This window comes from Pseudoliparis swirei, chromosome 5 (assembly GCF_029220125.1).
Source record: "Pseudoliparis swirei isolate HS2019 ecotype Mariana Trench chromosome 5, NWPU_hadal_v1, whole genome shotgun sequence".
Taxonomy (NCBI): Eukaryota; Metazoa; Chordata; class Actinopteri; order Perciformes; family Liparidae; genus Pseudoliparis; species Pseudoliparis swirei.
Window position 1 is genome coordinate 11248341 of NC_079392.1, and position 60948 is coordinate 11309288.

General features: G+C 42.3%; 1 protein-coding gene and 27 non-coding genes across 28 annotated transcripts; 27 read left to right on the plus strand and 1 right to left on the minus strand.

Annotated features, from left to right (window-relative positions):
- The first annotated feature begins 17846 nt into the window (after positions 1-17846).
- trnac-gca (transfer RNA cysteine (anticodon GCA)) lies at positions 17847-17918 on the plus strand. Its single transcript has one exon. It is a non-coding gene; the product is annotated as a tRNA-Cys (tRNA).
- Positions 17919-18933: 1015 nt separating this feature from the next.
- Positions 18934-59590, minus strand: LOC130194181 (uncharacterized). The gene is made up of 3 exons (XM_056415073.1): positions 59437-59590; positions 56823-58453; positions 18934-18992 (listed from the first exon to the last, which is right to left on the minus strand). Exons 2-3 carry the CDS (start codon positions 57772-57774, stop codon positions 18934-18936), a joined length of 1011 nt encoding a protein of 336 aa, XP_056271048.1. The 5' UTR covers positions 57775-58453; positions 59437-59590.
- On the plus strand, positions 19310-19381 carry trnac-aca (transfer RNA cysteine (anticodon ACA)). Its single transcript has one exon. It is a non-coding gene; the product is annotated as a tRNA-Cys (tRNA).
- On the plus strand, positions 19697-19768 carry trnac-gca (transfer RNA cysteine (anticodon GCA)). Its single transcript has one exon. It is a non-coding gene; the product is annotated as a tRNA-Cys (tRNA).
- Positions 19948-20019, plus strand: trnac-gca (transfer RNA cysteine (anticodon GCA)). The gene has a single exon. It is a non-coding gene; the product is annotated as a tRNA-Cys (tRNA).
- trnac-gca (transfer RNA cysteine (anticodon GCA)) lies at positions 20335-20406 on the plus strand. The gene has a single exon. It is a non-coding gene; the product is annotated as a tRNA-Cys (tRNA).
- On the plus strand, positions 20584-20655 carry trnac-gca (transfer RNA cysteine (anticodon GCA)). Its single transcript has one exon. It is a non-coding gene; the product is annotated as a tRNA-Cys (tRNA).
- Positions 20833-20904, plus strand: trnac-gca (transfer RNA cysteine (anticodon GCA)). The gene has a single exon. It is a non-coding gene; the product is annotated as a tRNA-Cys (tRNA).
- On the plus strand, positions 21084-21155 carry trnac-gca (transfer RNA cysteine (anticodon GCA)). The gene has a single exon. It is a non-coding gene; the product is annotated as a tRNA-Cys (tRNA).
- trnac-gca (transfer RNA cysteine (anticodon GCA)) lies at positions 21466-21537 on the plus strand. The gene has a single exon. It is a non-coding gene; the product is annotated as a tRNA-Cys (tRNA).
- Positions 22698-22769, plus strand: trnac-gca (transfer RNA cysteine (anticodon GCA)). The gene has a single exon. It is a non-coding gene; the product is annotated as a tRNA-Cys (tRNA).
- On the plus strand, positions 23079-23150 carry trnac-gca (transfer RNA cysteine (anticodon GCA)). The gene has a single exon. It is a non-coding gene; the product is annotated as a tRNA-Cys (tRNA).
- On the plus strand, positions 23466-23537 carry trnac-gca (transfer RNA cysteine (anticodon GCA)). The gene has a single exon. It is a non-coding gene; the product is annotated as a tRNA-Cys (tRNA).
- trnac-gca (transfer RNA cysteine (anticodon GCA)) lies at positions 23716-23787 on the plus strand. Its single transcript has one exon. It is a non-coding gene; the product is annotated as a tRNA-Cys (tRNA).
- Positions 24103-24174, plus strand: trnac-gca (transfer RNA cysteine (anticodon GCA)). Its single transcript has one exon. It is a non-coding gene; the product is annotated as a tRNA-Cys (tRNA).
- trnac-gca (transfer RNA cysteine (anticodon GCA)) lies at positions 24484-24555 on the plus strand. The gene has a single exon. It is a non-coding gene; the product is annotated as a tRNA-Cys (tRNA).
- On the plus strand, positions 24871-24942 carry trnac-gca (transfer RNA cysteine (anticodon GCA)). The gene has a single exon. It is a non-coding gene; the product is annotated as a tRNA-Cys (tRNA).
- On the plus strand, positions 25122-25193 carry trnac-gca (transfer RNA cysteine (anticodon GCA)). The gene has a single exon. It is a non-coding gene; the product is annotated as a tRNA-Cys (tRNA).
- trnac-gca (transfer RNA cysteine (anticodon GCA)) lies at positions 25759-25830 on the plus strand. Its single transcript has one exon. It is a non-coding gene; the product is annotated as a tRNA-Cys (tRNA).
- trnac-gca (transfer RNA cysteine (anticodon GCA)) lies at positions 26146-26217 on the plus strand. The gene has a single exon. It is a non-coding gene; the product is annotated as a tRNA-Cys (tRNA).
- Positions 26533-26604, plus strand: trnac-gca (transfer RNA cysteine (anticodon GCA)). Its single transcript has one exon. It is a non-coding gene; the product is annotated as a tRNA-Cys (tRNA).
- trnac-gca (transfer RNA cysteine (anticodon GCA)) lies at positions 27171-27242 on the plus strand. The gene has a single exon. It is a non-coding gene; the product is annotated as a tRNA-Cys (tRNA).
- trnac-gca (transfer RNA cysteine (anticodon GCA)) lies at positions 27558-27629 on the plus strand. Its single transcript has one exon. It is a non-coding gene; the product is annotated as a tRNA-Cys (tRNA).
- On the plus strand, positions 27944-28015 carry trnac-gca (transfer RNA cysteine (anticodon GCA)). Its single transcript has one exon. It is a non-coding gene; the product is annotated as a tRNA-Cys (tRNA).
- On the plus strand, positions 28330-28401 carry trnac-gca (transfer RNA cysteine (anticodon GCA)). The gene has a single exon. It is a non-coding gene; the product is annotated as a tRNA-Cys (tRNA).
- trnac-gca (transfer RNA cysteine (anticodon GCA)) lies at positions 28581-28652 on the plus strand. The gene has a single exon. It is a non-coding gene; the product is annotated as a tRNA-Cys (tRNA).
- trnac-gca (transfer RNA cysteine (anticodon GCA)) lies at positions 28965-29036 on the plus strand. Its single transcript has one exon. It is a non-coding gene; the product is annotated as a tRNA-Cys (tRNA).
- Positions 29735-29806, plus strand: trnac-gca (transfer RNA cysteine (anticodon GCA)). The gene has a single exon. It is a non-coding gene; the product is annotated as a tRNA-Cys (tRNA).
- Positions 59591-60948: the final 1358 nt, after the last annotated feature.

The following is a 60948-nucleotide window of genomic DNA, read 5'->3' on the forward strand; positions in this document are numbered from 1 at the left end:
CACATACACACACACCTTTCCTTGGCATTTTGAAGATAAGAGGTTTTGCACTTTAGCCATCGATATGTGCTGTGAGATAATTAGAATGGAAGGCCTGACTAGCGTAGCAACAGTAACTGAGGGGTAGCGAACTATTCATTTCCACTATTGTCATTGGATGATCAGGCTGAAAAAAGGTGGTTTGATGAAACTATTTACATATGTATTTTCTAGCACTTCCCTATAACCTTCCATTAAAACGCTGAAAGCAGCGAACAGTGCTATGTCTGAGAAAACGTGGCCCGCTCGACTCCCAAGGCGGAGTTTAATGAGACTGACCTTTTGAGGATGGAGAACCCAACTCGTTTGCAGCATATAAATAGCAATGAACTCCAAACTAAAGATTCAGGATGCCATCAAAGCTTGTCAGAGCTCCCCTCCTCGTATATGACTTGCCCATCTTCAGGAGGCCCTCTATTCACTTTGACACAATGACAACAGGCTAAAAACATATATTCAGTGTAGTCCGACTCCCGGGAGCTTTGTGGTGGCTTTTAGTGTTCAGCTGCAGTGGCAGATCAATGCGGCGTGACTCTCAAGACAGCACGCCAGCTGAGATGTTGATGTCGGGAGCTGTTTTTCTTCCTTGTTCCAGGTTACGCTCAGCTATTCACGAAAGGGGAATATCGTATGCTTTAAAACTGAGCCCACAATCATGCGCATATTGCAGAATCAAGATGATGAAGTTCCTCTTCCGAGTGTCAGTTTGCACATTGAATGAGGAAGATCACAACCCGTCGGTCCATTCTGCCTGCAGGTACCTCACTGCTTGTACAGATATCATTGAGTGTGTGAGGAACAAGACGACGAGTGTGTGTGCACTGCATAATATACAACATTTAAGAAGAGGCGTGAGTTGTTTATGGAGACAGAAAACCCCCTCAAGGAAGAGTCCAGTCTGTCGTCAGAAAAACAATTCATACTCAAACACAATCCCCGAGGTACAGTATGTTAGGATTAATTATAACCTTATACATATTGTCTCTTGCTTCACTTTCATTTCCAGAATCTTTCAACTGTTGTCCTATTCTTTGCAATACATTATTTTATTTACAAGAGGGAAAAAAAACACATTCAACTATTCAGTATCTGTTTACTATGAGGGTTAAACTAAGGCTACTGAGAAATGTAAAAAGTCAAATGGCAGAGGGCAAAGGGCAAATGAACATGCTAAATCAATTATCATTATTTCAAAAGCAATTGTAAGCACATTAATAATAACGTATAAACAGTTATGCGTAACCAAAACTGAACACATATGTCTTCATACTTATTCTAATATATTAGTCAGAATTATGATATTACAGTATTCTTAGTGTTCATGCAACAGAGCACTGAATGTGTATTAATGCACAGATGAAAATAGTGGCCAACAAACGTACCAAATAATCCTGTTTGAGAAAGATCTGCTAAAAACTGCTATTGCAAGCTGTTTTAGAACATCAATGAATTGTTTTTGAAAATGAAACCATGTATTTGTGAGACAAGGTACTGTATATAAGAAAGATTAATACATCGGTGTTACTATATTTCAGCTGAGTTGACAATTGTGCTTTCAGTCACCAGTGACATCAAGTGCAGTAAATTACTGATTTGGTCAGATGACAATAAGTCGTTTCAGCAAAGGATTCAGTGCATCCATGTAATAGTGGAGCATATTCAAGCCATTGGTTTTGTAATAACGTAAACAAAATAACTTGTTTACGGTATTTAAGGTTATGTTTATTTGTGTCCTTTCCAATTTGTATTCAACAAACTATAGTAAATATATCAATAGGACAACAAGGCCGTGTAAAAGAAACTCCACAGATGTCTGGACAATAATAAAGAAGGCTTCTCCGGTGCAGAGAGGTGAAGGTGTTTGCAGACCTGCTGACCTTAGAATCTGCTCCGTCTATATGACTCAGGGCAGAACAACCTCACATTACTTCACACAGTGTGTAATTGAACTGGACATCTGAGAGAGGAATGGATCTCTAGAGACCTTACTAACTGTAATCAGGAGGTGTCTGGTTCAGATCCCATGTGAAGTGGGGCAGAGTGGCCCAAAGTGAGCGCTATTATCTGGCCTCTCTTCCAAAGGTGCCTGTAGGCGGAGTCCATCACTGTGAGTAAATGCACCATCCTCCTACTAAAATAATGAATTATCTCTCAGTGGTTCTGGCAACTTTACGCACTGCTATTTGTCTGCGAGTGGTGCCAAACAGGACAAGGAGTAGTTGTGTGGTGTTATGTTCTCCAGGACAAGAGGGACACATCATGGCAGCACTTAGAGACTGCTGGAGGCGATTTGATAGGAGAAGGCTGGAGCGTGGTGTGATGACACCTCTCAGCCACCAGTCTCTGTCTGTCTCTCTCTTTCTTTGTGTTTTATATTTCTGGATGTTTATTTCTCTCCTTGCCTGGGTCCAAGCCGCCTCTCACATTCTCGTCGCATAGTCACAATGTTTCAAAGCCTGTCAGGGAGACAAGAAGATGGGAGGGAAGAGGAGTGTTGGGAGAGTTGCCCTTGGCACGCTGCTGATGGTGGATGTGTGGATCTCAGCTTCACACAAGCTATCTTATTTCCAGGTTTTTTATTGACTCATTTCAACCGAAGTCACCCAGAATGCAGTTCAGTTTGTTAAAACAAGCAACATGAAATCCACTTATTAGAGTTATTCATTTACATATGTAGTCATTGTATTACACTCTATTGATCTCGCCGCCGTTTTGTAGTCCACAAGTGTATTTCAATAATTTCCTTTACATAAATACTCACAATTAAAAGAGTCAATATGGCAACTTCTTTCCCGCCGTTCCAATATTGCAGAGGCGATATGTACCTGATAGTGGGAAAGCGATGTATCTACAGCCACAGTGTGACTCGCATAATGACACGATCTGAAAAATAGACCCACGCTGCTGGCGTATTAAGATTCATAAAGCTTACACATCCTCTCAAGGTGAGCTGGTTCTTAAAGCAGGTCTCGAGTCTAACATTGTCATCAGGGTTATCTGACCAGAACTCAAAACAAGTACACTGATCTTCACCTGAAAAATTAGTGGTATGTCTCTTTTTAATTATGAAGTAAATAATTACGTTAAGAGACCTCATTTTACCTCACGATGGGCAGAGAGAACATCATGTGCTTTATTCTGAGGTCCGTCAGTCTGGGCGTTATTAGAACTGTCTTGTCTAAAACAAGGACTGTGATTAGTGTCCGGGCTGTCGAGGAGTAATTCTGCTCCAGAGGGCTCATTTGCTCCTTTAACACCCACTGTCATTAAACCCCAGTGCCCGATAAAGCGATTATTCAGCGGTAAAGTTTTAATTGTGCCATTGTCTGTGAAGAAGGTGGCGGGTGGATAATAAAGAGTCCTGGGGAGCGTGGCTTGTCTCTGAGATGAGTGTCACACAAAAGACGGGAAACTAAAAATACATTTGGATGTTTTTTAATTTTTTGTTTTTCTGAAGTGGAATGATAATAGATTTCTCCTTTCAGTGGAAGATGTGCACTTATTTTTCTTGCGTCTTTGCCGCTTTATGATTTTAAGGAGTTGTTTGAGATTTTAGATCTCTTTGAGGGTTAGGGACTCAAATGAGCTGCTGCTGTTATATATTTGAAAAAATTGAGTTCTGGACTGAACAAGTTGTGTAAATAATCAACTCACTTTCTGACAAAAATTGCAGATTAACCAATAACAAAACCAATCAGATTGCAGTTATAGATAAAATGCTGTACATACAATAATTACCAGTGTTGTTAAACTTCCCATTAATACTCACATATAATAAATATGATACATTGAAAAAATTTACCTGCAACTGCATTGTGATATTCTGTCTGATAAATCCATGTAAAGAAAGTATGCACTCTTCTTAACCCTGTGACCCAGCAGAGATAAATAAAACTTAACAGCAACTCTGATCAGATTCCCCTTAAACTCATTATTTGGCGATACTGGTGATTGATATAGCATGGAGGTGGAGAGAGTATATCCATAACCCTATATGTAAAATGATTTCATAAGCGCTGGATTATTTACACATTATTATTTTAACATTTAATTTCTAAATATCACCATCATCATCATTATCGGTATATCGCGACGCCCGATAGTTGAAAACTGTTTGGAAAATGGCAAGCAATTTTAAAAAGTCTGCCGGGAGAGAAACAAAAATATATATTTGAATGCAACCAGCCTTCAGTGCTTTTCTTTGCTTCTCTTTCAGCAGAGAGATAGCTGGCAGGAGGTCCTCACAGGACACTCTGACGCAAATCCTTTTTTTTGAAGCCTTATGAGAGGGAACATATTGTGATTGTGTGATTAGCGCCTGATATCGCAAGTTAACGTGTAAAGTAAATATTTTTCTTTTTCCTCTCACTGATTTTTTAAAGGGATGGGAATAGCTCCTGCTTTGGCATCGGGACACACACGCAGCCTCGGCGTCTCTCTTTGAAAGATTTGGCATGTGTATAATCAACTTAGAAATTATTTATTGATCAACCAGTTGGGGTTTGGCATTTTGACATTTTGGCATTATTTCTTTTTAGATGTGAAAGACAGTTTCACGGTTCAAGAAACCGGAGGAAAATTGTCTTATAAGCCGTGCAGCTTACATAACCATCTCCATAGATCTCTGATGGTTTGAGCTTTGGGACTTCTTCTTTGCACATCAAAACTTAGACTGTTAAAAAAAAAAACTTAATTGTATGCCCAAAAGCACCAACACAGTAAACACACTCTGACATGGCTTTATGCCACCATTTAAAAATAATTCCATTAATAAGCCTCAAACAATGGCTTTGTTTGAAGTGTTTTGTTTTTTCTCCATCAATTAGGGTTCCTGGTCTAATACTTTTTACATTAGGTGGTAACTAAATCTTATAAAATGAGCCAGAAGAAGAAGCCCAGCGAGAAAAGTACATGCTTTGTCCTCTAAAGGGTTGTTTAGTTTAATGGCAGACCAGTCTTGTACCATCAGTGGCTCCTGTGTCCAACCTGTGCTGTACAATTAAGGCTCATCCTCACCAAAAACAGATTTTTGGGAGGAAAATGCAAGAAGAACTGATTTATGCTCCGAAAAGACTATCCTCACAGAAGGTTATTACAGCAGAAAACTCTTAAGATGGCCAATGTTGTTGTGTCATAAATCTATTGCAGTTTTGGGAATTACAACATAGCAAGTAAAATCTCTAAGTAAGGAGATTGGGCTAAATAATTGACGAAACAATTTTACCCTCGCTGTCATCAAATTTCTTTGACTGCCCAAAGGTGAGAGAGAGGTCGCTGATCAGAAAATGGACTTCTAGATTTTTGTCATTTGTATCTAATTGTAATTGATACAAATGACATGTTTTTTTGCCAAATAGTGTACAATAAAAAAAAAGTTATTGGTTTGTAAAAATGTCTTATTCAAGGACTTGTTGGCTTTCATGTATAACAAGACTAAGACTAAATGTAAACCTCATGATGGCGCTGGATACAAGTCAGCGCTATAACCCAAGTAAATGAAAAGTTTGACCACTAGAATAAAATTCAGGAGGTCACCAAAGGATGCGTCCTCTATGAACCATGAATACCAGTATTTCAGTCTGGACCAAAGCGGTGGGGGGCTAATATTGACATCTCTAGAGCATGAGCTAGAGATAGAACTAGAGATAGACCTAGAGCTAGACCTAGAGCTAGCATCGTTTTCTACAGCGGTATGTACGTGTAACATGTCTGTTTAGAATTAGTGGAGGAAGTTCACAGGCAAGGAATTATACTTGCAATAAACACAGTGCAAAAGTAAAAAGGCACAATGCTAAATACATATAGGAAGATTTACAATGGAATATGAACAAATATTAGAATACGTAAAGTTGTATATCTAAGTAAGTGTCCAACATCTAACATCTATCCATTGCTTTCATTCTAATAAAAAGTAAGTGCAACAACATCCACAGTGAACTCACTGGTTTGATCACCACACACCTTATGTTGCTAAGGTTTACAGTTTATTGGGACATTTTGTCATGATTTTCTACTGTGAATGAGTGTTTTTTGACGTCTTGAATTCTGCTCCCAGAGTTGATGAGGTATTCAGTTGTTTAAGATACATATTATATAGATATTCTGATAATGTGCACCATTCAAATATGTAATGTTCCCCATATCAACTAGTTGAGACAGACTGATGTATATTGCAGATACTGTCCTGATCTCCTGAAACCTGATTGCTAATTTCACTTCTATCAATACAGCTCCACGCCTCTCTCTACTCCCTGGAGAAATTAACAGGGATTGATCTCTCGTATCTAATTCCTTTCTTCCCTTTTTTAGGCGGGGGTTCTCAATATTCTACATACTAATGATCTCGATGCATTTCCGCTCAAGTTTTCCTTCCCAGGTGAGAGAAAAACAAACAAGTGCGCTTTCATTTGAGAAACTAATTTTCAGGCAGACACGTCTGGCTGCCTCTTGACATGTGAGGGGAGGGGGTGTGATAACATGGAATTGACCTGGTTAGGTTTGCCTACTGCCAGGCAAGGGGTACATTCAAGTGGGCTGCCCAGTCTCCATGCACGTCCTGCTGGTATTTGCAAAGTGTTTAGTGCAATAACAGGAGGCCTGTGAGGTTTGTGTTGGGTCCTTTTGGTTGAAACATTGACCTGCACTCTAGTTAAAGATTCACTTATCTTTGAAAACATGAACATAACATCATGTACAAATCCATCTCTGACCTTTCAGAAATGTAATTTCATCACTATCAGTTTGGCCAAAAGGAGTATGGCTGGAGATAAGATAATAGTCATTTCTGATTGATACAGCGATACAATTGGTATGAAGTGGGCGAATCCGGACTTTAACCAGCAGTTCAGTGTTCTCATGCATAATGCATTACGCAAATGCTTGTGATATAAATATCGTAATTATGTATGTCCAAAATGATGTGTCACTGCAGGCTTCACAGCAGCTCCCTCCTGATTGCAAGATATCCCTGCCTCTGCACCTGTTTAGATATTTCATAATTTGAACACTTGGACAAAGGGACAGTGTTGCCAGGTCCATGATTTCCCCACGTAATTACGATACTTTAAAGTGCTGCCACAGGTTCAATATATTGTTCCCTGGTTGGGTAGACCTATTTTGAATGCAAATGGTGTGAATAATATCTCAATAAAAGGTTAGAGCAAGAGAAGATAAAGCAATAGGTTAGTTTGTGTGTCAGTGAATAGTTTTACAAGTTTACAGAGATATATCTTTTTTTTATTCATTCTGTGTCTAATTCATTTTAATCCTGGCACACTAATACATATTTATGGTGCTACTTTGGAAATATTGCAAAACATTTGGCAATGATAGCAGTGTTGTACTTTAAAAAGCGGTGTGTATGGTTTGGCATGGATATATTTTGAGTTCTGGAGTTTGGCAAAACCATCCCCATAGCTAATCAAAACCAGTCAGCCAGATGCTGAATTCCCCCCCCCCCCTCCTCCTCCTCCTCTCAGGGTTGCCAGTCAATATGATTATTACCACAATCAACCTTTTTCACATTGTCCCATTGTTTTTATGATGTAAATATAATATTTCCCTGTGCGCATAGTAGAAGTACAAATATCAAAAAAATGTCCAGTACTTGAGTAAATGCACTAAATTACTTTCCGTTGTTCCATACATTAAGTAGGATGTTGTATCTGGACAGTTCTACACGTCAGATGGACAAGGGGGCGGGGGGCTCTTTTTTGCATGAATCTGCATAGCAAATGCTTTTTCTTCAGCAGGAATGACCTTGTTGAGTTTCGGCATTGATCAGCACATCGAGTCATCCACTCCGATAGCTTTGAAACCCATTCATCACGGGCTAAGTTTTAGCCTACCGCGGCTACATTCGCTGGCAGAAAATCAATCTGTTCTTATCAGCTAATACACTGACGGTGTGAACATGTACAGTACAAGCCAAAGCTCTGATTAGAAAGGATGAACATGTTCAGTAATGGTAAGGGGGGGGGGGTGGGGGTTGGATCGGAAACAAATATGTGACTATGTACAATACAGTACTAATTCTCCATCATACATCAGTCACATTCTCGGTTAAAGAAATGTTGAATACATTTAGTCAAATTCAGTTTCCATTGAAGGATTCTCCCAGGAAACCCATAATTTGACGGCCTGGAAAACAGGACAAATGTTGTCTGTTGTGCTTCTTTAAATACTGCAGCGGTGGTGCACAGCCCACAGCCCTATGTCTGACACACAGCCCCCCCCCCCCCCCACACACACACACACACACACACACACACTCGCACAGTCAGACAACAAATGTTTCCATAGGAGTTGACTTGTGTGGGAAACAGGGATAATTTTCCACAGGGCTTGTTCAGAAGCAATCCCTGAATGGACAAACTGTGTGTGCATGTGTGTGAGGGTGTGCGTGTGCGTGTGTGTGTGTGTATGTATGACAAACTGTGTGTGTGCATGTGCGTGAGGGTGTGCGTGTGCGTGTGTGTGTGTATGTATGACAAACTGTGTGTGTGCATGTGTGTGGGGGTGTGCGTGTGTATGTATGTGTATGTGTGTTTGAGATAAACAGGAGGAGCCGTAAAGAGAGCGAAGGCTCCTTTTTTGTTGTTAATTGTGGATGTGTAATGTTTGGGCTGGATTAAGTTGTCACTTAATTACATGGTCTGTTTGTTGTGGGGAATAAATAACAAGTGGCAGAATTGTACTTGGCGTCTAAGAACAAAGCCTGTGCAACAACATGTCATTTGCAATCACAGCTTACAGCACCAAGAGAGACAAAGTCAATACCGCCTAATGGACACAGGAAATCGGCAACGTGTCCCGTTGTCTGGTCCAGAATGCTTATTCGGTCCAAATGTGTTCATCAACTGCATTATGATGGAGGGTTTGTTAACCCAGCCTCCACCTTGGATTGATGCAGAGATTTTGGTGGGCAGCGTAATTGCAGTCAGTGCTCGGAAATAATGGTCTGTGCAGCATTTACTTCACAAATAATACGAATAACAGTCATCTGTACTGTCCACAAAAGTGAAAATTTGCCTTCGGCTTCACAGGTTGATTAAAAAACACGACGGTAAATCACAATACATTCAATAAACAACACAACATGCCCAGTGTGGACAACAATGGTGTTTACGAAGTTGGCAGAGTAACATTTTCTTTTGCCGCTGCAGCGACTCACCGAGGGCAGTTTTGTGAATTCTTTAATAAACAGGAGCAGACACAATTTGTTTGCATTTCACATAAACTTCCCAGTGTTTTCTGCTCTTTCCCAAAAATTGCACTGGCCATGTGTGTACTTAATAATAAGGTTGTTGAACCCAAATCACGAACAAACATCCGTCAATTGTTTTCACAAGTTTTCTATCCACCTCTGAAAGCCATGCTCCCACGACAATACAGAGAAGGTGAACGAAATCGCATTTGTGGTTCTCAAGAATTTAAAGAATTAAATCAGAAAAGCTCCACGGCAGTGGGTTATATAGTATCGTGTGGATAATATATGAGGTATACAATATGTGGTGAGCATGATCCATTTAACCTGTACAGCATATGAAGATAAAGGAAAGCTTTGTACATGTTCCATAAAAAATGACTTTTACCAGGGTTACAAACAGTCAATTCATGTGTGACTTAATGTGAGTGATTTCTACAGCATCTGTTGTCCGCCTGCATCGCTTTACACACCGTGAGACGCTTTCACTGCAGCTCACTGGAGCCCGAAGGGAGTCTGAGGGCAGCAGGACACATGTGTTGATGAGTGCCATGACGCACGACCGTCCATTGTGTGCACTTTTCATTCAATCATGTGCAAATGATGCCAGAATACAGAATAACTGCACTCTTAATAACCAAGTGTTGGATTGATTCAATTATATACAAAGATTCAAAAAGTATCAATTTCCTCAAAAGTGTCTCCTCAATGGTTCTTCTTATACACTAAATACCTTCATAAAACATTCATAACTAATTGTAAGAGGCCACGTGGCAGGAACATTGAACTAACCATCTTTTGTTTTTGTAAATGTCTGTTCTGACAGGGAAACGACAGCATGGTTAATTTGTCTCATTTTTCCATCTTCTCCTACAGCGAGCCGTACCAACACTAACACAATTTTCATCGTCATCTGCATGTCACTTGCATGGAGTAGTTTTTCAGTCAAAAAGAGGAAGAAGAATATTATTTTAATTGGTTAATTCAAGACTACAGGGACGCTCGATGAATCCGCAGTTTGTGTCAACGGCCTTACCCTGGGCCACGCCTCGATCGGTGTATACGTCCCTCTAACATGCACAGTCGCTGGGATCAGCCTTCAGCCCAAAGCCAGCCTGAATGTCACCATTTGTCTTGTGGTCGGTGACTAATGAACAACAGAGGTGAAAATGTACTGAAGCCAAGTGTGGCTGAGATGTGATCATCCACCCTGAACAGATCACGCCACTGTGTGATAATAGATGGTCGATGGTTGCCATTACGATCTTCCCTCTGCACAGCGGAGCACTGGGAGCCACATGAAACCAAATTAACGCTCAATAGGAGGTTCACTCTCTTCACCCAACATTTGCCCTGTTGGTCCCCCTCTCTCTCTTCTCATCCCCCTCTTTTGGCCTCTTCTGCAGGCTCCTCCCCCTACAGGGACCGGTTTAGTATCTCCCTTCATTGCAAAATGCTTACAGCCACGCTTCTTGACAATAAGAGAGTGGCCATTAACAATAGCCACTTTGGTTACTCAGTGTAATGAATGAATAGCTAATGAATAATTTATAATGAATACACAACATTCTAAAATGTAAGTATCAATAAATGGCTTCCATTTGTAACCCTACTCAGACACCTGTATCTAGGAGCAAGACACCTCTGGTTGTTTAGTCTCTTGTTGGATATTCTGCCTTTCTTCGTCATCATTGCATGTCCCTCTGAAGTGGTTTGTTATGGTGTTGTGTCTCTGTGATGGTTTTGTGTCACTTTGTTGTCTTTTTGCATGTCATTTTTTGTTCTTACGTAATTGGTTGTCTCTTTGCTTTCATTTTAATGTATTTTTGTGGTAATTTGAATGACTTTCCAATAAGAAGGGGGTCACCACTGTTATTACACATCACCCCTCTAGTTCCGCCGCTGTCTAATCGCCCTCCATCGTCCCGGCTCATTCTTCCATGCTGTCTCTACTCTGACTCTGTGATAGAGGAGAAAATGTAGGAGAAAAGAGAAAGTGCAGCCATCCTTTGAGATCTCATAAATTCAATATATTCTTGCCTAGACTCCCTAAAAGTGCTTGGGAGTGCATTCAGCGAGTCCATAAGTCACAACATTGTCAGAGAGGCGATGGTGATGCATGAGGGCGCCGGCGCTCAGTTCATTCCAGAGCAGGTACTCTCCGTCAGATAAGCGCAACCTTAATTCCTTCCGCTGGCCTAATGTGTTTTTAATGCAGCCCCGTGACTTATGTTGCTGTCAGTCGGTCGGCCTCATAGGGATGCCAGGATGCTAGTGGGCGGCAGACAGGGACCAGGAAAAGGTGGCAAAGATTAATCGGAGAAGCAAAGGTAAAACACATTTGATAAAATCCGTATTGACTCAGACCACTGAGAGGACTGTATCTCTGGAAATCATCAAAAAAGAAAGCGGGACGCTCGGCTTGTCTCGACCGCGAGATGAATGAGCTCAGTTTGTTCAAACGTGCATTTGATGGAACAATACGGATTGACCTGCGAGGCAATGGATGTCGTCGATAACAAAGCGGTGGTGGGTAATTAATTGTAAGTCGTGTTTTTCGTGCTTATTGTAGAATCACCACAAAGCATCTCCTCACAAGGCATGTGTCATATTGAACAGATGCTTTGTTTAAAATCAGAGGGAATGTATGGTTCTGCCCTCCAAAGGTATCCAGGGGAAATGTACAGCGTTACATCCAACATTTACATTTGTAACATCCAAAATTTGTATTCTCTCATCCACTGGTAGTGGGTGAAAGATGTCATGTCACAGGGGTATGGTGAGGCAAGAGCTCAGGTGCAGAGGAAACAAGCAGGAGTCCAGGTAAAGGTGAAACAAAACAACTCATTACTGAGGAAAAGTCAAACAAGGAACTCAGGCTTGAAGGCAAAGTCACACAAGAGATTAAAACGGGGAATTTACAACAGGAATTAAACAACTGGTAACAATGAGAGGAATTATCAGCAGGACTAAAGAACAGGTATCAATGACAACAATCTGGCCGGGGACTAGGGAAAGAATGGGAGAATATATAAAAGGGGGAAACCACAGGTGAAGGGAATCAACAATTAAGAGACAGATGTGGCTGAGGGCAGGAAAAGAGAATTAACAATTAAGAGAAACTGTGGAGACACAGGGTGTTACACATGTAGTGTTCATGTGCTTTGAGCCCTTGTTCCAACTAAAGTCCACGCTTAGTGTTCGTGCACTGAAGGTTTTTGTGTAAGCTGCATATTGGACCACAATTGACATCATATTTCCCACTTCAGCAAATGTATTCGCAAAATCGACATGTTTAAGGTAAAAGATAAAAAACCTAATTCTGTATATGTTGTCATCTGCTTAAATGACATTACAGTAATGTTTTATCTGCTGCATGTGTGAGCGTAAACTGTGGATCTATCTGTGCCACATTGAATTTGCTGTCCTTTGTTTGTGAGTCACAATGTGTATTTTTATTAGTATTTCCTTTTCCTTCAGTTCAGAGTCTGTGGCCATAGGTTTTGCCGGAGGGTAGCCAACAAGCATGCCTCATGCTCCACACACGCTTAAAAAATATCCCAAAGGAAGCGGTCTTTTAAAACACTGCCATGCTTCTGTTATTTCCATTCTTTTCTTTTCTGTAGTGTTGGTCCCCCGGTCCGGATAATCCCTTCACATCCTTGGCAGGAAAGGAGCAGAGCAGCATTGTACTCAGGCTTGAGTTTATAAAATGCATGTTCTTCATCTGAACACACACTGCGGCCCACGGGGGAACCAGGCGCCCTCCCTCCTGCTGTCAGAAAGATTAAAAGAGCAGGATAATGACATGCATGACCACCGCCCGCATGCACGCGTGGACGATCGACGCTGAAGGTGAGGATGTTTCCTGAACTGAGCACAGATAAACCGAGTGGAGGCCAAGGCCACGCATGTCACAGTGTATGTGGCTGCTATGGATGTGACCCTGTGTTGTCTCCCCGGCTTGCCAGGCTGCCGCAGAAAGGTCACCGGTGGTCCCGGAGAACAGAACTACAGCGCTGCATACTGAAGTGGTAAAGATTTCCATCGTTTTTTCTTTTCATTTTTTAAATTTCCAGCGGGTTTGCTTGTGTATTATTTTGTTATCTCAACACTGGAAAAAATGTTCTTCTCCAACTCAACTGATTCAAATGTGAGCAATTCGTACATCTGGGATGTTGAACGTCACCATGTTTGTCCTTTACGTTCATAAGATGTAAAAGGCAAATATTAGTAACTATTGTTTGGCACATTACAAAATAAAGATACAAATGAGTGTGTGTAGCTTTAGTGGAGGTATGACCTCACTGAATGCTTTACATTTTATAATTTATAATTTTGACTCAAGATGTATGTACTTTAAATTATACATCATTACCTTATTTGTTGATGTTGTGGCAACACATGTAAGAATAAACCTTCAATGACATGAGGGAAGACTGATCAAACATGGATGTTATTAATATATATCCTTTTCCTCAAATTAAATTGTATTCTCAAAGCTTTGTGCATGGTAGAATCTAAACATGTTTCTTAACCTGGGAAAAAAACCTTCTTTCGATAATTAAATGTTGGATTTGTTTTAGAGTATCGCTTTACACTTTAAACTTATCTTGTAATAACAATGCATTTCTTGTAATAACAATGAATTTCCCATAACATTTTACATTTGTTATGCACTTATGGTTTCAGTCCGTTATGTGCTGGTCATTACATTGCGAGTTGCTACATTCACCTAACTCACCCATCCACATCTCATCTGCACTGCAGTGACCCCTCTCCTCAGTCTCAGTCCCCTAACCTCCGGCCAACTGCCCACCGGTCTTCACTTTCCTTATCCGACCTGCTGGACATCAGCGGCCCCTTTCCACTCAGTCCCTGTCAGATCTTACATGACTCTGGCTCTGACTCTGACCCTGCACCTGAACCTGTCCGTTTGTCTGCCCGCTCGAAAATGATTTAATCCACGTTTATGTCACGTAAAACATCTGACCTTTACTCTGCTGACTCGGAGAAGGTTTGAGGTGCTGTTACATTGCTGTGCTGAAGGGGGAGATGTCTCTGCACGTCCCTAAAATCTGACATGTAAAAACACCTTTCGAAGCTCTAGCTTTGGCATGTCACACATTTATCTGGAGAATGTACAGTATATGTTGAGGAATGTGATAGAATTCAGGGGGTGGGTAAAGATTCAACATCTAATGAACTGCAGTGAGGCTCTCAGTCATTCTGTATTGGTGTAAAATGGGGGACTACAACTGTAACTCTACCCATGACTATGTCTGACAACTGTCTGTGAACCTGTTGAAGTTTTCCTAGCAATATTGCTCAAGGGAAACCAGTGTTGGTCAGGATGAGTGACGGCTGCTGGAGTGATTGAAGTTCATCTCATTAACTCTGGTTACATACAGCCATCCCCCAGGTACAATGATAACATGTTTCTTTTTTTATTTATAGCCATTCATTATCCATAACAATTATCCTTCTTTAGGGTCCCAGCTGACATTGGGCAAAGGGACAGGTCATCTCAGGGTACATATAGAGACAGACAACCATTCGCACTCACATTCACACCTATGGGCAATTTACAGTTCAATTAACCTGCATGTCTTTGGACTGTGGGAGGGAACCCACGCTGCCATGGGGAGAACATGCAACTCCACACAGAAGTCCCACCCAGACTGGGAATTGAACCCATTGCCCTCTTGCAGTGAGGTGACACTGCTAGCCACTACACCACCTTGCAGCCCACCTGTATCTAACTTTTCTCGTATTTTTTTTCTTTCTTATATGTGATTCCAGCTTAATTTAATTTTATATATCATTGTGTACGTGTATGTTTCAGGGATTTACTTGTGTGTCTTTCAATTACGAGTGCGGGGGTGCAGGCTATTTTGCTGTACCCCTCTTCCCCCCTCCGATGGTTGTTTTTTTGTTTCACCTGAGAATTCTCATTTCTCTGAGCTGATGTAGTACTCCAGGAGCAAGCTGCGGGCAAATAGCTGCATTATTTATCTCATTAGGGATAAATATAACCCATTGCACTGCTAGATTTTCAGGTAGCAACACTGATAATGGCAACTCAGTGTTGGAAAGCCTTTTCCTTTCCGTCCTTTTCTTCTCCCGGCCTGATTGCTGTGGCGAGAGACATTTCTGTGAACAACAGGCGAGTTTTGTCTCCAGGCCTTTTGAATGTTCTCTCATTTTTTCCCAAACCTCATTTCATCCATGTTGAATGGTGCTATCTTTAGCTGCAGGCTACGGGGCTGTGACTGCCTTCCAGAGTGACTCCACAGTGGCTTCATGTACACTGAATAACAATCACGTGCTGCTTTGATTGGACGCTGCATTAGCGCCTGACGGCACTGCTGTCGCTCACAGTCCGTCAACGCGATGCAGGAGGACAAAGCTATTATATTGGGATCTATGCCGCCTGCTCCATCTGCTGGGAGATATGAATTAGAAAACAATGTTGTATTGTTTCCCCCCCCCCATTGATTTCTCCCTCATGTGCCTGAAGCGAGCAAGCAAGCCGCTCTGATTGGCTACAAGGGCTCTGGCTGAGTTTGTTGGATTGAGGAATCTAGGCTAAATAATATGCCTTTCTGTCTGTAAAGGAAATCATGCAGGACATTGTGTTAACATGCAGTTCACCTGAATGTTGTGCTCAAAATGTACTTCATCACTTTTGTGACTTCCTAATTTCTATGAGAATTGCTCATAACCATGATGTTGAACTGACGATTATTTTGAGGTTTCAGAGACATCCGCTGTGAGTCATGGTGAAATGCGATGGATTTATGTCAGTCTGCAGTCATAATCACTATTAAAACATTTGATGAAGAATGTACTATAATATAATTGTAAACATATGCATACATAGATATGTTAGTGTATGTTTAAACATTATTTGTTGACTATTCCACTTAGATCCCAGCTCTCCCCATTAGTTTCATGCCGAAGTGTCCTTGAGCAAGACACTGAACCCCCAGTTGCTCCCCAGGCGCTTCACTGCAGCCCGCTGCTCCTTTATGATGGGTCAAATGCAGAGAAGAATTTCCCCACAGGGATAAATAAAAGTGTAAATGTCCTTACTTAAAACTGTCCTTTGAAGACAGATATTATCATTGCCATCACAAGGACGTAACGCTAAAATATGGACGTGAGAAATATAGCTCACATCCCTAAGTGACATCACATAGTTATGGTTGCACATTCTTCAGACTGGTCAAAATATACAGGCTAATGTAGTTTAGTTGTAAATGCAATATCCGTCGCTTTACTTTGCTGCTCCCCAGTCTCTCCGTCTCTCACTCACTGCTCTTCTTCCCAGCTCAAACTTCCACCTTACACTCGCCACTTTATCTTTCTCCCCATTCCTCTCTCCCTTCCATGTCTCAGTTTCCAAAGGCTAATGCACTGGAGCAGATCATTATACACTCCCCCACCCCACACTGGCTCCTCAAACAACATCCCTCTCCTCCATGTGTGCACACTGAACCTGCATTGATGCAGAAGAAAAAAGAAGACAAAATCACAAATTCAGTACAGTGATAAACGAGCACACATGCGGCAAACAAGCTGTCGTTGTGACATTGCTGGCGGCATTTCACCCCATTACCAAAATAGATACATGTTATTTTGTGTTTTCCCATCAAATCACACCCGTGGTTGCTGTGCAAGTTAAAAGCTCAGGACTTCACTTTCACTCCGAGCGTTGCAAAGACAGGGTGTGGAGTTGATGCTTTTTGAGGAAGTTATAGGGACATGACATGCATCATTTCCTCTGACAACAGCAAGCCTGATGGCCATATTGTAATGGTCAACAGTACATCTGAATGTGCTCAGGTAATTGAAGCTCAGGAAAGTAAGAGCAAGTTAAGTTCAAAGCCTTTCCCGTATTCACTATAAGTCTTTTCCATCTCTCATCATCCTGACATTGTGTAAAACAGGATAAGCAATCGGTCCTTTAGTAACCAGCTTTTTTTTCATTGACCATGGCACCCGTTTGGTAAAAACGACCTTCCTTCTCCAAAAAAAACCTACAGAACTTTGTAAAATATAACTTGTGGCTAAAAGATGTATGTTGCCTCACAACTGAAATCCCACTTGGACTCCAAATGTTTATCAAACCCCATATCCTACTAACGAGTTGAGGCCAAGACCATTACAGTTACCAGAGAGCGCCCCACAAACTAAACATCGTAAAACAACAGGGATTATTGCTCAGTGGTAGAGCATTTGACTGCAGATCAAAGGGTACCCAGTTCAACTCTGGGTGCTCCCTATATGAAAAAAAGAAACACTTGTGTTTATAGAATTGGTTGAATTCAATGCAGGATAAGCAATCGGTCCTTTTGTAACGAGCTTTTTTTTCATTGACCATGGCAGCCGTTTTGTAAAAACGACCTTCCTACGAAAAAAAAACCTACCGAACCTTGTAAAATATAACTTGTGGCTAAAAAAATGATGTTGCCTCACAACTGAATTCCCACTTAGACTCTATTTGGTTATAAAAAACCCAGTTCCAACTTACGAGTTTAGGCCAAGACCATGACAGTTACCAGAGAGCGCCCAACAAATTACACTTGGTATAACAACAGGGGGTATAGCTCAGTGGTAGAGCATTTGACTGCAGATCAAAGGGTCCCCAGTTCAACTCTGGGTTCCCCCTACATGAAAAAAAGAAACGCCTGTGTATATGGAATTAGTTGACTGTAATGCAGGATAAGCAATCGGTCCTTTCGTAACTAGCTTTTTTGCTTCAAAATGGCACCCGTGTGTAAAAAACGACCTTCCTTCTCCAAAGAAAACTACCGACCCTTGTAAAGCCACACATTGTACATCATCTGGGGGTATAGCTCAGTGGTAGAGCATTTGACTGCAGATCAAAGGGTCCCCAGTTCAACTCTGGGTGAACCCTAAATGAAAAAAAGAAACACCTGTGTTTTTAGAATTTGTTGAAGTTAATGCATGATCAGTAGGGCTGTGAGACGATAACAATTTTTAATCAGGTTAATCACAGGTTTCTGTGGATTAATCATGATTAATCACATATATACATTTACAGGGCTCTCAAGACTGGCAAGAGCTCCGAGAAGAGTTGTTGACGGGGGGCAAGTGACCTTTCATGCGCGCAGACCGGCATCGGAACTCTGCGGCGACCGCGATCGACATATTAAGCACCCCCCCCCGTTCAATGCGTGACACTTGAGAGCCCTGCATTGCTCACCAGTACGCGCGCCAGCATCGGAGCTCTGCCGCGCGAGCCGAGAGAAGAGTTGTTGACGGGGGGGGTGCAAGTGACTTTTTATTTTTTCCGATGTGTGCGCACACGCCGGTATCCAAGCTCTGCGGCGCGCGAGACGGAGATCGGAGTAGTGTTAACGCGACACGTAGAGACAGAATGACATGCTGCTGGTTCAAGACCACCAACAACAGACGGATTGGAAGCTCATTCTGCGCATGCGTTAAATGCGTAAAAAAAAAAAAACTAGTTAAACCTGTACTTTAATTAATTGAGTTAACGCGTTATTTTTCACAGCACTAATGATAAGCAATCGGTCCTTTTGTAACCAGCTTTTTTTTCATTGACCATGGCACCCGTTTGGTAAAAACGACATTCCTTCTCCAAAGAAAACTACCGACCCTTGTAAAGCCACACATTGTACAGCATCTGGGGGTATAGCTCAGTGGTAGAGCATTTGACTGCAGATCATAGGGTCCCCAGTTCGACTCTGGATGCCCCCTAAATGAAAAAGAGAAACACCTGTGTTTATAGAATGTGTTGAAGTTAATGCAGGATAAGCAATCGGTCCTTTTGTAACCAGCTTTTTTTTCATTGACCATGGCAGCCGTTTGGTAAAAACGAACATCCTTCTCCAAAAAAAACTACCGAACCTTGTAAAATATAACTTGTGGCTAAAAAATTTATGTTGCCTCACAACTGAAATCCCACTTAGACTCCATTTGGTTATAAAAAACCCAGTTCCAACTTATGAGTTTAGGCCAAGACCATGACAGTTACCAGAGAGCGCCCCACAAACTACACTTGGTAAAACAACAGGGGGTATAGCTCAGTGGTAGAGCGTTTGACTACAGATCAAAGGGTCCCCAGTTCAACTCTGGGTGCCCCCTAAATGAAAAAAAGAAACACCTGTGTTTAAAGAATTGGTTAAAGTTAATGCAGGATAAGCAATCTGTCCTTTGGTAACCAGCTTTTTTTTCATTGACCATGGCAGCCGTTTGGTAAAAACGAACATCCTTCTCCAAAAAAAACTACCGAACCTTGTAGAATATAACTTGTGGCTAAAAAATGTATGTTGCCTCACAACTGAAATCCCACTTAGACTCCATTTGGTTATAAAAAACCCAGTTCCAACTCATGAGTTTAGGCCAAGACCATGACAGTTACCAGAGAGCGCCCCACAAACTACACTTGGTAAAACAACAGGGGGTATAGCTCAGTGGTAGAGCATTTGACTGCAGATCAAAGGGTCCCCAGTTCAACTCTGGGTGCCCCCTAAATGAAAAAAAGAAACACCTGTGTTTATAGAATTGGTTGAAGTTAATGCAGGATAAGCAATCGGTCCTTTTGTAACCAGCTTTTTTTTCATTGACCATGGCACCCGTTTGGTAAAAACGACATTCCTTCTCCAAAGAAAACTACCGACCCTTGTAAAGCCACACATTGTACATAATCTGGGGGTATAGCTCAGTGGTAGAGCATTTGACTGCAGATCAAAGGGTCCCCAGTTCAACTCTGGGTGCCCCCTAAATGAAAAAAAGAAACACCTGTGTTTAAAGAATTGGTTGAAGTTAATGCATGATAAGCAATCGGTCCTCTTGTAACCAGCTTTTTTTTCATTGACCATGGCAGCCGTTTGGTAAAAACGAACATCCTTCTCCAAAAAAACCTACCGAACCTTGTAGAATATAACTTGTGGCTAAAAAATGTATGTTGCCTCACAACTGAAATCCCACTTAGACTCCATTTGGTTATAAAAAACCCAGTTCCAACTCATGAGTTTAGGCCAAGACCATGACAGTTACCAGAGAGCGCCCCACAAACTACACTTGGTAAAACAACAGGGGGTATAGCTCAGTGGTAGAGCATTTGACTGCAGATCAAAGGGTCCCCAGTTCAACTCTGGGTGCCCCCTAAATGAAAAAAAGAAACACCTGTGTTTATAGAATTGGTTGAAGTTAATGCAGGATAAGCAATCGGTCCTTTTGTAACCAGCTTTTTTGCTTCACCATGGCACCTGTGTGGAAAAAACGACCTTCCTTCTCCAAAGAAAACTACCGACCCTTGTAAAGCCACACATTGTACATCATCTGGGGGTATAGCTCAGTGGTAGAGCATTTGACTGCAGATCAAAGGGTCCCCAGTTCAACTCTGGGTGCCCCCTAAATGAAAAAGAAACACCTGTGTTTATAGAATTGGTTGAAGTTAATGCAGGATAAGCAATCGGTCCTTTTGTAACCAGCTTTTTTTTCATTGACCATGGCACCCGTTTGGTAAAAACGACATTCCTTCTCCAAAGAAAACTACCGACCCTTGTAAAGCCACACATTGTACATCATCTGGGGGTATAGCTCAGTGGTAGAGCATTTGACTGCAGATCAAAGGGTCCCCAGTTCAACTCTGGGTGCCCCCTAAATGAAAAAAAGAAACACCTGTGTTTAAAGAATTGGTTGAAGTTAATGCATGATAAGCAATCGGTCCTTTTGTAACCAGCTTTTTTTTCATTGACCATGGCACCCGTTTGGTAAAAACGACATTCCTTCTCCAAAGAAAACTACCGACCCTTGTAAAGCCACACATTGTACATCATCTGGGGGTATAGCTCAGTGGTAGAGCATTTGACTGCAGATCAAAGGGTCCCCAGTTCAACTCTGGGTGCCCCCTAAATGAAAAAAAGAAACACCTGTGTTTATAGAATTGGTTGAAGTTAATGCAGGATAAGCAATCGGTCCTTTTGTAACCAGCTTTTTCATTGACCATGGCAGCCGTTTGGTAAAAACGAACATCCTTCTCCAAAAAACTACCGAACCTTGTAAAATATAACTTGTGGCTAAAAAATGTATGTTGCCTCACAACTGAAATCCCACTTAGACTCCATTTGGTTATAAAAAACCCAGTTCCAACTCATGAGTTTAGGCCAAGACCATGACAGTTACCAGAGAGCGCCCCACAAACTACACTTGGTAAAACAACAGGGGGTATAGCTCAGTGGTAGAGCATTTGACTGCAGATCAAAGGGTCCCCAGTTCAACTCTGGGTGCCCCCTAAATGAAAAAAAGAAACACCTGTGTTTATAGAATTTGTTGAAGTTAATGCAGGATAAGCAATAGGTCCTTTTGTAACCAGTTTTTTTTTCATTGACCATGTCACCCGTTTGGTAAAAACGAACATCCTTCTCCAAAAAAAACTACCGAACCTTGTAAAATATAACTTGTGGCTAAAAAATTTATGTTGCCTCACAACTGAAATCCCACTTAGACTCCATTTGGTTATAAAAAACCCAGTTCCAACTCATGAGTTTAGGCCAAGACCATGACAGTTACCAGAGAGCGCCCCACAAACTACACTTGGTAAAACAACAGGGGTATAGCTCAGTGCAGATCATCAAGGGTCCCCAGTTCAACTCTCTGGTGCCCCCTAAATGAAAAAAAGAAACACCTGTGTTTAAAGAATTGGTTGAAGTTAATGCATGATAAGCAATCGGTCCTCTTGTAACCAGCTTTTTTTTCATTGACCATGGCACCCGTTTGGTAAAAAAGACATTCTCCAAAGAAAACTAACATTGTACATCATCTGGGGTATAGCTCAGTGGTAGAGCATTTGACTGCAGATCAAAGGGTCCCAGTTCAACTCTGGGTGCCCGCTAAATGAAAAAAAGAAACACCTGTGTTTAAAGAATTGGTTGAAGTTAATGCATGATAAGCAATCGGTCCTCTTGTAACCAGCTTTTTTTTCATTGACCATGGCACCCGTTTGGTAGAAACGACATTCCTTCTCCAAAGAAAACTACCGACCCTTGTAAAGCCACACATTGTACATCATCTGGGGGTATAGCTCAGTGGTAGAGCATTTGACTGCAGATCAAAGGGTCCCCAGTTCAACTCTGGTGCCCCTAAATGAAAAAAAGAAACACCTGTGTTTATAGAATTGGTTGAAGTTAATGCAGGATAAGCAATCGGTCCTTTTGTAACCAGCTTTTTTTCATTGACCATGGCAGCCGTTTGGTAAAACGAACATCCTTCTCCAAAAAAACTACCGAACCTTGTAAAATATAACTTGTGGCTAAAAAATGTATGTTGCCTCACAACTGAAATCCCACTTTGACTCCATTTGGTTATAAACAACCCAGTTCCAACTCATGAGTTTAGGCCAAGACCATGACAGTTACCAGAGAGCGCCCCACAAACTACACTTGGTAAAACAACAGGGGGTATAGCTCAGTGGTAGAGCATTTGACTGCAGATCAAAGGGTCCCCAGTTCAACTCTGGGTGCCCCCTAAATGAAAAAAAGAAACACCTGTGTTTATAGAATTGGTTGAAGTTAATGCAGGATAAGCAATCGGTCCTTTTGTAACCAGCTTTTTCATTGACCATGGCAGCCGTTTGGTAAAACGAACATCCTTCTCCAAAAAAACTACCGAATCTTGTAAAATATAACTTGTGGCTTAAAAATGTATGTTGCCTCACAACTGAAATCCCACTTTGACTCCATTTGGTTATAAAAACCCAGTTCCAACTCATGAGTTTAGGCCAAGACCATGACAGTTACCAGAGAGCGCCCCACAAACTACACTTGGTAAAACAACAGGGGGTATAGCTCAGTGGTAGAGCATTTGACTGCAGATCAAAGGGTCCCCAGTTCAACTCTGGGTGCCCCCTAAATGAAAAAAAGAAACACCTGTGTTTATAGAATTGGTTGAAGTTAATGCAGGATAAGCAATCGGTCCTTTTGTAACCAGCTTTTTTTTCATTGACCATGGCAGCCGTTTGGTAAAAACGAACATCCTTCTCCAAAAAAAACTACCGAACCTTGTAAAATATAACTTGTGGCTAAAAAATTTATGTTGCCTCACAACTGAAATCCCACTTTGACTCCATTTGGTTATAAAAAACCCAGTTCCAACTCATGAGTTTAGGCCAAGACCATGACAGTTACCAGAGAGCGCCCCACAAACTACACTTGGTAAAACAACAGGGGGTATAGCTCAGTGGTAGAGCATTTGACTGCAGATCAAAGGGTCCCCAGTTCAACTCTGGGTGCCCCCTAAATGAAAAAAGAAACACCTGTGTTTAAAGAATTGGTTGAAGTTAATGCATGATAAGCAATCGGTCCTCTTGTAACCAGCTTTTTTTTCATTGACCATGGCACCCGTTTGGTAAAAACGACATTCCTTCTCCAAAGAAAACTACCGACCCTTGTAAAGCCACACATTGTACATCATCTGGGGGTATAGCTCAGTGGTAGAGCATTTGACTGCAGATCAAAGGGTCCCCAGTTCAACTCTGGGTGCCCCCTAAATGAAAAAAAGAAACACCTGTGTTTATAGAATTGGTTGAAGTTAATGCAGGATAAGCAATCGGTCCTTTTGTAACCAGCTTTTTTTTCATTGACCATGGCAGCCGTTTGGTAAAAACGAACATCCTTCTCCAAAAAAAACTACCGAACCTTGTAAAATATAACTTGTGGCTAAAAAATTTATGTTGCCTCACAACTGAAATCCCACTTAGACTCCATTTGGTTATAAAAAACCCAGTTCCAACTCATGAGTTTAGGCCAAGACCATGACAGTTACCAGAGAGCGCCCCACAAACTACACTTGGTAAAACAACAGGGGGTATAGCTCAGTGGTAGAGCATTTGACTGCAGATCAAAGGGTCCCCAGTTCAACTCTGGGTGCCCCCTAAATGAAAAAAAGAAACACCTGTGTTTATAGAATTGGTTGAAGTTAATGCAGGATAAGCAATCGGTCCTTTGTAACCAGCTTTTTTCATTGACCATGGCAGCCGTTTGGTAAAACGAACATCCTTCTCCAAAAAACTACCGAACCTTGTAAAATATAACTTGTGGCTAAAAAATGTATGTTGCCTCACAACTGAAATCCCACTTTGACTCCATTTGGTTATAAAAAACCCAGTTCCAACTCATGAGTTTAGGCCAAGACCATGACAGTTACCAGAGAGCGCCCCACAAACTACACTTGGTAAAACAACAGGGGGTATAGCTCAGTGGTAGAGCATTTGACTGCAGATCAAAGGGTCCCCAGTTCAACTCTGGGTGCCCCCTAAATGAAAAAAAGAAACACCTGTGTTTATAGAATTGGTTGAAGTTAATGCAGGATAAGCAATCGGTCCTTTTGTAACCAGCTTTTTTTTCATTGACCATGGCAGCCGTTTGGTAAAAACGAACATCCTTCTCCAAAAAAAACTACCGAACCTTGTAAAATATAACTTGTGGCTAAAAAATGTATGTTGCCTCACAACTGAAATCCCACTTAGACTCCATTTGGTTATAAAAAACCCAGTTCCAACTCATGAGTTTAGGCCAAGACCATGACAGTTACCAGAGAGCGCCCCACAAACTACACTTGGTAAAACAACAGGGGGTATAGCTCAGTGGTAGAGCATTTGACTGCAGATCAAAGGGTCCCCAGTTCAACTCTGGGTGCCCCCTAAATGAAAAAAAGAAACACCTGTGTTTAAAGAATTGGTTGAAGTTAATGCATGATAAGCAATCGGTCCTCTTGTAACCAGCTTTTTTTTCATTGACCATGGCACCCGTTTGGTAAAAACGACATTCCTTCTCCAAAGAAAACTACCGACCCTTGTAAAGCCACACATTGTACATCATCTGGGGGTATAGCTCAGTGGTAGAGCATTTGACTGCAGATCAAAGGGTCCCCAGTTCAACTCTGGGTGCCCCCTAAATGAAAAAAAGAAACACCTGTGTTTATAGAATTGGTTGAAGTTAATGCAGGATAAGCAATCGGTCCTTTTGTAACCAGCTTTTTTTTCATTGACCATGGCAGCCGTTTGGTAAAAACGAACATCCTTCTCCAAAAAAAACTACCGAACCTTGTAAAATATAACTTGTGGCTAAAAAATTTATGTTGCCTCACAACTGAAATCCCACTTAGACTCCATTTGGTTATAAAAAACCCAGTTCCAACTCATGAGTTTAGGCCAAGACCATGACAGTTACCAGAGAGCGCCCCACAAACTACACTTGGTAAAACAACAGGGGGTATAGCTCAGTGGTAGAGCATTTGACTGCAGATCAAAGGGTCCCCAGTTCAACTCTGGGTGCCCCATAAATGAAAAAAAGAAACACCTGTGTTTAAAGAATTGGTTGAAGTTAATGCATGATAAGCAATCGGTCCTCTTGTAACCAGCTTTTTTTTCATTGACCATGGCACCCGTTTGGTAAAACGACATTCCTTCTCCAAAGAAAACTACCGACCCTTGTAAAGCCACACATTGTACATCATCTGGGGGTATAGCTCAGTGGTAGAGCATTTGACTGCAGATCAAAGGGTCCCCAGTTCAACTCTGGGTGCCCCCTAAATGAAAAAAAGAAACACCTGTGTTTATAGAATTGGTTGAAGTTAATGCAGGATAAGCAATCGGTCCTTTTGTAACCAGCTTTTTTTTCATTGACCATGGCAGCCGTTTGGTAAAAACGAACATCCTTCTCCAAAAAAAACTACCGAACCTTGTAAAATATAACTTGTGGCTAAAAAATTTATGTTGCCTCACAACTGAAATCCCACTTTGACTCCATTTGGTTATAAAAAACCCAGTTCCAACTCATGAGTTTAGGCCAAGACCATGACAGTTACCAGAGAGCGCCCAACAAACTACACTTGGTAAAACAACAGGGGGTATAGCTCAGTGGTAGAGCATTTGACTGCAGATCAAAGGGTCCCCAGTTCAACTCTGGGTGCCCCCTAAATGAAAAAAAGAAACACCTGTGTTTATAGAATTGGTTGCAGTTAATGCAGGATAAGCAATCGGTCCTTTTGTAACCAGCTTTTTTTTCATTGACCATGGCAGCCGTTTGGTAAAAACGAACATCCTTCTCCAATAAAAACTACCGAACATTGTAGAATATAACTTGTGGCTAAAAAATGTATGTTGCCTCACAACTGAAATCCCACTTTGACTCCATTTGGTTATAAAAAACCCAGTTCCAACTCATGAGTTTAGGCCAAGACCATGACAGTTACCAGAGAGCGCCCCACAAACTACACTTGGTAAAACAACAGGGGGTATAGCTCAGTGGTAGAGCATTTGACTGCAGATCAAAGGGTCCCCAGTTCAACTCTGGGTGCCCCCTAAATGAAAAAAAGAAACACCTGTGTTTATAGAATTGGTTGCAGTTAATGCAGGATAAGCAATCGGTCCTTTTGTAACCAGCTTTTTTTTCATTGACCATGGCAGCCGTTTGGTAAAAACGAACATCCTTCTCCAAAAAAAACTACCGAACCTTGTAAAATATAACTTGTGGCTAAAAAATGTATGTTGCCTCACAACTGAAATCCCACTTTGACTCCATTTGGTTATAAAAAACCCAGTTCCAACTCATGAGTTTAGGCCAAGACCATGACAGTTACCAGAGAGCGCCCCACAAACTACACTTGGTAAAACAACAGGGGGTATAGCTCAGTGGTAGAGCATTTGACTGCAGATCAAAGGGTCCCCAGTTCAACTCTGGGTGCCCCATAAATGAAGAAAAGAAACACCTGTGTTTAAAGAATTGGTTGAAGTTAATGCATGATAAGCAATCGGTCCTCTTGTAACCAGCTTTTTTTTCATTGACCATGGCACCCGTTTGGTAAAAACGACATTCCTTCTCCAAAGAAAACTACCGACCCTTGTAAAGCCACACATTGTACATCATCTGGGGGTATAGCTCAGTGGTAGAGCATTTGACTGCAGATCAAAGGGTCCCCAGTTCAACTCTGGGTGCCCCCTAAATGAAAAAAAGAAACACCTGTGTTTATAGAATTGGTTGAAGTTAATGCAGGATAAGCAATCGGTCCTTTTGTAACCAGCTTTTTTTTCATTGACCATGGCAGCCGTTTGGTAAAAACGAACATCCTTCTCCAAAAAAAACTACCGAACCTTGTAAAATATAACTTGTGGCTAAAAAATTTATGTTGCCTCACAACTGAAATCCCACTTTGACTCCATTTGGTTATAAAAAACCCAGTTCCAACTCATGAGTTTAGGCCAAGACCATGACAGTTACCAGAGAGCGCCCCACAAACTACACTTGGTAAAACAACAGGGGGTATAGCTCAGTGGTAGAGCATTTGACTGCAGATCAAAGGGTCCCCAGTTCAACTCTGGGTGCCCCCTAAATGAAAAAAAGAAACACCTGTGTTTATAGAATTGGTTGCAGTTAATGCAGGATAAGCAATCGGTCCTTTTGTAACCAGCTTTTTTTTCATTGACCATGGCAGCCGTTTGGTAAAAACGAACATCCTTCTCCAAAAAAACTACCGAACCTTGTAAAATATAACTTGTGGCTAAAAAATGTATGTTGCCTCACAACTGAAATCCCACTTTGACTCCATTTGGTTATAAAAAACCCAGTTCCAACTCATGAGTTTAGGCCAAGACCATGACAGTTACCAGAGAGCGCCCCACAAACTACACTTGGTAAAACAACAGGGGGTATAGCTCAGTGGTAGAGCATTTGACTGCAGATCAAAGGGTCCCCAGTTCAACTCTGGGTGCCCCCTAAATGAAAAAAGAAACACCTGTGTTTATATAAGTGGTTGAAGTTAATGCAGGATAAGCAATCGCTCGTTTTGTAACCAGCTTTTTTTTCATTGACCATGGCAGCCGTTTGGTAAAAACGAACATCCTTCTCCAAAAAAAACTACCGAACCTTGTAAAATATAACTTGTGGCTAAAAAATGTATGTTGCCTCACAACTGAAATCCCACTTTGACTCCATTTGGTTATAAAAAACCCAGTTCCAACTCATGAGTTTAGGCCAAGACCATGACAGTTACCAGAGAGCGCCCCACAAACTACACTTGGTAAAACAACAGGGGGTATAGCTCAGTGGTAGAGCATTTGACTGCAGATCAAAGGGTCCCCAGTTCAACTCTGGGTGCCCCCTAAATGAAAAAAAGAAACACCTGTGTTTAAAGAATTGGTTGAAGTTAATGCATGATAAGCAATCGGTCCTCTTGTAACCAGCTTTTTTTTCATTGACCATGGCACCCGTTTGGTAAAAACGACATTCCTTCTCCAAAGAAAACTACCGACCCTTGTAAAGCCACACATTGTACATCATCTGGGGGTATAGCTCAGTGGTAGAGCATTTGACTGCAGATCAAAGGGTCCCCAGTTCAACTCTGGGTGCCCCCTAAATGAAAAAAAGAAACACCTGTGTTTATAGAATTGGTTGAAGTTAATGCAGGATAAGCAATCGGTCCTTTTGTAACCAGCTTTTTCATTGACCATGGCAGCCGTTTGGTAAAAACGAACATCCTTCTCCAAAAAAAACTACCGAACCTTGTAAAATATAACTTGTGGCTAAAAAATGTATGTTGCCTCACAACTGAAATCCCACTTTGACTCCATTTGGTTATAAAAAACCCAGTTCCAACTCATGAGTTTAGGCCAAGACCATGACAGTTACCAGAGAGCGCCCCACAAACTACACTTGGTAAAACAACAGGGGGTATAGCTCAGTGGTAGAGCATTTGACTGCAGATCAAAGGGTCCCCAGTTCAACTCTGGGTGCCCCCTAAATGAAAAAAAGAAACACCTGTGTTTATAGAATTGGTTGAAGTTAATGCAGGATAAGCAATCGGTCCTTTTGTAACCAGCTTTTTTTTCATTGACCATGGCAGCCGTTTGGTAAAAACGAACATCCTTCTCCAAAAAAAACTACCGAACCTTGTAAAATATAACTTGTGGCTAAAAAATTTATGTTGCCTCACAACTGAAATCCCACTTTGACTCCATTTGGTTATAAAAAACCCAGTTCCAACTCATGAGTTTAGGCCAAGACCATGACAGTTACCAGAGCGCCCCCAAACTACACTTGGTAAAACAACAGGGGTTATAGCTCAGTGGTAGAGCATTTGGCTGCAGATCAAAGGGACCCAGTTCAACTCTGGGTGCCCCCTAAATGAAAAAAAGAAACACCTGTGTTTATATAAGTGGTTGAAGTTAATGCAGGATAAGCAATCGCTCGTTTTGTAACCAGCTTTTTCTTCATAGACCATGGCACCCGTTTGGTAAAAACGACATTCCTTCTCCAAAAAAAAAATACTGAACTTTGTAAAATAAAACTTATGGCTAAAAGATGTATGTTGCCTCACAACTGAAATCCCACTTAGACTCCAAATGGTTATCAAACCGCATTTCCTACTAACGAGTTGAGGCCAAGACCATTATAGTTACCAGAGAGCGCCCCACAAACTACACATGGTAAGACAACAGGGGGTATAGCTCAGTGGTAAAGCATTTGACTGCAGATCAAAGGGTCCCCAGTTCAACTCTGGGTGCCCCCTAAATGGAAAAAAGAAACACCTGTGTTTATGGAATTGGTAGACTGTAATGCAGGATAAGCAATCGGTCCTTGTATCCACCTTATTTTGCTTGACCATGGCACCCGTTTGGTAAAAATCGACCTACCTTCTCCAAAAAAAAACTACCGAACTTTGTAAAATAAAACTTATGGCTAAAAGATGTATGTTGCCCGGTTCAACTTTGGGTGCCTGTAACGTAATTCCAAAATTGGATGTCTGGTAAAGTAATAATTCAGCCCAACGACCTTCTCTAGTTCTCTCCTTTCCAACGGGAGGATTCATTCTCTGATTCTCAAAATACAAGCTCGATGCGATTACAATCACAGCGGGAACCCTTGTCCCCCTCTCTCATTGTAACAACATGATATGTTGATTTGCGTGAGGCGGAGTGGTAACCTTTGACAGCCAGACATAACGCGTATCGGCACATACTTCAGCTGCTACGTGTTGTTTATTCTGAGATTTGAAGGGACCTGGACAGGACAGTCCAATTCAATAATTCAGATTAATATTAACATTGCCCTCTTAATGTCTTTATAGAATTGGTTGACTGTAATTCAATTCAATTCAGTTTATTTGTATAGCCCAATTTCACAAATTACAAATTTGTCTCGGAGTGCTTTACAATCTGTACACATAGACATCCCTGCCCCAAAACCTCACATCGGACCAGGAAAAACTCCCAAATAACCCTTCAGGGGGAAAAAAAGGGAAGAAACCTGGAGGAGAGCAACAGAGGAGGATCCCTCTCCAGGATGGACAGATGCAATAGATGTAATGTGTACAGAAGGACAGATTTAGAGTTAAAATACATTCAATGAATATGACAGAGTGTATGAATAGTTCATAGTAGGCATATTCCACGATGGAGACCTCCACGATCCATCAGGCAGATGGCGGTGGGGAGGAGGAGTGGGCGGAGTCTCAACAGTGGGCGGAGTCTCAACAGGACAGTGGCGTAGTCAGGAGCAGGAATTCCACGACCCAGACCTCAATGATCCATCAGGCAGATAGGATCTATGTCGTCTCATAGGGTCCGATGACCCCATGAGACGTGAAGTCAAAGGACTCCGGGGAGAAAGCAGAGTTAGTAACGTGTGATTGAGAGATGAAAATTCATCCTTAAGGAGAGAAAAAAAAGAGGAGATAGGTACTCAGTGCATCCTAAACGTCCCCCGGCAGCTATAAGCCTATAGCAGCATATCAAGGGGCTGGACCAGGGCAAACCTGATTCAGCCCTAACTATAAGCTCTGTCAAAGAGGAAGGTCTTAAGTCTACTCTTAAACGAGGTGACTGTGTCTGCCTCCCGGACTGAAATTGGAAGCTGGTTCCATAAAAGAGGAGCTTGATAACTAAAGGCTCTGGCTCCCATTCTACTTTTTAAGACTCTAGGAACTACAAGTAGTCCCGCATTTAGTGAGCGTAGCTCTCTAGTGGGCAATATGGTACTACAAGCTCCTTAAGATATGATGGTGCATCACCAATCAAGGCTTTGTAGGTTAAGAGAAGAATTTTAAAAGTGATTCTTGATTTTACTGGGAGCCAGTGCAGAGCAGCTAGTGCAGGAGTGATGTGATCTCTTTTCTTAGTTTTAGTGAGAACACGAGCTGCAGCATTCTGGATCAACTGGAGGGACCTAAGAGATTTATTAGAGCAGCCTGATAATAAGGAGTTGCAGTAATCCAGTCTCAACTAACGCGTGAACCAATTTTTCTGCATCTTTTTGAGACAAGATGTGCCTGATTTTTGAAATATTACGTAGATGAAAGAATGCAGTCCTTGAGATTTGCTTTACGTGGGAGTTAAAGGACAAGTCCCGATCAAAGATAACGCCAAGATTCTTTACAGTGGTGTTGGATGCCAGGGCAATGCCGGTGTAGAAATAGATTAATAGAAAATAAGTCTTATATAGACACTTTAGAATCATAGTGGAACACTGAGCACATTGGACCTGTTTTGGCCTCACAAACACACACACATTGGCCCTGTCTTGGCCTCACACACATACACACTGGCCCTTTCTGACCCCTTGCACCTTCCACCAAAAAAAATTCCTCGTTTGTTTGTGAAAACATTCATTCTTTGGCAATAAACCTGTTTCTGATTCTGATTCTGATTCTGATTCTGATTCTGATACACACACACACATATACATTGGCTCTCTCTCTGCCACCCCTACACTGGCCCTTTGTAACTATCCTGGGAACGACCTTACAGTTCGTCCCATCCCGAAAGAGATAAGAGATCTTAAACCTCCCGAGCATGGTAGTGAAGCTTCAAAAAGCATCAAGTGAATCATATCCTTGTCCTGCACATAAACTCCTCAAGCAATATCAATTAACCCCATATACACTGAAATGAGAAACAACATGCATACATTACTGATGGCTGGAGAAGGAAGACCTGGGTGGGGCCTAGAGGGTTGGACTACACCCTGTGCTCCAATGAGGCTCCTAAGTCTAAACCACGGGCCGCCTCCTACTTATTATGCGCACCAATAACGGGCTATCAAAGTCTAATACCAGGAGAAGCCCCAACTTTTTATCATCCAATCACAATGCTCTTAAAGACTTTATATGCATAACTAATCTTTCTGAATTTCAGTCTGTCAGGAATTGAGCGAGCGGAGGCCCTTCCTACAGACACGTGTACACGTATTCAACTTGTGTGATACTCTGTTGAATAAACCTGATTTCAGTTCAACTAAAATCCTCCTGCAGTACGGCTGGTCTTTCCTGCACGCATGGTCATGGATTGGTTAAATCGCGACACAGGATAAGCAATTGGTCCTTTTGTAACCAGCTGTAGCAGCCAAGGCCAAATTGGAGACAGCTGCCACACCAGCTTTTTTTGCTTGACCATGGCACCCATTTGGTAAAATCGACCTTCCTTCTCCAAAAAAAATACCAAACCTTATAAAATAAAAAGTGTGGCTAAAAGATGTATGTTGCCTCAAAACTGAAATCTCACTTGGACTCTAATTGGTTATCAAACCCCAGATCCATACTTACGAATTAAGGCCAAGACCATTACAGTTAACAGAGAGCGATCCAAAAATGATATAGATAAATACATAAAAATCCACATAGAAAATTTATGTTTGTATTGGAATGTATTTGTTAACCATTCTGCATGCATTTGTGATTCTAATTTATTTGTAAATCCTTTTCTGTGCATTTGAAAATCAAATAATATTTGTAAATTGTTCTGTGCGCATTTATGAATCGTTGTTCTTGCATTAGTGAGTATCTCTGTGTGCAATTATTAATACTGATCTGAATCCATATAAAAAGTTGTCACGTGTACTTTTTTAATTTCCACCTGGTTTTACTCTTTTATTTCTTGCCAATTTTAGTCCTCAATCGTGTGAAAAATGAATTTGATGGGATATTGAAGTTAAATCTGACCAAAAACTAAATGAATTCCAAGTTAAGTTGACCTTTTTTTCCTGCCGAACATTCATGAGTGTGTCCTTTTGTCTGTCCAGAATGAATGTGACATAGTGCTACATGTACTAATGCATTTGCATGCATGTCACATTAATGTTGTAGGCCTTACAGTTCAGAAGAGATGAGTCACAGGTGTGTGTGGAGCCCGAGGATAGTGACAAATCAGCAAGAGTACATTCGTGGGAGTCTAATTCTGTATGTGTGTTTATATTTGTGGATGTTTGTAAAAGATTGCATGGATGCAGTTTATTCCGAGAGAATGGAAGTCTTTGAGAAAATTACTTATTCATTACCTCAGTAAGCATTGTGAACATTAGTTTATGGTCTCAATCGCTAGTTTCAAGTCTTCTTCACAACAGCATGATGTATTTATTATAAACTATGCTCCCTTTGTGACATTAAAATAAAGCAATAAAGCGGAGTATGCTTTAGGGCGGGCTTACTCTGATTGACAAGTCCCTGTGCCTACCAGAACTTCTTCCGAATTCCAAATATGGCAATTCACATTCATTGGTTGCAAAAAACAAATAAACGTGGAGGCGGCTGTAATCAAAGATGGCAACATGGGTGAAATCAAGATGAATGTCCTTAATGGATAAGGTCCGCATTATTCCATTCGTTTATTAATCTTTCAAAAAATCCCATGAAAAGACCATTATGTGAGTCCAATTACCTATACTTTCTCAATTCCCCTATCTGGGGCTCTCTGCTACAAGCCCTGAAGATGTAAATCGTGAAGCAGGTATCAAATTTATTTTTCAGAAAAGGCTCAATGGTTTTCTAAAAGAGCTGGGCACTTACATTTTTAGGAAAAGCTATGAAGTCAATAGTGAGTTTGTTAAGGACTATTTTTAGCGGTGATTTGCCACACATGTGCTAGTCCAGTAAGTACTGCTGGCTTAATCATGTATTTTCAACCGTTTTTTGTCCATGGATCAGGCTTTAAAAACTCAATAGGTCACTGATGTTTTTGGTCTTTTCATTGGATATCTGAATCAGAAGTTAATTAATATCTTGATATAGCATGTTTCCTTCTAATTCAATAGATAGCAGGTGTGAAATAACCACCTGGTAAAGCCTATTGTATTATACTTCTGTGTGAATTTTCTACATGACATACGAAAATAACTGAATTTGTGTACAGAATAAAAATGTAAAAAAAACTCCAGCTATACACTGAGTGTATAAGTGTATGTAATTACAAGTAAGTAAGTAATCAGATTGAGAGAAGGATTTGATTTACTACACAGGAGTATTCCCATGAGCAGAATTCTTTTGGTAAGCAGGATTTGAACAATAAAGCAGAAGGAATGATTAAATAAAGAATATCTTGCACATTTCTCTTGGAAAACATGACTCACTATTTATTTGAACCAACCTTTGGGTTGAAAGTGGATTTCCTGAGATGAATGCTCTATTTTGTCCGGAGTAATGGAGCCTAAAGGTAGTTATATAAAGTGTTATGTAAAAGCAAGACTGCAATCGTCCTGTATTCTTGTTGTTCTTAGTTTGTACTCTAGGTTGAAATGCACTTATTGTAAGTCGCTTTGGATAAAAGCGTCTGCTAAATGACATGTAATGTAATGTAATGTAATTTTCCCTCCAAAATATTTCACATCAGATTTATTTAAGAAATTAAAAATAGTATGTGCTCTTCAATATGCGTATCACGATATTGCAATGACTTAATCCCGATTATAATGTAATTGAAAGAAGATAGATTGTCATTTTTAATCATCGCCATGAGCCTTCCAGTGTATGATTTTGAATGTCTGTGTGTCTTTGTAAGAGTGTGTCTGTGAACGTGCACCCTTTGAAAGCTGACTGGATATCCACAGGTAAAGAGGGACACGGATCAGCACGGCATTTTGAAAAGCAAGCCCGACCATCTGTGCAAGGTGACTTCCAAGTATAATGTGTCAGTAGATATCATCTCTAGATAGCATCTCAGACTGAACTGCTCTGCGACAGCTGAATAGCACCTCCTACACATGCCCACAACCGGGGAATTGGACTGGTTTAGAGGTCTGTGGCACATAGTGCGGTGATGCCTGCAGTCCAGCTGGAGGAGGGCAGATGAAGACCTGTTTATGAGGACATATGCAGGATTTGGAGGAATGAGAAGAGCGAAATAATGGAGTTTGGTTTAATAATCAATGCAATTATCATTACCTATAGTATACATCGATACGTTGTTGAGGAGTCCCTTGAACAGAAGAAGTGACAAAGAAAAGAATGACGTTGTGTGCAACAAAAAAACCGGATACATTCGGTGGAGTAAAAAAACAGCATTAGATGCTTTTTACCCAAGATCCAACAGCTGAACAAAGATATAGTATGGCACAGTGAGAGGTTTTCAATGAAAATATTGTTGCTGATATGTTTTAGCTTCTCGCTGTGTTTCTTCCAGTTGGCTCGTTTGATAACCTGTTAGCATTACAACTGAATCCCTATGAACTAGTTTTCATGTTCTTTTGATTATTAAGTACTGTTGTAGAGGATGTACCTGTGATGTATATGATGCATTATGTGTACAACAATGCACTACCAAAGCAGCTATGATATTTCCGTAATGTATTTTCACTAATGGCGTCTGAGGTTGGATCCAGTTTGTCAATAAATGCTGCAAGCAGTGTAGAAGAAATATCCAGTAGAATGTCTGTATGTAATATGTACACAAGTGAAAGAGTGAAAAGAAGCCATTCTTACCATGTAAATATGGTCCCATTATGGGCATTTCTACTGCCCCTTTGTGGCCAGAAAGTGTGCGGCGACAAAGACGTTTTACACATTAATCATAATTGGAAGATTTACATTTGCGTTGCATGATGTCTTGCATCAATCATTGAACAAATGGAGAGAGGTTGTTTTTTATTTTCTACATTTCATCTTAAAGGGGTAGGTAAATATGCGTATTCACTTTTAAGAGGTTGTGAGATGATTAGCTTAGCATAAAGAATGGAAGTCGGAGAACATGGCTAGCTAGCTTCTGCGGTGAATTAGTGTAATTTTGGACAGAGCCAGGCTAGCTGTTTCCCATACTTTAGTTCTTACACAAAGCTAAGATAATCACGCCTGGCTTCATAATTATATAATCCATTATTACTAAAATTACTGCAAAGACAAAAGCATGGAATACATTTTCTCATCTAACCAACTGAATATGTGCACTTGTGGACAAAATGTCAAACTGTAAAAACTAGGGTATTTAGTAGACGTGTTATCAATGTCACCATTTAAATCATAAATGTTTATTGATATGTCCCACACAAACAAATTATTGAATATGTTCCTTGGTTTCTTATCTCCACAGACAAATTGCTTCTGAAGGTCTTCTCAGCGTTATCCTGCACCTTGTTATCTCTTAATCACCCTTATTTATGTTTATTAAGTGCAAAATAGTCCACCATTAGCAAAACAACTGAGATATAATTTGAAGTCCCAACTAGCTCGGCGTGGACAGAATTAAAGTCGTGTTGTTTTGAAAGAAGAGAAAGAAGAGTCATGTATTCAAGACATCACATTTTGGGAGAAGGGAAGCTTATTATGCCCGAGAGTGCAAACACCAGATACAACTTCTCATAATTAGTCTTCTAAATAAAAGGCACATAAAGACATATATTAGTATTCTGCCTCTCTTCCTTGCTGTAGTTGGTGTTCGGATCACAATGATTACCCCACCGAGACAGAGTGGCACCAAACACCACATGTGCTCCAGTGGGTGGGAGTCTGCGACTGTGTGCTTTCAAGGTGAGTCGGACAGGATTAGATGGATAATTTGTGTATTAAGTTACAAAGTGAAGAACTCCAGCATTGTTGTTCATCTCACAGGTCAAGAGTGTTTATTTGAAATGGAAATTGCATTTTCTTATAGCTGATGGTAGTTATTCCTTTCTCACATATTAAGGATATTTAGAATGTGGATATTCAGAAACCTGTTTTTAGTTGTGTTGATGGAGCTGCTCGTTATCGCCCCACCCACACCCCCTCCCTGCTCTCGGTTATATAAGCATAGAGCTTATTTATTATTTAGTTGTAGTCAAAGTGAATAGTAATTAGGCATGACCTTGTTTGATGCTGCAACTGGGGCCTGTTAAATTGGTGCTGTGGAATAACTCTGTTTCCAAAACTAACTCAGTTCAACCCTGTTCATTTATTCATGTCAGGCTCATCGGCAGTGCATTTACAGAAAAATGTGCCTCTTATTTTGCCAGGGTGGCTCAGCTCTTTATATAAGCGTACTTGTGTAACAGTGAGATTCGATGATGGTGGTGGGAAGGGAGAGATTGTAAGATACTATCAGAATCATCCTCCATACAAGACTACAAGTGATAATTTTTTCACTCACGCAAGATGATTAACAATGCCTTGAGGTCGATCAAATACTGTTAAACAACTCAGCACTGAAAATGAGGCTGACATGATACTGGAGGGGGCAATTTACAGAATAAAATGAGCCTGTAAATAGATTCAAATGAGGTGTCCCATTATTTTTTCCATAACGCATTAGCTGTTACTTTCATTAGTAGCTACAAAAGTCTAACAGGATGTTGAAAGTATTGGTACAGGAAAAACTGAGCAGCATTAACTAGAGTTCCTTGCCTTTGATGTAAAATCTTAAGGAGGATTCTCGAGAGCTGGGGGGGGGGGGTGGACTCATATATTTTTTGCATTGCTTGAGGTACTATATTTGTCATAGTTTAATTATTTACAGTAAAACTTGCACAGCATGGTAGCGAAGGTCATGAAAATGGCAATCAACTATGCCAAATGAATATACCCCAGCAACTGTGCTCCGGGGGAAAATACATATTTATTCAAAGTCATTCATGTTTATGAGCCACAAAGATTCTCATCACTACCAGAGTAGAAGAAGAAACACACTCTTTGTGCATTTTAATTTCCTATTGTGGATACAAGAGTGTAAAGAGCTCAAGTATGAGCTGTCTGCCAGTGTTTATATATAGGTCAAACAATTCAAACCACTGGGGATTTGCTTCGAGTCATAGCACATTCTAAGGATTGGCATGAATGAGAAACTATTTACAATCTCGGCACAGTCTCACATACCTGTGGATTGTTATGGGCAGTGTGGGTTGTGGGATAATCTGAGTTTCTCTATGCCAGTCCTGGCTAGCAAATCGTCGTTGCTCAGAACTGCACTCATGATGTTAAACTTCGACAAAACTGAAGTCATTTTACTCGGCCCTGAACACCTCAGAGATCAATTATCTTGTGAAGTGGTTTCTGTAGATGGCATTGCCCTGGCATCCTGGTCAATAATATTGGCGTTATCTTTGATAGGGACTTGTCCTTTAACTCCCACGTGAAACAAAACTCAAGGATTGCATTTTTTCATGAAATAAAAATCAGGCAGATCTTGTCTAAAAAAAAGAAGAAGAAAAACTGGTTCACACGTTGGTTACCTCTAGATTACTATTATTACTTATTATGAGGCTGCTCTAATTAGTCTCTTAAGTCCCTGCAGTAGATCCAGAATGCTGCATCTCGTGTACTCACTAAAACTAAGAAAAGAGATCACATTACTCCTGCATTAGCTGGTGGTTCCTTGTAAAATCAAGAATCACATTTTAAATTCTTCTCTTAACCTACAAAGCCTTGATTGGTGATGCACCATCATATTTTAAGGAGCATGTAGTACCATGTTGCCCCACTAGAGAGCTGCTCTCACTAAATGGGGGGCGACTTGTAGTTCCTAGAGTCTTTAAAAGTAGGATGGGAGCCAGAGCCTTTAGTTATCAAGCTCCTCTTTTATGGAACCGACTTTTGACCTGCCTTTGGAGATTCTTGTTCTTTCTCTTTGCATGAGGATCAACAGAATGTCAAGTCTAAAATGCATTCATACAACACCATGGTGTGTTGCTGAGGTTGATGCATATTTAAAATACATGTGACTAAATCAATTGTGACACGTAACGGAGAGTCAAAGGAGAGGACAAACTAGGAAAAGGAGGACAGGATCAAAGTCGAGTATCCCTAAAAGTTACAGTATATTTATACTGAATTAATCTTCAGCTCACAATACAGCCAGTGCAGCACTCATATGTTTCAAAGTGTAAAGCAACGGTAGTGCTGTGGGCTGGAGGATGGGCATGGGACACCCTGTTTCTACATTACCCACAATGCAACTCAACCACTGACAGTTGGGTCGTAAATGTGGGTTTGTTATGGGAGCGGCTAATGTAGCCGCAAGCTCCTAGGTTTGAGCAGTAATGGTAAACTCAGATTTCGCACAGCTCTCCGTGGAGCCACAACATGCTTTTATCTCACATATGCAGTAGTACTCCTCAGACAAACATTATGAATTCATCCTTTAAGGCGTTAAATTCCAAATTCAGAACCTATTATTGATTAGATTGCCTCCTCAAGGCTCTCAACATGACGAAGGCTGAGCTGGCTGCCAGCAGCTAAAGGTGCTACGTGCATTAGCAGTGCCAACAACAGTGCTGAAGGCTAACTGTGTTCCCCTGGCCAACCACAGAGTCCTCGGTTCTGACGCTGTGGGTCGGGGCGGCGTTATCATCAGTCAGCGCTGTATGAGCACTGTATTCAATTCAATTCAGTTTATTTTATATAGCCCAGTATCACACATTCCACATTTGCCTCAGAAGGCTTTACTATCTGTACACATACGACATCCCAAAAAACCTTTCACAGGAAAAAAAGGGAAGAAACCTTCAGGAGAGCAACAGAGGAGGATCCCTCTCCCCGGATGGACAGAAGCAATAGACGTCATGTGTACAGAATAAACAGCATTACAGAGTTACATAAACATTTTCAATGAATATGAGAGAAATGTATTAATATTTAGTAGTCGGCATGGACCACGATCCAGACCTCCACGATCCATGAAACAGAAGTACACTACCGTTCAAAAGTTTGGGATCACCCAGACAATTTCATGTCTTCCATGAAAAATCACACTTTTATTTATCAAATGAATATAAAATATAGTCAAGACATTGACAAGGTTAGAAATAATGATTAATATTTGAAGTATTAATTTTGTTCTACAAACTTCAAGCTCAAAGGAAGGCCAGTTGTATAGCTTATATCACCAGCATAACTGTTTTCAGCTGTGCTAACATAATTGCACGGGTTTTCTAATCAGACATTAGTCTTCTAAGGCGATTAGCAAACACAATGTACCATTAGAACACTGGAGTGATAGTTGCTGGAAATGGGCCTCTATACACCTATGGAGATATTTCATTAGAAACCAGACGTTTCCACCTAGAATAGTCATTTACCACATTAACAATGTAGAGAGTGTATTTCTGATTAATTTAATGTTATCTTTATTGAAAAAACAGTGCTTTTCTTTGAAAAATAAAGTCATTTCTAAGTGATCCCAAACTTTTGAACGGTAGTGTAGGTAGAGAGGAGGGGGGGTGAGGCACATCAGCAGGGTCATGGCAGGAGGCCGGCCCACAAGGCAGGTAGCATCCGACACAGTCAGGTCCCACGTGAAGAACTAGTAATGTGAAATGGAGAGATGTAAATTCATCTTTTAAAAGAGAGAGAAGAGGAGATAGGTGCTCAGTGTATCCTAAACGTCCCCCAGCAGCCTATAAGCCTAGAGCAGCATATCAAGGGGCTGGACCAGGTGAACCTGATTCAGCCCTAACTATAAGCTCTGTCAAAGAGGAAAGTCTTGAGTCGACTCTTAAACGAGGTGACTGTGTCTGCCTCCCGGACTGAAGGTGGAAGCTAGACTCAGCTCCAGAACACAACACTGGGGGGATGGGGGGGGGGGGGGGTTGCTTAATTCAAGTCAATAATACAAAGCCAACAATTTATTATTCGCTATACTTCCCAACAAGTGCAATTTTGTGGGTGCACCTATTACTAACTGTTCTCTGAGAACTGACTGAGAACTCTGTCTGTTGTGGCCTGGGGGAGAACGACATACCAGAACACGCACACACAAACTTTCAATACTGATTCTTCATTCACCCCCCCCCCCCCATCCGCCTGCTTTTAAACCCCAGTGTGACGGACGGGGCTGTGCTGCGCGCTGCTGTGTGCGCCGGACGGCTGGCTGCTTGTCGGTGCTGGTGTTACCTTCTGCCAATGGATGGGATGATCACCATCAGTTGAGTTGTTTCCCTCCCCCCCTCCCCGTTTGCAGTTGCAAGTCATGTGTAAAAATGTATGTGTGTGTTTTGTCAGTTTTTTTGCTCCTGCTCTCGACCTCTCGCGGGGGGGGGGTTTTTCGGGTTTCTCTTTCCATGTTCTGTGTAATGTTTTCATCCACCCTTTCTTGTAATTTCGATGCTTTTGTACCTGTACTCTGGCAAACGACAAATAAATATATCAATCAATCAATCAATCAATCAAATCTTATTGATCAGACTCCTGATGTAACTTTTGTGATTGAATAGTATGAAAAAACAACATAGAATGAACTCTCTTCTGTTCAGAAAACAGAAAAGATCGAGCAGCCACCACATGGGTAAACTGCTCCACCAGGCCTTGCTGCCTGGCGGCATGAACTGCATCCTGTCATGCTTTTTATACTAATGAGGGACAATTAGTCCTGAGTAACAGTTCGCCACCGCTCCATGTGTCAAACACAACACTCTGTTTAATGTGGACTCATTTAGTATACACCCAGGCCTTATTACTGAATGGATGGCTCTGGTTATGGTCGTTGACTCAGTACCACAGTCTGAGAATTTAATTGCGAAGCTTTATCTGCATCATGTGGCAGCAAGTCTCCCTTTTGTATTATCAATGTTGCTTTAGAAACTTGTTGTGCTTGTTGATTCATCCTGAAAGGAATGCATGAGGCCTCCTTGAAACATAGAGTGTCAAAACGTCACTTTAAATGTGAAGAAATTGCAAAAAGGCTTAAATTGATGCTCTATCGGTAGTTTGTGTTCATTTTAATCCGTAATCTTATTTCGTCACTTTAAGATTCTAAATATTTACATTGATTGATATTATTACATTTTTGGTCACTTAGAAGAGGCAAAACAAGCCGTAAACATAAAATGTATATTCTGATCACAAGTTTATCATGGAAAAAGTCTGATTCAGTCTCCTGTTCCCCCATCAGTCACACTCACTTCCTCGGCCCCCCTCCATTGCCATTCTCCATCGATCCACCAGATGCCCTCAGACTTCCCAACCTGTCCCAGTCCACTTTCATGTCAGATCCAGCCACTCCCTCCTGGTTTGCACTAAACCCTTTCCCGCTTTATACATCCCCTGACCTTCCCCGCCTTCATGCACACCTATCAACTTTCCCTCATCAGCCATGCAGGATATAACCAGGCCATCTCCACTCATGTCTTTGCTTTCCAGCCAACTGAACGCCAACCCTAACCCTAGCCCAGTATCCAGCAGATCTAGATCCAATATTGTCCCACATTTACATTTAATTTCGCTCTCTTTTGTGTTCTGTGAGCTCTTGAGAAAATATATGTATGTGTAAAACTGGCTGACTTTGCAGTGCCCGCAACTGTACTGGAAATTCCAGTTGTTTCTGAGGATTACAGATTGGAAGTGTGAAATGAATCACATGCGTTACCTCCACACCCCCTTCTTGCATTTGGCACATTTGCCTCTGTTGATTTGCTATATGTTGCTATCATGGAAAAAAGTGCCAAGTCTGATCAGCATGAGATAGGCTTCTGGAGTACAGTATGTGTCACCACGTCAGAGTCACGGCTCCGAACGGCAATCTCACTGGTGACTAATCTGATTCCATCTGACAGCTTTCACATAATCTCCACATTGTCCCTAAATAGAAGATAGATAGAAGAAGGATTTTGTGAAAATGGAGACTGTGAAAGTGGAGACTGTGAATGAATCAAACACAGTCTGGGCTGCTGTACAGCGTGGAAGTAATTAATTATTAGATATGATTAATGACAATGATCTGTACTTGTATGACTCAATTGATGTTAAAATTCCAAAGGAAATCAAATCGAAAGTTATTCTATTGCAAATGTGACATACTAAAAAATCATACTGGTGTCATTTGGACGTTGGGGAGCAACATTGTTTGCTGTTTTCTCTCAACGTGACTTTGAATTATATGGCCTGTTTAGGCCATGGACTCACTTCCATATAAAGCAGTCTGTGCAATGAAAAAAAACAGTATTAATTTGAGTATTAAATATTTCTAACCAAAGGTTTACAGTGTAATTCAGTCATAAAGAGGCAAATAACCATAAAAGGCCAGAAAACATCATTCCAAACATCTTAAACCACTCATGCAGCAATATCCACTCAACTTCTTCAGCCATTGCTCTGGGTTAGCATCGGCATGCAATATGCTTATGACTCCAAGCTGACAAATGTTGCATGAAGGAGCAAGCTACAAAGGATAGAGAATGCTCAACCTCAGCCCAAAAGAAAGTAGAATCTTTAAATTGAATATTTCATGAATTTTCTATCAATTTAAAATGGACTTTTACTCAACGGAGAATATGGGACTGTTCTAACACACATAGGCTACACCCTCTACTCGTCTGGAGTCGGCGCTTCAAGAACCTTGTGTGCGCCCGTCATGGCGCGAGTTCAATCCTTTCTAGGATGGATCTTCACAATGCCTGCTCCGAGTGCCTCGGCGCAGTCCACACAGAGAGCGTTATTCAGCAACCATCAGCCCGCCGAATGCTGGCCAAGATTTGACACCAGCACCGGTGGGATCCTTTCTGCCACTATTATGCAATGTTTTGTTGTGATGAGAGCAAGCCCAAACTCAAGACTGAAGCCATTGAGGTCCCCTCTCCAGGCCCCTCTAAGACATAATGGCGAGAGCTCCTCTCCAGACTTGGCTTCTGAGAGAGACAGCGTTGAGGAGGGCTGGACTGTCTGCAGACTGATTGTGCAGACCATCCAGGCGGCATTGCCAGAAAGTGTATTGGTTTCAATGCTGGTGGGAGGTTAAATTCCCTGTCACGTGCAGTTGGGTCTATTCTCTCATGGTGGGGTGCGTGTTCTCGTTGGAACGACACAGGACTGGTGAAAAAGGTGGGGTGTGTGTCGGTTGTCTTGTACCTGTGTGAGTGAGACAAAAGTTTAAAATATTGTAACGCTCCTTCACTGAGCACATGCTAATCCCTCGACCAAGGGGGCCTTGCTGCTCCTCCACTGCTCACTGATAAGGGTGTAAGAAGGTAGGGTGTGTGCTGCCTGTGTATCTGGGAAAGCACATCCTGATGCGCGCCCATGATTTGAAGATGCAGTCCAGCACAGGGGTATAGACCAGCTCATAGACCTATGGTTCCAATATAATACATGATGTGGGTCAAGTCTGACTGAACTGCATAAACAGGACAATTGATGAGGACAAAGAGCAACATGAGGAAAATTGAGAAAGCATGCAGACAGAGGAAATTCCTGAGAGTCCCGATACTGGGCATAAATAACACAGCTGAAATCATCTTGCTGGGAGATTTACAGAACGAGTGTAACAGAATAGAAGATCCGATATAATCAAAAGCCAGATAAAATCCCTTTACATTGTATTGTTCATTATCCCTCATTAGCACCTAAACCTCACACCACTTCAGTACATGCAGACTCATAACTTTAACAAGATGGTGCACAAAACAGAAGAAATTCTAATTGGGCAGTTTTATAAATGCTTTGCAACCACTCGGTCCATCTCTCATGTGCACAGCGGCATTGTGTTACTATTTAAGAAGTCGAGGCATTGTGATCCATGTCCTGGGAGTGCAGTTGTTGTTCAACCCATAATTTGTTTAGGTAATTCAATTTCTGTCTGCAAACTTGTTATCAATCACTCCAGTATTTTCAGTTTATCCGTCACTCTAATGAGGCTACTTTTTTTCCCGCCTCCCTCGGGTTGTAGGAAATAATTTAAATTGATAAAATAATACAATCCTACTGCACATGGAGAAGTAATGAAAACAAGTCAGTGGGAAATTAATTTTAAAGCACAAGGAAAATGTGTATAGCCTCGTTCAGCAAAAAGAAACATGACTGAGCTCTTTAGGAAAACCTTGAAATAGTTGTCTCCATATACTGGATGTAAGTTTCCCCCAGGAGTGCTATAAAAGGATCACTTTGAATAGTTATACCACAGGTGCTTTAGTGGCTCAGTGGTCATGTGAAGACTTCAGGGATGAATCTGGACTTTATAGCCCACTGTTCCCCAATTTGCGTTGACCCTTCAGTCTTTTTAAAATCATATCGTATGATTAATAATTTGTGCCCAGCATGTACTCTGCATAGGTCTAAGAGGCAAATGTTCTGATATCCTCAATCTCCATCACTTGTAGAGCACTGTACTAGGTAAAGGATGTGTTGTATTAAGTAAAACAAACACCCAAAACATTTTTTTTAAATGCTAATAACTGAAAAAAGTAGACTCTTTCTGGGAATATACATCATTGCTACTTGGGATGTTGATGGGTTGGTGTTCATCAGCTGGTTGCAGTTCAGTTAATTTAACTAAGTTATATCCTGGTACTTCACTCTATATAGTAATGCATCATTTGTTACATACTGGTCAAATATTTAGTATGTAAAACCTTGATATTCAAAATAACAACTAACGTACAAAACATACGAGAAGTACCTCAATGAATTCAGAACTAAAGCAAATGAACGTTAAACTTGTAAGCAATAGGCTACGCGACGCTGGTTGTCATAGCTGAGAACTGAATAATCACTGAACATTTTGAAAGCAAATTGTTAATCTAAAAAAACAGAATAGTACCTTTACTAGAATTATTGATCAATAAATAAGTGATCAGTTAGACATGTGTTGAGATACCAGAAAGGCACATCACTGCTGTTGCACGCCTTGCTTTCCCCTAAGACTAAAGTTATTTATCTACTCTCACATTTTTTTTATTACTGTAAAATTGTACGGGTTACGGGTACTGGAACTAACAAGCACCAGTCGGAGGCAGATGGTCACGCGGGACTCTTTTACTTGTTTCAGGCAGGGACAAAACCAGGAAGTCAGTCAAAACAGGCAAACAAATCCGAGAAGGGGCGAAACCCAGGGTCGACAGAACAGATGAAACACGGCCGGAACAGGTGGAGCAGGCATGGGACAAAGATATGGAGGGTTTGGCACTAACACACAAGACAATCTGGCAGAGGACAAGAGCAAGTCAGGGGACCTCCTTCGTGAGGGACTAATGAGGGAATGGGCAACAGGTGAGATGGGCTTGAGGACTAGGTGAAGGGAATGAGGGATGATCAGGTGTGACGGGCAGGATCTAAAAATGACATGAGAGTTAATGAACCAGGCAGACAAGGTGAAAACAACAAATATGACGCAGAATTCGTTACAAAAACATCATCATGACTAAAAACAAAAGTAGAAAAGAAAAAAGAATCCATTACCACTGGCCATAATAATTAGTGTCAGCGTTATATTGATGTTATAGTTATATTAATGTTATAGTTATATTAATGTTATAGTTATATTAATGTTATAGTTATATTACTGATTGTTTAGGTGTTGTTTCTTCTTTGCTGAGGTGTCCACCCCACCCACAACTATTCTACTCCTTCAGCTATCTAATTAATAAGCAAGCTAAGAGTTAAATATACAATACATAATTATGTTGAAGCCTTGAAGGCTCACTAAATGGGTCACATGATGTTGGAGCATTAAAACCTACTTGCACAAAGCCATATTTAGCCCTAATCTCTTGCATTGAAATATATTTGCAATAAATTATGCAGGTTTATTAAAGCAGAGACTATGAGCAAGGGCAGCAAAAGTCTTTTTTTTTAATTGTGTCTTGAGAATGAACTCTCCTGCTCCTAGGCCATACGTAATTTTACTTTAGCTTAATTAAATCAATAATAGTGTAATTCATTTTTTCTGGTTTAATTACATGCTAATATATCCAGTGGGATTTGTCTTTTTTTGTCCTGCTTGTGTTTCTTTCTCTCATTTAGTCGACCTTGAGTCTGAAATCCCTGTGTGTCCTTCATTAATAATTAACAGCTGTGTGCTCTTCTCCAGAGATATATGTCTGTTGCCTTTGTTGGCATCCTTGCTCTCTTCTGTCTCTGCAGTGGTGCGAGTGCTGATAGTCTACAATTCTCTGCAAAGCAGTGGGGGAATTATCAGGACCTCTTGAACTTCAGAACCACCTCCCCCCTGTGCTAGATGAAGGACTTGAATTTGTTCCCCAAGAGAACCTCCTGCAGAATATGGCTGAGCTTTCTCAGGAAAGCCAGCAGATGCCACTCAAAATTAGGTCTACCTGAGAGACTCCACGGGGGTAAGCTGTCAAATATTCATGATTTTCTCATAACACTGGAAGAATATTCGAAAAGCAGCTTGCATTGTCATTAATATCCACCTTTAGTTTGTTTGAATACAGTCTGTTATTAAATTACAATCATCTGTTTTATGATTAAAATACACATCAGTCCCCACTAATTAATTCTTCTGAGCAAACAGAAGCTGTTGTTTGTCTGGCATACACTCAAGGGAGTGACTCTGTGTTTGTTGTGGTATTTATAAAGTTATGAGGTCTGCGCAAATACAGCTGGATCACTTTGCTTTTCTCCAGGGACGAGTTATGAATTTTGACCAGTGTTGTGGTAGGTTTAGCGTTGGCCAGAGTTAAACTTTATTATACCTTTAACTCAAATACGAATATGCAGTCTCAAGTATGATCAAGGCCACTCTCAAAGTGATTGTTACATTGAGGGAATTTAAAGGGCTTCTCAATTGGCTCACGTAGAGATGTCCATGTAATATTGAACTTTAAAAAAAATGTCAAGGCTGAAAATATAATGTATATCTTTATTGTCTACCAATCCAAGAGCATACCAAAAGTAACAATCAACTGATCCTGTTCAGAACTATTGTCCTTTTTTTGCCCTCAGTATACACAGCATGGACAGGTGCACACTCACTCACCAACAAACGCACAAATAAACGCACACCTGCAACGGATCTCATGGCGGATGTGAAATGACAGATACATTAACCAAGAGTTGGATCAAGAGCACTCAAAAGATGATTGAATGCATTATCAAGGAAACTGGACTTTAAAAATAAATAGTTTTAAGCGCCATTCAAAAAGGGATTAACATCACAGGGGGGAACGAGAATGAAACATTCACTGTGCTTCTCTGTAATTTCAGTAATCTTTCTAGACGGCATGATAACCATTGCAAAATTACAGGATGTGTTCTGCAATAGAGATCGACATTCAGCCCGACAGGCCAAAAGACAACACCAGTACCTGTAACAGACATGATGACTGTTCATTTGATGACCTTTTTACTTTGTCCTCATCCGATTGGTTACCAAATCTAAAATCCTGATGTTGTGAAAAAGTTGTGTTGTTATGTTATAATAAATATGTCTATCAGCATAAACATTGTTTTACTTCTTAAGTAGAAGGACAGGCAGTTTTTTTTCCCATGAAAAAAACAAAATCTAAGGAAAAAGCTCCAGACAGGATTTAAATTCTAGGATGTCCAAAGAATCTGGTGAAAAACAGTAGCAGCTGTATTTATTGCTGGAATGGAAGGGAGAAATCACTTCAAGTACGCAGATAGTTTTACAATCGCCAAATGAATCCAGTCTGAATGGGGTTTATCAGTCACATCAGTAGCAAGTCAAGAAGATCAGAAAGAACAAAGTGTATCCAGTGAAGAGAACAAACACATTGCAGCCCAACAGTATTTCAAGAGTTACATAAAGCGATGTCTGAGGAACCCAGTGGTCTACAGACAGGAATTTTTAAACAAATGGCAGATTGTTGGTTTTAATGAATAAAAATGAAACACATATTACACTCTAATAATGTTGTACAATACAAGAGGGAAGAACATCTAAAAGAAATAAAACAAGCTAATGACACAATTAAAGCGGAACCGCGAAAGCCATGACTCCAAAGTGTAACGGTCGACATTGAGCTACTCAATAATCGGGATAAAGGACCCACAATGCACCAGTGGAGGTTCAGCACCCCCGCCGCCCCACACTTAGAGAAGACATCCGGGATGTGAACCTGGACAAAGCTGGTGACACTGCTCTGACCCTGATGATGTCCAGGACTCTCAGGTCAACTGTGCTGCCTGTCAATCATCCGTCTACGACACAACTACTTTCTTCCGGCTGGCTCCATGCTCGGCCAATCTGGTTCACAGACTGTTTCATTGACGTTGCACATCGTCTTCTTCTTGAGAGTAGGTCGAGGCTTTGTGTTCATGTGACTGCTCAAAACTGCTCCAAGAAGAATAGTCACAGAATGAATTACGACTGTAACGACTCGTGTGTAGACCCAAATGCACCCTCGACTCTAGGGATCCTTCGAACTTATATTCCACACTCTGGAAACGGCAGGCAGAGTATCAACAGGACGAAGGGCTGGTAGGTTCTCGGGGAGTTGGACTAGCGGGTTAACCAGGGACAGCCAGGGTCGGCGACAGGACAGAGTATCAACAGGACGAAGGGCTGGTAGGTTCTCGGGGAGTTGGACGAGCGGGTTAACCAGAGACAGGCAGGGTCGGCAACAGGAAATCCGTCTAGAAACAAGTGTTGGAGAGTCTGGCATAGAAAAGGAAGAACAATCTGACAAGGTGTGTGTGAGGCAGGAGACTATATAGGGATTTGATTAGTGATCAAAGACAGGTGTGTGAACAGGTGAAGGAAGTCAGACTGACGACGGAGAGTGAGGAGGGTGTGGAGCTGAAACTGTGACGACTCTTTCATCTGTAAACACATTGCTGAGAGGGGCTTATTTATTGTACTATTTTATACTGTAATATCTGGTTAATTTCACACCCACAAAAAGACACACTTGTTATTAGAAAAATGAAAGCTATCACTAAGTTGCTGTTTGGGGACGGATTTATTTTACGTCTTACGACAGTTCATCTTAAATGGATAAAAGTTATTTGCTATAAGTGAAAAATATGATGTATCAAATGCGTTCCTGCAGACATTTATGAATAGCTGTCAAGTAATCTTCTGTGCCCTCAAATCTATTTGCTCAATTAACCATGTGAACACGTAATTGAATCCAAAAGTAACGTTGCATGAAAACCTTCATATTTTTAGACTTTTTTTTTAGAAAAACATGTGACATTAAAAACTGTTCAATATATTTAATAGGAATAAATAATAGGACTTTGGCTCAAAATAGGAGCAGGAGGGACATTTTGCCATTGGTGGAGGGAAAATATGTAACTCTGAGAATATTGTAAGACACTGACAATGAACATATAATAAAGGTGCATGAAAATATGAATATATATATATATATAGCCTTTTATGTTGAATATGTAGAAAGACCTCTAAATACTCCTCTGCAGCTGAACACTGCGTACGCTCTGCATCTGTCTTCTCACCACCAATTTGTCCTCCCTCTTTTCTGTAGATTAATTATTTCTTTGATCTCAACTCTCTGGTCCCTCCCTCTCTTCCTTCCACTTCCACTACTGCCACTCCCCCCAGCATCAGCAATGAGAACGTATTTACTGCTAGAAAGGAAGGTGACCCCACCTGTGGCCAGGCTGGTGGAATGAGTGGGAACTACCATTTATCAAACTGAATAAGCAGAGGGCTTTTAAAAGTTTATCATACTCGGATGTTGATTCTTCGCAACACTTTAATATTAATATTTCCTTCCAGAATGTTTGACCTGGTGATGGTGCTAGAGGGAAAGGTCAGTCATCAAGTAATGAAAAAATGTCACTCAATCGAGTTTTTAAATTCTCTAAAGAAGCATTAGACAACTGATAAATAAATCGAAAATCACATCTCAGAGGAGATGTTTGTTAAATTCTACTTATATTTTACAATTCATTAAAACGTACTGTTGGCAGATGTAAGAGTTCGAGGATTAAAGGACATTTAAAAAAGCAGTTGGGCATGCTGTATTGTGTGATAATAAAAAAAAGTCAATATTGTTAAAAATATAATTCTCTAATTTAGTCTATGAACAGTACAGTTAGGAAGGCAAATGGACTGCCGCGAACTTTAGGTGTTGTGTAATTGTAAAAGATTGTAAAGCCTCTGTGTAGTGTCAGGAAGAGGAAAGCAATGCTATCAGTAACACACAAATCCACTTGACGGTTGGAGCAACTTCCGCCTGGAACACAACCAGTAAATGTGTTGAGTGTGTGAAAGTCTGCCCGCCCGCTTTCTTTCACCACAGTGTCGTGTCCACACTCTACACATTCACGAGCACACACAACAAGAGCACACACACACACAGAAGCTCAAACCTTCCCATGCCTCTCAGTTAGGAGATTGTCTGGATCTTGCCTATTTCATGGATTAGTTCCAGGAGGAGGTTTTAAAATGGTATCTGGCTGAACATTTTCGTATATATTGAACCTCTGTATAACCTTGCCGCTGCCACAGTGTCTGCCAGAGTAAGGCTTATTTTCTCAGTAATAAAGGCCGACACATAAGAATATCCTCGTTCCTGCTGTGTACGCTGTGAATGCCGCACTTTCTCCTCCTTGTCCATCACAGAGTCTTTAGGCGGGAATATTATGAAGGCACATTTCAGAGAAATTGTATTGTGGAAACCTGAAAAAAAGGACAACAAAAATTCTGTGCATATGAATCACGGAGATGATTAGATTATTCAAATGGAACAAATGAATTAAACAATTCTGAAAAGTAAAACTGATAAAGGTCATAAAATGAAAAAAATATAAGGCAAGAAAATCAACAAATATGTGACTCTTCACTGATGGCTGGGTTCTGGAGCATTCTGGGTAGTCGTAGGGGTGAGAAGCCCTTTTCGTTTAAACTTGTTTTCTCCTGTTTAGGGAGTTCGGGAAAATACCTGTACTTTCTTTTGTTTCTCTGTGCGGGCGTGATGTTACATTAAAATATGTTTTTGTTTGTTGTTTCGGCCCAGCCTCACACTGATGATTATTTGCAATCAATATCCAAATAAATAAAAATTGTGGACTCATTGGTCCTTATTTGGGAGGTGGGGAGACCTGTCGTAATGCTGCGCTTAGGTTTCCCCGAGACTGAGTGTTACAACTATTGCAGTTTTTCATGTTGTGGCCAAGTTCCCATGTTTCAAACCCTAGAAATGTTCTGCAAGTGTTGTGAGTAGGACACGATGGGTCTCATGAAAGGACCAAAAGTAGATGTATTTTCAAGTGGCACATGCTAGTTATTGAAGATAAGTTGTCACACTCAACAATTTACTCACATATAGACTTTTCTCTAACAAAGGACTGATTGGTCTCCTACCAGAACTATTAACACTGCTGAATATATTATGTATTAATTTCTGAGAGCAGGGTTTTAAGCTCCTCTATGTGAAGTTATTTTTGTATTGTTAGTGTTCATGAACCGGAATGCTCACATAGTAATTTAGCATTATGCCCACCTCCTCATGGACAGGAGTCAGTTTACTCTGCAGTCATATGAGTGCTGTAATAAAGAAAACATATGGAAAGGGAAAATAAATATGGAAATGTAAAGACAAGAGAAATAAATGTTAATAGAACTTTAATTTAATCTTTATCTGTATGTATGGATATATGTCTTTAAAATGTGTATATATATATATATACATATGTATTGTATTGCCACCTACAACAGTGAAGCAATTCTGTGACCAATAGACTTCCCATTAATTTGAATTCCTGAAACTGATCGCATGATTAAATAAAAATGTTCATGGATAATAATTTAATAGACCAGAGGCAGCCTTTCCGCACAGCATTTGTATTTTGGGAATCCAAGCCCTGGTCCTATAATGTACATCAAAAGGAGTCTTGTTGACAGAGTTCTGACAACATTCAAAATAGATGTCACTTTACCTTTTAATGAACAAGTATGAGCCTCAGGTCATTCTGTTAAAAGTCTCACTTTAAAGGCAGCCCCGTTATGAAAGAGAACCCTCAAAACTCCTCCTTCCTTCAGGACTTCTCATGACCTCATCACACATGCAAAACTGGAACACATCAAGGGGAATTAGATCATGGTGCCTGCTGCTGTTTGTTAATGAGGTCATGACTTCATGAGAAATCTACTCAAAGGCTTATTTATTGTTCACTCTTTGCCCCGGAGAGCCAATTAAGCGGTGTGACACGCGTGTTGCCGTCACCAGTAGGTTCCCCCCCCCCCTAAGCACCAAGAAGGACTGAGCAGCCAGAGGGATAGTTGGTAATCATGTTTATTTCCATGGCAGACTGTGTTTCTGCTCTCCACCCTGACTCCCGATCTGCTGTCCAGCCAGCTCCTTTATGGAGACAGCCTCAGATACACCAACACACGTCATCAGCTGGACTGATTACCACTCTGATTAGCAATTAGTCCAGCTGATGACAATCAGACACCGTTCCCTGAACCACACCCCGCTCCACCCACTCAGCAGCCGAGCCTACACACCCCACTGCCACATACCTCCACCGCCCGACTTAGGCCAGGGCAACATCCGGCCTGACCTACTTCCCCTCCCCCCCATGAGAGCGGGAGAGGAAGTCGGCCACGACCATCTGTGTACCCGGCCTATGGATCACCTTGAAATTAAAAGGCTGTAAAGCCAGATACCACCGAGTGATTCGGGCGTTGGTATCTTTCATGCGGTGGAGCCATTGGAGCGGGCGTGGTCCGACCAGAGGGTGAATGAGCGTCCCAGGAGGTAGTAGCGCGGGAGTCGACCGCCCACCGGATGGCGAGGCACTCCTTCTCCACCGTGCTGTACCTGCCCTCCCTCTCCGACAGCTTGCGGCTGATGTACAGCACGGGCGGTCAAACCCTCTACCTGCTGGGACAAACGGCCCCCAGCCCTCTGTTCGACGCATCAGTCTGCAGAGTAAAGGAGAGAGAAGTTAGGTGTGTGAAGGAGTGGTTCCCCACAGAGAGCTTGCTTTACCTCCTCAAACACCAACTGGCACCGCTCCGTCCACTAGACCGGATCTGAGGCACCTTTCCGGGTCAGGTCAGTCATGGGGCTGGTCAGCTCCGCAAAGTTCGGGATGAACCGCCTGTAATAGCCCGCCAGCCCCAAAACTGCCTCACCTCTTTTTAGTCTTGGGCGCGGACAGGCTGCGATGGCGGCGGTCTTGTCCACCTGAGGGCGCACCTGCCCGGCGCCCAAGTGGTACCCCAGATACCGTACCTCCGTCCGTCCAACTGCACACTTCCCCGGGTTGGCCGTAAGCCCCGCCTGCCTCAGGGACTCCAGCACCGCGCCGACCCGCTGCACATGCTCCGCCCAGGTGGTGCTGTGTATGATCACATCATCCAGGTAGGCGGCAGCATATGCAGCGTGCGGACGCAGCACCCGGTCCATGAGGCGCTGAAAGGTGGCTGGGGCCCCGAACAACCCAAAGGGAAGCGTGGTGAATTGGTATAACCCAAACGGAGTGGAGAAGGCCGTTTTTTCCTTAGACTCTGGCGACAGAGGAATCTGCCAGTAGCCCTTGGTTAAATCCAGTGTCGTAAAGAAACACGCAGTGCCCAGTCGGTCCAGGAGCTCGTCGACCCGGGCCATTGGGTAAGCATCGAACCGTGACACCTCGTTCACCCTGCGATAGTCCACGAGAACCGAATAGACCCATCCTTCTTGACCACAAGAACAATGGGACTACACCAGGCACTGTGGGACTCTTCTATTACCCCATCTCCAGCATTGCAGCCAATTCCGCTGAACCACCTTTCTCTTGTGTTCAGGTAACCTGTAGGGTCGTAACCGCACTGTCACGCCCGGAGGAGTCTCGATCTCGTGCTCTATGAGGTTGGTGCGTCCTGGAAGGAGAGAGAACACATCAGCAAACTGCTTTTGCAACCGGGCAATGTCTGTTTTCTGGGTCCCGGAGAGACGGTCTTCACAAAGGAGCGAGGCCGGATTGGTGGATTTTGGGACCTCAGGCCCCAGCTCCTCTCTCTCAGATACCGAGGACACCAGAGAAACAGACTCCGCCTCCCTCCATGCCTTTAGGAGGTTGAGGTGGTAAATCTGTGTAGCTCCGCCCCTATCAGAACGCACCACCTCATAGTCGACATCCCCCACTCGCCGTGTGACCACAAAGGGCCCTTGCCACTTGGCGAGGAGTTTAGAGCTGGAAGCAATACAAGTACCTTCTCTCCCGGTGTGAATTGTCTCAGACTGGCACCTCTGTTGTACAGCCGCTGCTGACGCTCCTGGGCCTGGAGCAAATGCTCACGTGACAGCTGACCCAGGGTGTGGAGCTTTGCTCGCAGGTCCAGGACGTGTTGGATCTCGTTTTTACTGGTGCTCGGCCCCTCCTCCCAGTTTTCTTTAATGAGGTCGAGCACCCCATGAGTCCTGCCGAACAAAAGTTCAAAGGGAGAAAATCCCGTGGAGGCCTGGGGAACCTCCCGTACTGCAAACAACAGAGCGTCAAGCCATTTATCCCAATTACGTTCGTCATTAATAAATTTACGGATCATGGACTTCAAAGTCTTATTCAGACGCTCCACCAGACCGTCGGTCTGTGGGTGGTACACGCTGGTCCGAATAGACTTGATGCCCAGTAACCCGTAAAGTTCTCTCAGTGTTCTTGACATGAACTGGGTGCCCTGGTCAGTCAGAATCTCTTTCGGGATTCCGACTCGGGAGATGACCTGAAACAGCGCCTGTGCGACACTCTTTGCAGAAATGCTGCGCAAGGGCACCGCCTCCGGGTATCGTGTTGCGTAATCCACGAAGACTAACACAAAGCGATATCCGCGTGCACTCCGGTGAAATGGCCCGATGAGGTCCATAGCGATTCGCTCAAATGGAACCTCCATTAATGGCAGAGGCGCACCTCGAATGGCCGGAGGGTTTACATTGACAGTCCGGGCAGGACGCACCAACGGCGCACATCCGCCCGGATGCCCGGCCAATAGAATCGGGTCATTATCCGGTCCAGAGTTTTATCATATCCCATGTGACCAGCCATCGGGTTATAATGAGCCGCCTGGAAAACCATTTCGGCGGCTCTTCGGCACCAGCAACTGGGTGCTTTCCTGCCCTGTGTGAGTGTCACGGCTCACTCTGTACAGCCTGTCCCTGATCAATGTGAAGTGCGGATAGGTCTGCGCTGCGTCAGGGCGCACCAGCTGACCATCAATTCGTATCACTTGGTCAAAGGCTGAGCGTAGAGTATCATCCCGAGACTGCTCGAGTGGAAAATCTTCCATGGAGTGAAACTCGGGAGCCGGAGGAGTCGCCATAGGAGGCTCCCCCGGTTCCCCCTCCCCGTCTGCAGTGTCGGACAACCTCGCGTCACCGCTGAGCACGGCGCACACACCGCATGACCCTGTCTGCCGTGAACGCACCCCCGCAGCCTTCCCCATTAACTTGTCAAAGCCCGGCCAATCGATTCCCAAGATTAAGGGGTGCGTAAGGCGGGAGCTAACCGCAACCTTCACGTTATGCTTTTTCCCCCCGTATCTAATCTCCGCTGACACTATGGGATACTCGTGAATGTCCCCATGCACACACCTTATCTTCACCCACAATGCCTCCACCAATGCCCCGGGTCGAACCAGGCTCTGGTGGATCATAGACTGTGTACAGCCGGAATCCACCATTGCCTGATGTATACCCCCCTGGATTCTTACCGCACGCGCACGTCGCTCCCGGACCTGGGGAGGGTGTTGGAGAGCCGGCAACCCGGATCACCTGGCCCACCTCCATCAGCGGACACTCCCGTCGGATGTGTCCGGGCTGTCTGCACCTCCAACACGCCTGCCCTGGTGTTTGAGGGACTACCTGTGGGTTGGGAAGGGTGCCGGTGTTTACTGGGGCCGGTATGGGTTGCGTCAGGGCCCGCATCGGCCTGGCCGGAGCCCGTGCGCTGTCCCCCTGGCCGCCGGGGTGCACCGCCAGGTGGTCCTCCGCCCGTGTGATGGCGGCCTCCAGCGACGTGGGGCCGTGACATCGGACCCACTCTGCTGTTCTGGTCGGTAGCCCCTCCATGAACCGCTCCACGACGGCCTTCTCCACCACCGCCTGCGCCCCTTCCGTGCTCCCGGGCTGCAGCCACCTCGTCGCGGCGTCCCTCAGCCGTTGCGCGTACGCAAACGGCCGGTCGTCGGGCCCCATCGTGGCCTCGCGAAACCTCCGCCGGTGATCCTCCGGAGTCAGACCCAGCCGATCCATCACCGCCTTCCGCATGTCCACGTAACTTTGGCGTGCTGCTGGGGGAAGCCCCAGGGCCGCAGTCTGCGCCTCCCCGGTGAGCAGGGGCAGGAGGCGAATCGCCCACTCCCCCGCTGGCCAGCCGCATGCCTCCGCCACCGTCTCAAAAGTCTCCAGGAACGACTGCGGGTCGTCCCCCGCCGTCATTTTTTGGAGTTCCACCCCCACCACGGGGGAAGCTACAGGTGTGGCCGCCGCTGTCTGGGCAGCGAGCCGTTCCAGGGCGCGCGTCTGCTCCTCTGCCTGGGCCAGGAGCTTCCCCAGTGTCTGCCGGCCTGCCTCCGCCTGGTCCTGCACCATCGCTGCTATCCTCCCCAGCATCTGCCCCAGCTGAATCCATGGCTGTTCTGGGTGCTGCTGGATGCTCTCCATGTTCTTTGTTGTTGTTGCTTTTTTTTTTTTTTCCACACAAAAAAAATGAAAGGGTCCCACGTTTGGCTCCAGTGTGACACGCGTGTTGCCGTCACCAGTAGGTTCCCCCCCCCCTAAGCACCAAGAAGGACTGAGCAGCCAGAGGGATAGTTGGTAATCATGTTTATTTCCATGGCAGACTGTGTTTCTGCTCTCCACCCTGACTCCCGATCTGCTGTCCAGCCAGCTCCTTTATGGAGACAGCCTCAGATACACCAACACACGTCATCAGCTGGACTGATTACCACTCTGATTAGCAATTAGTCCAGCTGATGACAATCAGACACCGTTCCCTGAACCACACCCCCGCTCCACCCACTCAGCAGCCGAGCCTACACACCCCCCACTGCCACAAGCGGCTTCTTGGGCAATTACTTAACAGTCAGGGCGAGGTGGTTTTTGGCCAACATTTTCTTTTTTTTTACTTGAGCAAACAAATATATATAATATGTTTAGTTGACAGCGGTTCGCGTAAAAATACAAGATACAACATTTATTTTTATAAAATAAAATGGGGGCTGCATGGTGGTGTATAGTAGCTGGAGTTTACACCTTCCCCCCCTGGCAGCGTGGGTTCCCTCTGGGCTCTCCGGCTTCCTCCCACAGTCCAAAGCAATGCAGCTCAAGTTCATTGGAGGCTCTGAAAAATGCAAAAGAAAAGTATGACCCAATCCCGTATATACGGTACCGCACAAGTTTGTGGCATTTTTAAATATCACTTGATGTTAAACTCTGTACTGGCAGAGTTATAAATGGGAAGTGGCTGAAAGGGCCCCCATAGACATCTGTGGCTGAAAGGGCCCCCATAGACATCTGTCCAACATAACAGTAATGTTTGTAAATGATGTTGTTCTTATTCAATTTATTGTTTATGTGGACAAACTGGCTTGAGTTAATTCAAGCAATTTATACTAATGTAAAATAAAAGTTTACTTCATACAATAGAGATATAAATGCAATAGATGCCCACTAGGATTACCTTTGACAATTACAAAAATTATAACGGTTATCAAATCATGGCTGCCGATCAAGAATCAAGCATAATTTGACATATTACATGTTTTGTATTGGGATTGAAACTCTAGAGGGAGACACCGAGCAAACACATCCTTAAAAACAAGTACCGTACAATAAATAAATAATGAAAATCATGTGCACACAAATTTGAAAATATTGTTCTCTAATTCATAATTTCTGAAATGTGTACTCCCAAATCAATTGTTAGGCAGATGACTTTCGACTGGGGGGGGGGGGGGGGCTCTACAGGTCTGGCAAACAGATGAGATGCTTAAAAGTTGGTGTTTTTTATAGTTATTATTATTGAAATGAGCTTCAGCTTATGAAAGATAAAAAAGGCTGTGAAGAGCCACAGACTTAAAATAAATCCCCTTTTCGAAGCCGTAGTAGCTCACTACAATATGCTTTTGAGTTCAGGTGAGTGTGAGTCCTCCTCCAGTGAATGCGGTCGACTGTCTGTCTCAGGCTGCTCTATATGTACCAGTGCTTTATCGCTTACACTTTCTCCAAGGCCGTTTCTTTATTTTCCATGGCAGCCCTCTAATAGAGCTCGAGCCCACTTGTCAATGCACTGTGAGAACAACAGAAGAGGATTCATTCTCTCACTCTTATTTTTTTATGGACTCCTTCCTTCCTGAGATGACACCAGATGGGCGGATGTAGCTGCCAGCCTGTCTTGGCTACTTGTTCTCCAGCAACCCGGCTGCCTGTTAAGCTGAACACAAGAGGAAATGTTTAAGCTAACATTTTTGCAGATGGACTTTGCCACGGAGCAGTGGTGCTTTTCAAAGAATAGTCTCCAAAAAAGACACGGGAAATAACTTCAGGCACCAAAATGGCCCCGGTGCACGATGATGTTTGTGTATCCTTTGCATCTGAAGAACCATAGAAATTAGGCAAACTATCAGAAAAAGAAAAAAAAGATACAGATGAAATTTCACAACACATGCATGCAACATGGAAACGGTCATGTTCTCTCCATAATTTGGATGTATTGATGTTAAAAAAAGAGGTATGCAGTGGGAGAAAGAGAGAGAGAGCCATATGTGTTTAGTATTACTGTAATACCCTCCAATCTGATAATATGAATTATAAAGTTCCATACATTGAGATATCTACTGTTAAAAACATCAAAAAACATTTCTCTATACCGCATATTAAATAGGAATCCAGTCAGAGACAATTAGGAATAGAAACTCCTCCCAGAGGGGGGGACAGAAATGTAGTGCTCATCCTGGTTTCCATGCAGGTAGAGCTCTTAAGCTGATCGAGGTTCCTGGATTCCTGCAGTTTGGGTTTGATTCGTCAGCATCTTGTTGTGTGATTAGCTCAGTGGCTATTTCCCCTTCTGGGTGGCAGCAAAGGATACAGAGGAGCTCGGCCTGATCAGGATTCATGTCACACAGCTCAGGGATGCGTAATCACTCAGCTGTGTGGACCCAACAGGTCAGGGTCTGACTCAAGGGTCCTCTCATGGTCGCTGACCTCAGCAGGGATATTGCATTTCAGCAGAATGAGGATCAGTTGAAGACACATTAGAGAGGTGGACGAAGCATTCTGTGGCCAATGGTCTTTGACTGTTCTGCCTCAGCAGCCACAAAGTGTGAGATGGATATCAATCAGGAGCAGTAGCTTCTTTGTTTGTATGAGAATATGTTTACTCTACGGATAAACAAATTAGAATAAATCCCTTTAATGCTAATTTAATTAATTCTCTACTCTGCAATTATGTTTTAGTAATCTCTTTGTCTCACTTCAGTGGGCAAACTTTGGCTCTTAAATTTCAGCTTTTCAACTCTACCTAATAAGGCACGCTGGCACAAACCAACACATTGCAGCGGATTCATTTTGGATTGACCCACACCTGGCTGCATAGTTGCCAAATGTTTAAACAAAATTAGTCCAGTTGACCATTGTACGTCCATCTGTGGTGACAAACCCAAACTGCCGGCACACATGCATTACGGCTTTACGCGGCACATGTACGCTTCTCCATTGAGCATCAGTCTTGCCGATCTACGTACACACGCATGAGCGGCTACTCTCCACGTTGCGTGGAATTGGCACCGGACGCTGATTGCAAACAACGAAAAAAAGAACTTGCACTTTGGTGGTTTG

Coding starts and splice junctions, on each gene's coding strand:
- LOC130194181 (XM_056415073.1), bottom strand. CDS start 57,774: ATGGAGAGCATCCAGCAGCACCCAGAACAGCCATGGATTCAGCTGGGG. Junction 18,993..56,822: donor GGGAGCGACGTGCGCGTGCG/GTAAGAATCCAG, acceptor TTTTTCATTTAG/GGGGCATCCAGAGTCGAACT.